Below are 72089 nucleotides of genomic sequence, written 5' to 3' on the forward strand. Positions count from 1 at the left end.
GTCTCTGAACCAGTAAGCCAGACTCAGTTAAATGTTGTCCTTTATAAGATTTGCCTTGGTCATGGTATCTGTTCACAGTAGTAAAACCCTATCTAAGACAGCTGGGGTTATTAGTGAGTGCCAATCCAATAATAGGAGAAACAATAAAATCACCTGTATGGAGTGCACAGTATTTAAGAGGAGAAACACCATTGCGTAACACATGCATTTTATATGTCTTTGCCATGAATGGAAGCTGTTGACTTGCTGATCTCATATGCACATACATAGACAGACATACATGAAGCTTTGTAAAGGCAGCTTGATTTTTCTGCTTACTATGCATCCCCCCATAGAATAACTATCTATAACTTGAATAGAAAAACTGTGCACTAGTACAAAATACTTGATTATTACTTAGTCCTGTTTGGGTGGCTTTTCTGGACACTGATGAATCCCCAACCCTCTATGGGTACAGAGAGACCATTTTCCTGACTCTCATCCAAAACCCTCAGAAGATCCCTGCCGGCTGAGACAGACTGACCACACCATGTCAGAGAGCTATTTCCCCCACTGCAGGTGGAGACCTTCCTTCCCTAACAGAAGAGCTGCTCTGAGCCCACAACTGGGCTCTGTTCCTCTCAGAGCAAGATTTGGAGTGATTGCGACTTGCTGCAGCTGTTTCTGGGGTTGCTCCAGCAGGGAGCAAAAACACAATAAAGTCTTACGAAGGACCAATGACATGCCACCATCATCCCAAACAAAATCCCGCAGATGCCGGCAGCCTTTTGTTAGGGATTGCCTTCTGAGAAGCGGAGTTTTCTGTTATTTGCTTTGTGAACTTATGATCGATAAAGCAGACAAAACTGCTTTATAGGCTTTCTCACGGCTTGTAGGCATCTAGCAATCGCTATGTAAACTTGGCTCTCTTTCTGTTTCTTCCTTCCCTTAAACAAACAAGTTCTGACTCCACAGATCCTGGGCCTAATCCCAAACAGCAGTATTTTCTAACTTTTATCCTTAGAGCTTCCAATACAATCTTAAAATGCCTTCACCCAAAGTGAGTTTATTGAGGGATGCAGGATTTAACAGGAGCCAGACAAGGAGGAGCAGCGCCCCCTGGAGGATGATGTGGACATGCAACTGGCTGGGAAACTCCTACACAGGTTGTAAGGCTCGAGGACCCCTTAACATACCTTGGACAGAGTCTAAAATAATAATACAGATTTGAGGTCCTCAACTACTTTTATGTAAAGCTGCATCAGTGTCCATATTTGGCTTGGTTCTTTATATAACGGGTAAGAACCAGTGGGGACATTGGAATTATGAAACACTACGTAATTAAAATTAATCTCAGCGGTTTATGAACGCTTCGTGGAGAGAGGAAGAGGGTATCACTCTCTTAGCACCTAAAGCAGTTGTCCCTGGGTCTGTGCAGCCTTCTTAGCCTTCCTGTAGGGTGGCCTCTCCTAGTTACCTACAACCTTGGGTTTTAAGTAGCTATTGCTACTGAATAACTGACAACTAGGAAATATATTGCTGAAAAATTTTAATTATATTCATATTTTAAGTTTTAAGGTATGGTAATCACTTATTCTATTTTCATTAGGCTTTTTTCCTTTAATTTTTTTTTTTTTAATGTGCATGGGTATTTTGCCTGCATGTGTGTATGTGCATGCAGTACCTATGGGAGCCAAAAGAGGGTGTCAAACCCCCTTGGTCTGGATTACAGATGAGAGCTGTCATGTGGGTACTAGGAATCAAACTTGAGTCCTTTGCAAGAGCAGTCAGTGCTGAGCCATCTCTCCAGTCCTTATTTTTATTAGGTTTTAGGAAACACACAAAGCAATGGTGTACACACCATAGAGTGAAAATCACTTTTTTTTTTTTTTTTTTTGGATTGTTTGTTTTTGGAGACAGTATAGCCCTGGCTGTCCTGGAACTCAATCTGTACACCAGGCTGGCCTTGACCTCAGAAATCTGCCTGCCTCTGCCTCCCAAATGCTGGGATTAAAAGCGTGTGCCACCACTGCCTGGCATGAATCATGGTTCTTCATGAGTCGATTTGTGTAATTGTTGCATCCAACTCGACCAGCAAGGAAAACGCAACCACCGGTTCTTCTTTTTTTTTTTTTGATTTTTAATATTTTTATTACATATTTTCCTCAATTACATTTCCAATGCTATCCCAAAAGTCCCCCATAGCGCCCCCCACTTCCCTACCCACCCATTTCCATTCTTTTGGCCCTGGCATTCCCCTATATTGGGGCATATAAAGTTTGCAAGTCCAATGGGCCTCTCTTTCCAATGATGGCCGACTAGGCCATCTTTCGATACATATGCAGCTAGAGACAAGAGCTCCGGGGTTCTGGTTAGTACATCATGTTGTTCCGACAATAGGGTTGCAGATCCCTTTAGCTCCTTGGGTACTTTCTCTAGCTTCTCCATTGGGAGCCCTGTGATACATCCAATAGCTGACTGTGAACATCCACTCCTGTGTTTGCTAGGCCCCGGCATCGTCTCACAAGAGACAGCTATCTTTGGGTCCTTTCAGCAAAATCTTGCTAGTGTATGCAATGGTGTCAGCGTTTAGAAGCTGATTATGGGACGGATCCCTGGATACAGCAGTCTCTAAATGGTCCATCCTTTCATCACAGCTACGAACTTTGTCTCTGTAACTCCTTCCCTGGGTGTTTTGTTCCCAATTCTATGAAGGTGCACAGTGTCCACACTTTGGTCTTCATTCTTCTTGAGTTTCATGCGTTTATCAAATTGTATCTTATATCTTGGGTATCCTAAGTTTTGGGCTAATATCCACTTATCAATGAATACATATTGTATGAGTTCTTTTGTGATTGTGTTACCTCACTCAAGATGATGCCCTCCAGGTCCATCCATTTGGCTAGGAATTTCATAAATTCATTCTTTTTAATAGCTGAGTAGTACTCCATTGTGTAAATGTACCATAATTTCTGTATCCATTCCTCTGTTGAGGGACATCTGGGTTCTTTCCAGCTTCTGGCTATTATAAATAGGGCTGCTATGAACATAGTGGAGCATGTGTCCTTTTTACCGGTTGGGACATCTTCTGGATATATGCCCAGGAGAGGTATTGCTGGATCCTCCGGTAGTACTATGTCCAATTTTCTGAGGAACCGCCAGACTGATTTCCAGAGTGGTTGTACAAGCTTGCAATCCCACCAACAATGGAGGAGTGTTCCTCTTTCTCCACATCCTCGCCAGCATCTGCTGTCACCTGAATTTTTGATCTTAGCCATTCTGACTGGTGTGAGGTGGAATCTCAGGGTTGTTTTGATTTGCATTTCCCTGATGATTAAGGATGTTGAACATTTTTTCAGGTGTTTCTCTGCCATTCGGTATTCCTCAGGTGAGAATTCTTTGTTCAGTTCTGAGCCCCATTTTTTAATGGGGTTATTTGACTTTCTGGAGTCCACCTTCTTGAGTTCTTTATATATATTGGATATTAGTCCCTTATCTGATTTAGGATAGGTGAAGATCCTTTCCCAATCTGTTGGTGGTTTTTTTGTCTTATTGATGGTGTCTTTAGCCTTGCAGAAGCTTTGTAGTTTCATGAGGTCCCACTTGTCAATTCTCGATCTTACAGCACAAGCCATTACTGTTCTATTCAGGAATTTTTCCCCTGTGCACATATCTTCAAGGCTTTTCCCCACTTTCTCCTCTATAAGTTTCAGTGTCTCTGGTTTTATGTGAAGTTCCTTGATCCACTTAGACTTGACCTTAGTACAAGGAGATAGGAATGGATCGATTCGCATTCTTCTACATGTTAACAACCAGTTGTGCCAGCACCATTTGTTGAAAATGCTGTCTTTCTTCCACTGGATGTTTTTAGCTCCCTTGTCAAAGATCAAGTGACCATAGGTGTGTGGGTTCATTTCTGGGTCTTCAATTCTATTCCATTGGTCTATTTGTCTGTCACTATACCAGTACCATGCAGTTTTTATCACAATTGCTCTGTAGTAAAGCTTTAGGTCCGGCATGGTGATTCCACCAGAGGTTCTTTTATCCTTGAGAAGAGTTTTTGCTATCCTAGGTTTTTTGTTATTCCAGATGAATTTGCAGATTGCACTTTCTAATTCGTTGAAGAATTGATTTGGAATTTTGATGGGGATTGCATTGAATCTGTAGATTGCTTTTGGCAAGATAGCCATTTTTACAATGTTGATCCTGCCAATCCATGAGCATGGGAGATCTTTCCATCTTCTGAGATCTTCTATAATTTCTTTCTTCAGAGCCTTGAAGTTTTTATTATACAGATCTTTCACTTCCTTAGTTAGAGTCACGCCAAGATATTTTATATTATTTGTGACTATTGAGAAGGGTGTTGTTTCCCTAATTTCTTTCTCAGCCTGTTTATTCTTTGTGTAGAGAAAGGCCATTGATTTGTTTGAGTTAATTTTATATCCAGCTACTTCACCGAAGCTGTTTATCAGGCTTAGGAGTTCTCTGGTGGAATTTTTAGGGTCACTTATATATACTATCATATCATCTGCAAAAAGTGATATTTTGACTTCATCTTTTCCAATTTGTATCCCTTTGATCTCCTTTTGTTGTCGAATTGCTCTGGCTAGGACTTCAAGTACTATGTTGAATAGGTATGGAGAAAGTGGACAGCCTTGTCTAGTCCCTGATTTTAGAGGGATTGCTTCAAGCTTCTCACCGTTTACTTTGATGTTGGCTACTGGTTTGCTGTAGATTGCTTTTATCATGTTTAGGTATGGGCCTTGAATTCCTGATCTTTCCAAGACTTTTATCATGAATGGGTGTTGGATCTTGTCAAATGCTTTTTCCGCATCTAACGAGATGACCATGTGGTTTTTGTCTTTGAGTTTGTTTATATACTGGATTACGTTGATGGATTTCCGTATATTGAACCATCCCTGCATCCCTGGGATGAAACCTACTTGGTCAGGATGGATGATTGTTTTGATGTGTTCTTGGATTCGGTTAGCAAGAACTTTATTGAGGATTTTGCATCAATATTCATAAGGGATATTGGTCTGAAGTTTTCTATCTTTGTTGGGTCTTTTTGTGGTTTAGGTATCAGAGTAATTGTGGCTTCATAGAATGAGTTGGGTAGAGTACCTTCTGTTTCTATTTTGTGGAATAGTTTGTGAAGAACTGGGATTAGATCTTCTTTAAAGGTCTGATAGAACTCTGCACTAAACCCATCTGGTCCTGGGCTTTTTTTAGTTGGGAGACTATTAATGACTGCTTCTATTTCTTTGGGGGATATAGGGCTGTTTAGATCATTAACCTGATCTTGATTCAACTTTGGTACCTGGTATCTGTCTAGGAACTTCTCCATTTCATCCAGGTTCTCCAGTTTTGTTGAGTATAGCCTTTGGTAGAAGGATCTGATGGTGTTTTGGATGTCTTCAGGATCTGTTGTTATGTCTCCTTTTTCATTTCTGATTTTGTTAATTAGGATGCTTTCCCTGTGCCCTCTAGTGAGTCTGGCTAAGGGTTTATCTATCTTGTTGATTTTCTCAAAGAACCAGCTCCTTGATTGGTTGATTCTTTGAATAGTTTTTCTTGTTTCCACTTGGTTGATTTCACCCCTGAGTTTGATTATTTCCTGCCGTCTACTCCTCTTGGGTGAATTTGCTTCCTTTTGTTCTAGTGCTTTTAGGTGTGTTGTCAAGCTGCTAATGTGTGCTCTCTCTAGTTTCCTTTTGGAGGCACTCAGAGCTATGAGTTTTCCTCTTAGAAATGCTTTCATTGCGTCCCATAAGTTTGGGTATGTTGTGGCTTCATTTTCATTGAACTCTAAAAAGTCCTTAATTTCTTTCTTTATTCCTTCCTTGACCAAGGTATCATTGAGAAGAGTGTTGTTCAGTTTCCACGTGAAGGTTGGCTTTCTATTATTTATTTTGTTATTGAAGATCAGCCTTAGTCCATGGTGATCTGATAGGATGCATGGGACAATTTCAATATTTTTGTTCTGTTGAGGCCTGCTTTGTGACCAATTATGTGGTCAATTTTGGAGAAGGTACCATGAGGTGCTGAGAAGAAGGTATATCCTTTTGTTTTAGGATAGAATGTTCTGTAGATATCTGCCAGATCCATTTGATTCATAATTCCTCTTAGTTTCACTGTGTCCCTGTTTAGTTTCTGTTTCCATGATCTGTCCATTGGTGAAAGTGGTGTGTTGAAGTCTCCCACTATTATTGTATGAGGTGCAATGTGTGCTTTGAGATTTACTAAAGTTTCTTTAATGAATGTGGCTGCCTTTGTATTTGGAGCATAGATATTCAGGATTGATAGTTCCTCTTGGAGGATTTTACCTTTGATGAGTATGAAGTGTCCCTCCCTGTCTTTTTTAATGACTTTGGGTTGGAAGTCAATCTTATCAGATATTAGAATGGCTACTCCAGCTTGTTTCTTCATGCCATTTGCTTGGAAAATTGTTTTCCAGCCTTTCATTCTGAGGTAGTGTCTATCCTTTTCTCTGAGATGAGTTTCCTGTAAGTAGCAAAATGTTGGGTCTTGTTTGTGTAGCCAGTTTGTTAGTCTATGTCTTTTTATCAGGGAGTTGAGTCCATTGATATTAAGAGATATTAAGGAAAAGTAATTGTTGTTTCCTGTTATTTTTGTTGTTAAAGTTGGCATTTTGTTCTTGTGGCTGTCTTCTTTTAGGTTTGTTGAGGGATTACCTTCTTGTTGTTTCTAGGGCGTGGTTCCTGTCCTTGTATTGGTTTTTTTCTGTTATTATCCTTTGAAGGGCTGGATTCGTGGAGAGATAATGTGTGACGTGGTTCCTGTCCTTGTATTGGTTTTTTTCTGTTATTATCCTTTGAAGGGCTGGATTCGTGGAGAGATAATGTGTGAATTTGGTTTTGTCGTGGAATACTTTGGTTTCTCCATCTATGTTAATTGAGAGTTTGGCTGGGTATAGTAGCCTGGGCTGGAATTTGTGTTCTTTTAGTGTCTGTATAACATCCGTCCAGGATCTTCTGGCTTTCATAGTCTCTGGTGAAAAATCTGGTGTAATTCTGATAGGCTTGCCTTTATATGTTACTTGGCCTTTTTCTCTTATTGCTTTTAGTATTCTATCTTTATTTAGAGCATTTGTTGTTCTGATTATAATGTGTCGGGAGGTATTTCTTTTCTGGTCCAGTCTATTTGGAGTTCTGTAGGCTTCTTGTATGTTCATGGGCATCTCTTTCTTTAGATTTGGGAAGTTTTCTTCTATAATTTTGTTGAAGATGTTTGCTGGTCCTTTGAGTTGAAAATCTTCATTCTCATCCACTCCTATTATCCGTAGGTTTGGTCTTCTCATTGTGTCCTGTATTTCTTGGATGTTTTGAGTTAGGATCTTTTTGCATTTTACATTTTCCTTGATTGTTGTGCCGATGTTCTCTATGGAATCTTCTGCACCTGAGATTCTCTCTTCCATCTCTTTTTTTTTTTTATTTTTTTATTTTTAAAGATTTATTTATTTATTATATGTAAGTACACTGTAGCTGTCTTCAGACACTCCAGAAGAGGGCGCCAGATCTCGTTGCGGATGGTTGTGAGCCACCATGTGGTTGCTGGGAATTGAACTCTGGACCTTCGGAAGAGCAGTCGGGTGCTCTTACCCACTGAGCCATCTCACCAGCCCCCTCTTCCATCTCTTGTATTCTGTTGCTGATGCTCGTATCTATGGTTCCAGATTTCTTTCCTAGGGTTTCTATCTCCAGTGTTGCCTCATTTTGGGTTTTCTTTATTGTGTCTACTTCCCTTTTTAGGTCTAGTATGGTTTTGTTCATTTCCATCATCTGTTTGGATGTGTTTTCCTGTTTTTCTGTAAGGAGTTCTACCTGTTTGATTATGTTATCCTGTTTTTCTTTAAGGATTTGTAACTCTTTAGCAGTGTTCTCCTGCAATTCTTTAAGGGATTTTTGTGCTTCCTCTTTAGTGTCTTCTGCCTGTTTAGCAGTGTTCTCCTGTATTTCTTTAAGTGTGTTATTAAAGTCCTTCTTGAAGTCCTCTATCATCATCAGGAGATATGCTTTTAAATCCGTGTCTAGCTTTTCCGGTGTGTTGGGGTGCCCTGGACTGGGCGAAGTGGGGGTGCTGGGTTCTGATGATGGTGAGTGGTCTTGGTTTCTGTTAGTAAGATTATTACGTTTACCTTTCGCCATCTGGTAATCTCTGGGGTTAGTTGTTATCGTTGTCACTGTTTAAAGATTGGAGCAGAAGCTGTGTTCCACTCACCAGCAGTCTCTAAATCCTGCGGCAGGGGTCGTGGGTAGCTGACGGTACCCCGGTGCTGGTCCAGCCGGAAGAGGCCTGTGGTCCTACTCAGGCCGGTTTTCTGCTTCCCTAACTAATGCAGTCTCTGGTCCCGCGTGCAATTGGATTGGAGCAGAAGCTGTGTTCCACTCTCCAGAAGTCTTAAGATCCAGCAGTCCCAAAATCCTGTGGCGGGGGGGGGGGGGGTCGTGGGTAGCTGGCGGGTGTCAGGCAACCCTGCGCTCCCGCTACCCCGGCGCTGATCCGGCCGGATGAGGCCTGTGGCCCTACTCAGGCCAGTTTCTGCTTCCCTAACTAATGCAGTCTCAGGTCCCGCGCAATTGGATTGGAGCAGAAGCTGTGTTCCACTCACCAGCAGTCCCAAAATCCTGCGGCGGGGGTCGTGGGTAGCTGGCGGATGTCAGGCAACCCTGCGCTCCCGCTACCTTGGCGCTGATCCGGCCGGATGAGGCCTGTGGTCCTACTCAGGCCAGTTTCTGCTTCCCTAACTAATGCAGTCTCAGGACCCGCGCAATTGGATTGGAGCAGAAGCTGTGCTCCACTCACCAGAAGTCTTAAGATCCTGTGGCGGGTGTTGTGGGTAGCTGGCGAGTGTCAGCTGACCCTGCGCCCCAGCTGCCCCGGTGCTTTTCTGACTGGAAGAGGGTTGTGGCCCTATGTAGGCCGGATTTCTCTCTCCCCAACCAGAACAGTCTCAGGTCCCGTGTGATTGGACTGGAGCAGAAGCTGTGTTCCACTCACCAGCAGTCCCAAAATCCTGCGGCGGGGGGTCGTGGGTAGCTGGCGGGTGTCAGGCAACCCTGCGCTCCCGCTACCTTGGCGCTGATCCGGCCGGATGAGGCCTGTGGCCCTACTCAGGCCGGTTTCTGCTTCCCTAACTAATGCAGTCTCAGGTCCCGCGCAATTGGATTGGAGCAGAAGCTGTGTTCCACTCACCAGCAGTCCCAAAATCCTGAGGCGGGGGTCGTGGGTAGCTGGCGGGTGTCAGGCAACCCTGCGCTCCCGCTACCCCGGCGCTGATCCTGCTGGATGAGGCCTGTGGTCCTACTCAGGCCGGTTTCTGCCTCCCTAACTAATGCAGTCCCCGGTTCTTCTTAAAGCAGTTTACTCAGGCAGCTCCTATCTTCAAATCCCCCGCACCTCGGGGTACAAGTGTATTCACTCAAGCCACAACCACGCCTCAACCAATCACCACAGGTCACATCACCTCACCAGGCAGGCTTGCTCAGCCAATCAGGGATTAAGGGTGAGCCATCCACCAAATATGGGCTTGTTTACTGCCTGGCATAGATTTCCGTCCGGCTGGCCAGGGAGTCCGGAATGGCTTCCCACATGTAATCTGCCTATCTCTCTATCTTTTGTTTTATCCTCCATGTAATATTGACATTGTTTCTAGTTTTGTACATTAGCAACTTCCTCAAAGTCATACCATTGATTTTTTTCTTTCCATATAAAAATATGGAGGGCTGGGGTGTTGCCCAGTGGCAAAATACCTGGTTAGCATGTGTTAGCTCTGGGTTCAATCCCCAGCACCACATATATAGAATGAACATTTGTAACCCAGCAGCTATCCTACTGTACAAGATAACCTACTATCCATACAATGACTATGCATGTATTCATAGCCATCTCAACCACTGGAGTAGGGTGTAACACCAGAAGCACCCAAATTTTTTATCAAGGACTGAATGGACAAGGGAAATGTTGTGTTCCCTTTGCACACACTACCCACCCGTGTTATGATGTAACCAACAGGATGCACAACAGGGGTGACCCTAGGATACTCTGGATACCAAGGGAAAGAATCCATTCTCAGAATTTGTAACTCTAGGAACACACAACTTCAGGAAAAGACGAAAGATATGTACAGAGACAGATATGTAATTTCTTTGTAGGAGCTGGTGGGTGCTGACAGGAATCAGACAGGATTCTGTCTGAAGCAGAGGAGAGAGTAATAGAGAATGTCGGGTGCTACAAGTCTCTGGAGAAAGCATTCAGATCTATGGTGGCAGAAAGCGCTAGAGCCAGGAAAGACAGATAATGCTGGAAACCCACTCACTGTCCATAGCCCAGGTCTGGAGTCCAAGGATGAAACTTCGAGACTTGCTGGGGCTCTGAGAAAGGAAGGATCCAGATAACACATGACTGGGCAACAAGAAACTGGAGGTCATCCACGGGGCTCGCTACTTACAGAAGGAGAATGCTAGGTTTATGGAGACCCTGTGTTATTGTCCTAGTGCTGTGAAGACACGCCATGACCAAGGCAGCTCTTATAAAGGAAAGCATTTAACTGGGGCCACACCTCCTAGTCCCTCTCAAATAGACTACTCCCTAGCAACCAAGCATTCAAGCATGTGAGCCTCAGGGAGCCATCTTTATTCAAACCACCACAAACACCATGCTCAAATGTCAACGGAATACAGCCTGTTATCGTCTGTGAGTATACAAACCCATGTGGCCTCTTGAGAAGTATGACTTGATTGCTGTACTGGCATGAAGCTATTCAGTTTGAGTTAGGCACTACACGTTCGTTTATTGTGTGCAAGCCAAGGAGGAAGGCAGACGGAATGCTCCCCGCCAGCACTTGGGTATCCAGTGTGTTCTTTGCAAGGACCTTGAAGCGATGCTTATGGGTTCTCACTCAGGCACTAAGAACTGCTTCTGACTTATGCAAACTGAAAAATATCATTACCGGGACAGTGCTGGAATGGGTAGCCATATTTCCTTCCTTCTGCTGTGCTCATTCAGGTTCCACATGGAGACATATACTTCTCCCTTCTTTTAACCAGCTGGAGGAATTCATCTAGGGCTCTGGGTCTTAATTCTAGGCAGAGCCAGCTGGAAAGGAGATTCCTATGCCCCAATTTCCAAAGCAGTGTGATGTGATAGTAAGCTGCCCAATGCTCACATATCAGTCTTTTTAACATGTACAAAGACCCCCCAAAGTATATATTAAACTTGATAGTTTAAGGAACGGCAGAAAGTGTAGACTCTAGTACTTTTCTAAGGAAAGAGTAACAAGCAAACAGAAGAGAATACACAGTTAGAAAGTAGCAACTGTTGGGTCAGTGAAGGGGCTTAACCAGCGACGGGGCTTGTCGCCAAGCCTGATCACCTGGGTTCCATCCCTGGCTTCCCGTTCAGATGTTTAGTCTGTTATCATCATGACAGGAAGCATGATGACATGCAGGTAGACATGGTGCTGGACGGGTAGCTGAGAGTTCTACATGTGAATCCACGGGCAGCAGGAAGAGAGAGTGAGCCATTAGGCCTGGCTTAAGTGAAACCTCAAAGCCTCATCACAACGCCCCCCCCCCCCCCCAGTGACACACTTCCTCCAAAAAGCCACACCTACTCCAACAAGGCCACACCTCCTGTGAGTCTATGGGGTCATTTTTATTCAAACCACCATACACACCAATATAAAAGAAGTACCAAGGGAGTCAATGAGGTTCCCTGAAGGAAACACTGGATAGACATGCTCAGACATCTCAGTGCTTCTGGAGCCCAGTTCTGAGGCTTGGAAGCTACAGTGCTAAGCACAGACTCTCAGTCCTAGGAAATCATTGTTAAGACTTAAACCCTTTAAAAGTCACACGTTGATCCCCTGATCCCAATAGGATGTGAACCCCTGCCTGCGAAATAGATTCAAAAGAAGTTACGATTGTGGGGCTCCGAAGTAAGATCTTTTTTAAGGGATGGGGAGACCAGAGCACACCCCTCTGCAGAAGCCTTTGAGGATGGCAAGACAGCCACCTGCAAGTCACCAAGGTTAGAGCCTGTCTGCACTTCATCTGGAACTTTCTGGCCTCTGGTCCAGTGAACACAGACTATTCCTGTTAAGCTTCCCACTCTATAGTGATCGATTCCAATACCCCAGGTAGTTCTGGCTCCTTTGGAAAGCCAGTACGTCAAAGGGATGCTTTTCTGAAGCAGACACAGGTGAGAGGATGTTTTGCTAAAACAAACACGTAAAAGGATGCGTGATGAAGGATGGATTCTTTGCTAACAACATGCATGTCTTGGTCTGCCTTACACTGCATTGCAGAGCTCTGCTTGTCAAGACTTCATAGAAAGAAACACACCAAAAACCTTGGGTGGCATTCTGGGGCTTCTTGCCGCATCTGCAGACCCAGATTGATTGGCAGAGTGATGTCAGATGATCCAGACTCACCTGGAGTTTTGCTAAGACAGATTTACGTGGTGAGGCAAGACCTGTGGGAGGGAGTATAAATAGGGACCAATGGACAGTGGCAGGGGCTTGCGTAGCAAGCTTTGCAATGCTTCTTGGTCTCAAGTCTTTGCTGCTCTTCACTTTGTTGAGAGAGGCACAAAGAACTTCTCCTGGAGTCCTTGCTGATCCTATCCATTCCTGCTGACTCAGCGGAGGCCTAGCTGTCTCTGCTAGGTTGTGCCATATCTGCTGACTCACGTTTGCTATCCCAGCAGTACTGAACTGGGCTGCTGGTATATTCGTGAAGTGTTCATGAGTAGATCGAGCTGCCACTGCTGATTCCTGTGAACTAAACTGCTGATTTCCTGACGCTGCAGATTGGAGTTGCTCCAAAGAATGATTTCTAAACAGGTCCACTTCCCCCGTATCCTGATAACCTTTCTTTTCCACGACCTCTGGTGGGTGGTGGGCTACAAGGGAGGTTAAAACATTTTCGAATCCATATTAAAAGTAGGTTTTGAAAAAAATCTAAGCTACAAGGCAGAGTAGGAGAGGCATCAACATTGAGAAACAGGCGCTGCTGTATTGCACATTTAACAATGTGGGAGCAGCCGCACAAATCAGGGATGGAGGAACTCTGAAGTGTATGCAACCAATATGGCTGTTATAGGAGATTCTTGGGGTGTGTTCTGAGAACAGGGGACATAGAGAGAACTTCCATCTTCTTAGAGAATATACCACAAAAATTGGGGCCTGGAGAGATGGCTCAGTGACTAACAGATTCTGCTATTCTTGCAGAGGACCTGAGTTCAGTCCCCAGCTGTTAGCATCAGAAGCTGTTTATAGTTAGCCTCAGAATCCAGCAATGATGTCATCCCCTAGGCAACAAGGACCTGTCTGCATCTGTTGCCATGGCAACAGCAGCACATGCCTCACCTGCATCACCTGGGTCACCTACATCACAACCCAGATAAAAGACAGAGACCTCATCTCTCTCTTTCTCTTTCTCACTTCTTACCCGACCCACCCCCCCCTTCAATAAAGGACTTCTCTTCATTGGAACTGTGCTGGCTTGGTGTGATCTGTCCAGGAACAAGCTGCTTTTCAACAAACACCAGCACTCCCATGATGGCTCATAACCCTCTCTGTAACTCTACTTCCATAGGATCTGATACCCTCTTCTCGTCTTCAAGAGCTCCTATACATCGTACACAGACACACATTACAGGCACACGCTCGCACACGTGCACACAAACACACACACACACACACACACACACACACGGAGGAAATGTGGTGTCAAGGCCATTCTGGGGTGGTCTCAGTGAGACGTCAGAAACACATTGTGAATGGAGTGGTAAAGAGCCTGGATGGAGTGTGTCTGTCTTGGAGTTTTGGGTGACAAGTAGAACTTGAAAGTGAACAGATCAAATATTTTGCTAAAATTTCTGGGCAGAGTGCTAGGGAAGTGGTGTGGTTTCTCACGACTTTCTATACAGACAGCTTCTAACTTAGGACTTTTTTTTTTGACCTAGGATATTTTTACTTTTTGGCTTTCTGATGGTGAGAAATCAATATCCATTCAGTGGAAATTGTACTTTGGATATTGATCCTTTACCTCAGATTAGCAACATGGAGTGCCAAACAGCAGCAGGAGCTGCCGGCTGGCCAATGACAGAAGTAAGAACGGATGCCCCACTGGGTGCTGTGTTGCTAAGCTACCATGCCCATGGGCTAAGGTACTCAGTTTTTTGACTCAGGGTATTTTCAGCTTACAATGACTTTCTCAGGAAGTAACCATTACAGTCTGAGATCCACCTCCATGGGTTAATTGTGAACACAGAGAAAAGGGTTCGAGGTTTAGGCAAAAGGTGCCAACATATGAAGGCTTCGGACATTCTCAGCCTATCAAGATGGCAAGAAATGGGAGGATACATTGAGACAGAACATAATGGTGTGGCTCCTCAACCATGACATGAGTGTGGGTGTGAGCCGTGGTCCTAACATTGGGCCTCTCTACAGCTCTGCATCTCTGCATCCAGCTTTGCATCTCTACAGCTCTGTTTCTCTACAGCTCTGCTTGGTTGCTGCCTTGACTACATCTGAATGAATTAAAACCCAAGCAGCTGGGCACACCACTGAGGGGTTTTTCTTAATTTAATCTGAACCTTTTTAAGTAAGAAGTTCCACGTTTAATCTGGCCACACCTTCTGCTGGACACAGAGGGGCGCTCGCTCTCTCTGCCTGCTTGCTCTTTCTGGCAAGACCATTCCTTCATGGCATTAGAGCCTACTTTTTCATGATTCTTCCAAAAACTAGATCAGCTTAGCACAGTACAACTACTGGACTTTGCACTGGTAGATAACTACTGCAGAAATAGCTGGGCCTTAGTTTGTAAGCCATGCTAGTAAATCCACTTTCTATATTTATGTGTGTGAGTGTATGTGTATATGCATATATATGTATGTACATTCTATCCATATAAGTATATATGTATATGCGTGTATGTGTATATATATATATATATATATATATATATATATATATATATATATATATATATGTATACACAGGCTGGTTTTGTGTGTCAGCTTGACACAAGCTGGAGTTGTCACAGAGAAAGGAGCCTCCCTTGAGGAAATGCCTTCATGAGATCCAACTGTAAGGCATTTTCTCAACTAGTGATCAAGGGGGAAAGGCCCATTGTGGGTGGTGCTATCCCTGGGCTGGTAGTCTTGGGTTCTATAAGAAAGCAAGCTGAGCAAGTGAAGGGAAGCAAGCCAGTAAGGAACATCCCTCCATGGCCTCTGCATCAGCTTCTGCTTCCTGACCTGCTTGAGTTCCAGTCCTGACTTCCTTTAGGGATGATTAACAGCAATGTGGAAATGTAAGCTGAATAAACCCCTTTCCTCCCCAGCTGCTTCTTGGTCATGATGTTTTGTGCAGAAATAGAAACCCTAAGACACCTATATATATAGATAAGAGATAGATATATGTGTGTATACATTCTATCCATACACACACAGAGAGAATGACATCCCATCAGTTCTGTTCCTCTAGAGAACTAATACAGAAGTCAGGAATAGAGATGAAACTGCCTGCCAGCCTCAAAGAAAACAGACAAAACCAGGCGGGAGGGAAGAAAGTAGGCTGCTGCAAATAGCCGGTGTGCATTGAGAAAACCAGGGGCCCACAGATCAGAGCTGCTTCTCTTCCTGCAGCTACAAGGAAACCAGCTGAGGCTGCCAACACCAGACGACCAATGTCTTGCACAGTCTTTTGTGCACTTTCCAAAGTTTTAAGCTGAAGGGGTCAAGTCCATCCCGCAGAGCTGTGAGTGTGACTCTACTACCCCAGTGAGTCTAGGAGGTGAGCATTCTGCTGCCTTCCCGAAAAAAAGATGGTTTCTCAGCCATGAGACCCCATGTCAGATCAGGTGTGAGGGGCTGATGTGAGGTCTGAGGTCAGGCTTGGGGGTGCAACGCTCCCTCTGAGCTGCTTCTGAGCAGTGAGGGAAGGAGAGAGATCAAAGTCTGACTATAGCAGTGGTCCAAGGGCACAGGGAAAGGATGGCCTCCTTGAACGAAGAGGAAGAGGAATATGGTTCTGAAGACAGGAAGGACCTTCAAAACCCTTGGGAGAGGGATATCAGGTTGAACCACTCTGGGGACACTGGTTGTCTGGACCTAGGAGCCATGTGTGGAGGTGGCCTGTTCCAGATGTAAGTGGTAGAAATATTTACTTGTTTGGCAAAGTGTGTTAGGAAAATGACCAGAATGCCAGGAACAAACAAACAAACAATTAAACCCAGACACACTTTTGTTTCTGAGAGAAAATGCTGCTTTAATCAAGATTAACTTGAAGACCTTAACCTCACACACACATTATTGACACTATTGCCTGTCAAAAAACAGGAAAGAGATTTCTGATCAGCAAATTCAGGCCGGGAGGGATTTTTAAGTAGGCTTTGCTAAAACTTCACTAACAAATAACCCAACATCATGTTTACACTGTATCAGTTCACAAGGAAGGGCTGAGCCTCCTTCCAGTCTGTAGCCCCATCCCTGGCCTCGAGTTACCAGGGGTCCTGGAGCCCCCTCCTCTGGGAGTCATGGGTCACATTTGGCACACATTTTAAATTTTATTTTACTTTCACATTTACAAGTTCAGGAAAGGCTTTTTGAGAGTAGGGCTGTAGCCTTGAGGAGAAGCTAGCACAATTCCTCTCAACCCTGGGCCAGGGACTCACTGGGAGAAACTGCCCCATCATCTTTAATAGCCCTTTGCTGCTGGTTGGCAGCCGAGACTGCGGCTGTGGCTTTCTTCTTGCTGGGGCTGGCCTCAGTGCCACGATTGGTGACTTGTTACCTGTATGACATCACCAGAGGTGGCCTCACCCAGGATTTTATTGCTGATGAATCTGATTATCCAACTTGTGGTCTTTCAGTCGAGGATGGTGGCACTATTAGACTCAGGGCCACAGGATCCCATCTTGCGACATGAACGGACTTGGCAGTCTGTAAACAGCACCGGACTCTGCAAAACAGGCATGGCACTCCTGTGTGCTGTCCTGACACGTCAGCAAGTGCATGTCTCTATCCACTGGAAATGTTTTGTCTTCTCTTCCCTCTCAGGCAGGGAGGTTCATTCAGGAGACAGGTGGACATGCCCCCGCTGCTCACACTGACGGGACAGTCGAAGACAAAAGCAGGGGTCAAAGACAACGATACCCGATTCCACAGCAGCCTGAGTTCCCAGGACCGGCTGGTTCCTCCTCCTTCCCTGTGCCAAGTTCTAAGTCCTCAAAGGTGATGTTCCTATAACACCCTCACTTTCCAGAAGAGAAGAATGAAGCAGGTGCTTGTAGGGTCAGAAGTCCCAAAGAATGGGCTAGCCTGGGTCCTGAAAGGTCAGACTTCTCAAACTGTTCTGTGATTATGACCACCAAATGTCACAGGGCCTCAAGCTCAAGGAGAACATGATCTGTATCTATGGCTACTGCTGTGTCAAGGTGAAAGAAAGAGGTATCATTCTGGCTTAGATTCGACACTGCATGGGTCCCAGTAACCTTTGCAGCCACTCAGCATCTCCATCTCTCTTGAAAGTGCTGGGTCTGTACAATCCACAGGTCACGGGTGACACTACTCTAACACTGGCTAGCTGGCACAGTGCTGATGACATGACAGCTGAAGGAAGAAGGTTCCTAACACGTCCTCCTAGTCTGTCCACCTGTCTGCAAATATCCAGTCTTTCCTAACCTTTTATGGGGGTGACACAGGCTGGGGAGGGGGTCATCAGAGCATCTGTCACCTGAGCCCAACATCATCCGTGAACGGAACCATGGGACACGACAGAGGAAATACCATTTCTGTGCTCACATCTCACCTAGCCAACTCCTGATCTGGCAATATTCAAGGGTCTGACACATTAATTTAGCAAGAAATCTGGTTTCTGATACCCAAAGAGCTTGAAGTCCCCTTCAAAGCGTGCATAGAGACGCCGGATGTCTCTTTTGCTGATGCCCAGGAAGTACTGTTCTACCTTGGTTCTGTTGTACACGGTGATGCCCGGAGGGATGGTGGGGTATGACACCAGATGGTCTATGCCAGCTTCTTTCAGGATGTATGGGGCATCTGCCTCCAGGGTCTCGTGGTGCCCGACCACACTGTACTTTATCTCACAGGGCGCACAGAGTTCGACGTAGGTCACCCAGTGGATGATATGGTCCCCAAACTGAAGGTCTAACCACCTGCGGTTTGGATCACCCAGGTAGCGCACAAAATCTTCAAACTGGATCCCCCGGGTCTCTGTCCGGTTCTTCCGGTACTTTCTAATAATGCCTGGGGCTATCTCATGCCTGTACCAAGGCTCAAATCGAGGATTGTGAACAAACTTATCCTTAAAGGCAGAAATCAGTCTTTCAAAGGGATCTCTCACAATAAAAAACTTGAAGTATGTTTTCAATCTGAGGAAGAAAAAATAAGGTCAGAGATGAGGCAAATGCTCCAATAGGTAATAGATAAGAGGGCAGGAGAGGGAGTTACACCAGGCTAGGCCCTGCGGAGTATGTCTCAAATGCACAGTGCACTCTGAGTATGGTGCACTGAACTTTGCTACCGACCCATTCTTCAGGTGAGGAAACAGAGGCTTAGCAAACCAGAAAGCCTCTGAGGTTGATGTGAAACTGTTGAATCAAAGGTTTGTTTTACTTGGCTGATTGGAAACTTCAAAACCTTTTGAGTTTGGTTCCTGGGCAGGAAATCTTCAGGGCTGGAAGTGTGAGTCTGTATTTACTGAGGCTGGAGGCTTATTTTATGGGCATAGCTTTAAAGATTCCAGCCCAAGCTCTCAAGGGTTATAAAAATGAAAGGGAAAGAGTTGGATGAGGGAACAGGAATCCAGGCCACACAATTCCCATAGGAAGGTGCCCCAGGCAAGCTGCAGCACAGTAGGGGCACGGGCTCTAAGGGCCTGTGGTGGTGTGACAGGGACAACAGAGATAGCAGTGTCTGTGGCAACGCTACCCCCATGGCGCACTTACCTGAAAGCCAGAAGCTCTTTGTTGTCCATGAGCTGCCTGTCTTAATTCATGCAGTCTCACCGAGCCCCATGAAGATTCCCTTAGAGCCCAGGCCACACCCAGGACAATTTCTGGCCTAAGTTTGTAGAGTTGTGAAGTCTGAGTTACCCAAGGCCAGAAGCAACCAAAGAACAAAGGGCTGAGAAGCAAGGAGGGCCAAGCCCAGGCTGGACACTGAGGGGCAGCTCTTGTATTCTGACCCCTTCAGTCTGGCTCTGTAAAGCCACCTTACAGCTAAAAGGGAGAACTTTGCCTCTCATCTGCTGCTGACTATACTGCCATTGTCTAAGGGGCTTGTCTTCTGTGATGGACCTGCACACACTACTACCCCAGTGGGAAGTACATGCAGATGTGGGCATGGTACCCTGGCAAAGTGTACAGCACTTTTTATATATATATATAATGGAGAAATGATCCTATTTAGTAAGGAGTCCATAAGAACTTAACAGAACTGAAACACAAAGTGCTCCCCACTTCTGGCAATAATCGGATGCACACTTTAATGGCCTTTGTGACGAGTTGGGAAAGGGATTCTGAAGTTCTCAGGAGGCTGAGATTTGCAGGAGCAGGACACTAGGAACACTGTTGGTTGCTGCAGGCCAACACAAAACAGTTGGCCCCATGGTCCCCAGGGCCTGTGGATCACACAGCAAGCACAGACTGAGCCTGGAGCCCTGTGGATCACACAGCAAGCACAAACTGAGCCTGGAGCCCTGTGGATCACACAGCAAGGACAGACTGAGCCTGGAGCCCTGTGGACCACACACCAAGACTGAGCCTGGAACCCTGTGGATCTCACAGCAAGTATAGACTGAGCCTGGGGTTTTGCTGAAAAATCACCCTTCCCCTTCCTTCCCCTCCCCCTTCCCTTCCCCTTCCCGTTCCCCTTCCCCTCTGCAGAAGTTACCCTTACCGCTTCTGAATTCCTATTTTGCTGAAGGAAGAGAGGCGTGGAAGGCCATTTTTCTCATGGTCATGGACTACATTTTCAGGAATCTCTTCAATGGAAGAAAATGCTCCTGGGGGGAACAAGAGGAAAGGGTGCATGGGTTACCTCAGTCTGACCCTTACAGGTGCCATCAGTGTCATCCCAGGTCCCACAATCTCCATAGCACACAGGAGAAGCCCACAACGTGCACACTCCTGAACTCCAGCTGTCCTGCTGGAGGCAGTAACATAATGGAGAGCCGTTCTTCTATGCAGCAGCTGACTGAAGCAAAGAAGTTTCTGTTGGGAAAGGGAAGGAAACAAAAAGAATACTGACCCCCACGGTCCTGCTGATGTACCTAGGAGGCTAAATCTTCCTAAAACTGATATTGCTTTTTCTATCTGATCTCTGAGATGGCAGGAGATGCTGGAGGGACATGGCATGGAGCACGTATCCAGCTATGCCCCTCATCTCCATGACAGACTGTGCTCTTACAGCACAGGACTGACTACCAGAGCATCAGTGTCTCACAAACCTCATGGCAACCCACATGGCAAATGACAAAGGTTCTGCAGTTCTGAAGCTAAGGTCCTGTCCCCCATTTGGTTCTTGGTCTGTCAGTAAAGAAGCCATGGGCCAATTGCTGGACAGGAGGGATAGGCGGGACTTCCGGAGGCAAGCAGAGAGACCTCAAGGAGAGGAGAGGCAGGGTGTGCCATGCTTTTGAGGGAGATCTCGGGTGGAGTGGCCATGCAGCCAGGGCCGGGGATGTTTAGCTGAGACTTGATGTAACTGAGCAACTAAAGTTTAGGGCAGGTAGAGAGGTGTGGAGATAAGAATATTGATAAAGGGCACACTTCTCCAGGTGGGAGAAAAGCAGTGTCCAGTAATTGTGTCAAAAGGCCAGTTAGAACAGAACAACTGCATGTGTGTCTTTAATCCATGGATTCAAGGGAAGCGGGTAGGTGCTGGTAGCACAATCCATTCCCAGAGCTTAGGCAGGGTAGCAAAGGCTACATGCAACACTTGATGGAAACGCCTAGCTTGCACCAGAAGCAGGGAGGACATGGCTGAGGAGTGGGGCCAGGTTTCTGTAGAGGATAGGGGAGGCGAAGACTTTTCTTTTCTCAATGGAGACAAAGGGTGATAGGAGCTGAAGGATTTAGTTAGCTTCTGTGAGCTGTAGCATCTGGCCTTATCCTGACCCAGTGCTGTCCCCACAAGGAAAAAGCTCTCTTGAGCCACCCATATGAGAGGCACAGCCTCCCCTCATTCATTCGTCTTCTTCCAACCACTTAAGCCCTGGTCCAGAGCCCTATGTGGTTGGCACATTTGACCATGATGAGGGGTGTCAGACCCTGAGGAGACTCAATTTCCCCAAATTCTGGCGGTTGGAAAAATAAAAGCCCGGCACTCGTTGAGAACTTGTAAAGCCGGTTCCCCATTCTGAAAGGAGCCATTGCTCTCTTCACTGGCCAAAGGAACAAATAGTTATTTGTGATGCGCTTCAGGAAGATCTCTTAGCATAGCAAAGCACAAGATGCCCCCGGGGCTCCCACAGTGTCACAAGAACCTGTTATATATCTCAGGGTCTAATGCTAGGATCCTGGCTCTTCTTGCCTCCTCCTGACCTAAACTGCTCCCAGCTCAGTCTCTGCTCCTCTGCCCCTCCCCCACAGCTCCTCATGCTCCTTATAATCCTGTCATTTCTTCAACATGCTCTCACTTTGTCTTCTCTTTGGTTCCCTCTCTCTCTCTCTCTCTGGCCTCATCCACCACCACCTCTCTCTTCCCCTGCCTCTTCCACGGCCAGGTCCTGTCTGCTGGCTTTCTCTCTCTGCTCTGGATCCTCCCAGAAGCCTCTGGCTGTTCTCTCTCACACCCATAATAAAACCTCCCTCTTAACCTTCCCGAGGAGCAGACATGCCGTCAGTTTCACTAGGAGAGAATGGAAGAGCCAGTGGTTTGGACTTGTGCCTGGGTCCACTCACTGTCCAAGCATACTGGGAAGTCAGCTGAGGATGGCCACGAGGACCTCCCTGCTTTACATGGCCTGGCCAGCCCATGCCTACACATTTAGCTTTAGGTTTTTTCCTTCTCTGTTTTAGGAAGTAGCATTGCATGAGTTCACATGGTTTTACAAACCAACAAGCTGACTTTTCCCACTAGACAATGCAGTGAGATGGATGATAAAGGCTTTCTTAAAATAAATTTAATTTTTCTTCTCACTGACCATGTTGTGGGTGTCAAAGTCAAGGGGGGCAGGAGGGAGTTCTTTGTTTTCAATTTAAAAAAAAATATAACTATATATGTACTGTAACTGATTAAAATAGGTGATTCTGACAAACACAGGAAGTTTGCTCTGTGCTTGTGAGTCCCAGAACTGTCAGAGAGGCTACACCAGCAGGTTGTGTTGACACACAAATTTCATGTAGCCTTCTTCTATTTCCTCCCACCCTTGTGAGTGAGTTATGATGCTTCCCACTGCCATGGCCCCTACGTGAGCCTCTCTGTGTATTCTTTGTTTCCAATTTACCTTATATTCTTGATCTCCCATTCAGAAATCCAACATGCTGGCATATTATTCCTGGGACACATTAACTTCATACCGTGGATGTATCCAGGAGGCAAGGCCTTATCCTTTTTGCCCTGTGATTGACCTTTACAAAGTGCAAAAGGCAGCTGGCACTGGCCAGTAATGCCAGGAGTGGGCGTGGGAGCTGTGGGCACAATGCTGAACCCCAGGAACCTGTCCCACGGTACCCAGGGTGTGACTTCTGCTTGCTGGAACTCAGTAAGTTGGAGCTAAGTCTTAACAGACACCCTATGATAATTTTAGGCCAGTTTAGACTAATTGGGATTGAAACAAACCTGGCGTCTAAGCAGAGCAGTGGGTAATCAGAACTACAGTGTATGAACTCATTTTTCCACAATTTAATTCATTTCCCCAGTAAACATCAGATTTTTTCCGAAACAAGCTAACTTAATGCTTTATGTCTAAGGCAGAACACAAGGTGTAGTTTCTCTCTTTCCAGCCAGCAAGAAAGTCTCGGTCTACACGTGAAGCTGCCCGAGGTCCAGGAGGCAAGAGTCTCCTCCTAGGCTCTGGTTATGGGTTCTTTGAAAATAGGGTACGTCAGGAATATGGGAGCCTTGCAGTACTCAAGACAGACTTAGCATGTACCATGGAAAAGAAGAAGGACTGATGGGAGTGGACAAGCTGAATGAGGATGGCCAGCTATGTCTGTGAAAACCCAGGAAATCCTGCCCTTGGTTCTGACCGAAACATCTTAATTAGAGCCACCAATGGGACCACAGCTTAGTGGTAGATAGCCTGCCTCGCATGCACACGGCCCTGGGTTTTGTGTCCAGCACTGTAAAGACAGAACCAATAAGTTAACCCCTCAGATTTTTACAGCATAACTGGAGTGTGGAAAACAACACAAAGAACCTTCAGAAAGGTCGTGGGTCTTTTCAGAAGAAGCCACCCCATCCTTCAGTGCCAGCCTCGACCCCTCTCCCATCGCAGAGGGGCACCCCCCCCCCCCGCCCCACGCCACACGTACCATTTAGGACGATCAGCACTTTCTTCCACTGGGTGTTGCCCACCTTGGGAGTCTGACAGAAAAGAATCTTGTGCTTGTCACAGACAAATATTCGATCCAGGACAAACTTGGAGACCTCGGTGTGTGAGAGGTTCCGCAGAGCCTCCTCCTTGCAGGTGTTTCTGATGAGCTCCAGCCGCTCCAGATAAACCGGAGGCTGATCAGGACGGCTGTCCGCAAGCATCTTCCCAGTTGGCTGTAAATGAGAGGGATTGAGGAGGCAGAGGGATCAAGGTTATGAAGCAGCAGGAGACCCTGAAGCCCCCTTCTCTTGACTTCTTCCCATCTCTACAGTGACAAACACCATCTCCTGCCACTTCGCATGCCCCTTCCCCACCCTCCCTCCACAGCCCTGCTGAGTTTAAAAGACAGGTGGGGGCAGGCGCCCAGGAGAACAGATGTTCACTCGATTCCTGTGGTTATTCTAGAAGACTGATCCGATCCACTGAAAGGATGAGTACGCTGGAGTTCTGAGTGAAGAGGCCACATACGGAACTACTTCACAATGAAGGGAACATCCCTGACATGAGCAATCTTGGACCCAAGCCCTCCTCCATCTTCCATGACTCTGAAGGCCAGCAGGACCATTCACTCCATAGCTCCTGAGTCTTGACTGGGTGAGTGGCAGCAAGGTCCAATGGGGACACTCAAGAAAGCCTTAGCTGGGTCAAATGTGAGGCATGGAGAGCGTGTGCATGTGTGTGTGCACATGAGCACAGCCACGGTTTGTGTTGGGGAGCAGGGGGGCTGAAGAGGAAGAGCTGAGGGGAATGGATGGGTAAGAGGAGCTGTACCAGTAACCGTATAGATTACTGTTCAGAAACCCTTACTGACCGTGATGTGTGTTTGAGTCTCTCTCTCTCTCTCTCTCTCTCTCTGTCTCTGTATGTCTCTGTCTCTGTCTCTCTCTCTCTCTCTCTGTGTGTGTGTGTGTGTGTGTGTGTGTTCTCTAAGAGGCATTTTGAATTTGTAAGGGACCACTACAGGGTAAGATCTATTTTCCCTGACGCGGCCTCTTTTCAATGGGGACCCTCACCTGGAACTGCTTTGCGAATAGCTCACCTGCCCTTGTGGTATTCTCTATTCATGTACTTAAATATTTTCCATTAAGGCTCTGCCCCCTTGAGTTGTCACAAAAGAGTTTTGCAGACCTGGCCTTTCCTATGTGAATGTCTTGCTAAGAAACCATGATGGTGCCTGTGCCTCTGACTGGGATGCTTCTGTTCTGACTGGGTTCTAATTTGCCATTTTCATTCGGTGAACCAGGCGGCACCTGCCCTTTGCCCCAGTCTAGTCCAGAACTGGCAAACATCATTAGCAGTGGATACTTCATCCTTTCCAGCCAAACTGTGATGAGCTGCACTTTCCGGACTCAGCATGAGGACTGGCAAGGAGAAGGACCTTCCTAAGCTTACCCCTCTCCCTGGACAGAGAACAAGGATAGTTATGTGTAGTGGCCCTGCAGCAGCATCGAGGACTCCATGGATGCAGACAATCAGGCTGGCCCTGCTATCTGCTGTGCAGATCATCTGGGGGCCTCTCCCTTGCCCTGGATTCAGCTTCCTCCTCCATAGAGTCTGGAGTCTGGTCCCATGTTCTCTCTGACCCCAGAATTCCACTCTGGGTCAGAAATCTTTCCACATTCCCAGTTTCTTCCTGACCCTATTCAATACTCTCCATCCCCCAGTGAGGCCAGACTTCGACTGTCAGGAAGGGATTCTGCACAACCGATGCCTACAGAGAACCCACAGTGAGGGATGTAGCATAGCCACCTCACCAAACCCAAGCTAAAACAATGAACAGAAACAGAAAACAGAGGAACTCCAACTTGAATAACCCTTGCTGTCCCTCATCCAAAATACTTGGGGGCAGAAACGCATGGGATTTAGAACAGGTTTTGGACTTTGGAATATTCCCATCTACAAAATGAGATATCTTAGGGGCTCAAGTCCAAACCTGAAATTCATTTATGTTTAATATACACACTGTGGTAATTGTATACAATTTTGGGGGATTACTGGGAAATGAACCCTGGACCTTGTCCACGTTAGGCAGTAGCATTGAGTGATAGCCCTGGCCATATACAATATTTTAAAGTTTGATGCACACGACAAAGCTTTGCAGTGTATGAATTTCCACTGTGGCACCATGATGGTGTTCGATTTCCGGATGTGCGCTATCATACATCAGATGTTCAGATTTGGGATTCTCAGCCTGTCCCATAAACGAAGCTGCGATGACATGGGTGGGAACCTTTGAGAGCCACTGGGAGCAGCCACTCCCACATGACAGGACCCGTGTGGAGTGTTCCTGAAGGAAAGCAGTATCCCTGTCAGAGGGACAAACCTTGTGCTCACCTTTGGGACTTCAGGAAAATGCTTCTCTCCTCTTAGCTTCTCTGCTTCCGGCATGGTCGTCAGGAACACAAACTCCTGTTTGGCACTATACCCTGGAGAACAGATTAATATACATTCTCACAGAGGGCAGGGCACAGAAATCAGTGGGACAGAATGCCACCACAGGAGACACTGCACCCTCCCAGCCACACCCCACTGGCTTCTGGCAAAGGCAACCCAACTTGAAGGTCACTCTGTGTGAGAACCTGGGCTTTGCAAAGGCCTATCTGAAGAGGAGGAAAAGGTATGCTGCAGACGCCGAGAGAGCATTTCCAAGCCTCATACTCACAGAGAACTTGTATCTAAAAGACACAAAGAAGTTAACAGATGAGACACTTAAAAACTAAACAAGGTGATGTGCACAGGAGTGAGACATGGGGAGACAGCTCCCTGAAGATGATCACCGTCACTGGCCACAAGGCAAACAAATCAAAATCACAGGAAGACAGTAGCAGAGACCCATCAGAATGTGTGAGAAAGAACAGCACCAAAGGCTGGTGTGTGGAGAAACCTGCACATGTATACAATGTTGCAGTATGATGAAGCCACCCTGGAAAAGGGTCTGGTAATTTTCTTGAAAGGAAAAAAGCAATAAATATGGTAACAAGACCCAGCAATTGTGTTCCCAGCATTTAATCCAGAGAAATGAACATTTATTTATGTTGAAACAAAAATCCATATACTAATGTTCATAGCAGCTTCACATATAGTAACCTCAAACTGGAAACAGTCCAAGAACCCTTCAAGGGGTGGGTAGGTAACAAACAGCTACATCTATACAGCGAGATACAACTGAGCAATAGAAATCAACGTGCTCATGCTCAACGGAATTGTGAGTGAAAAAAGTCAAACAGGTCCCACACTGCACGGTGTTTCTGAAATGACACAATTGTATAGAGGCACAGGAGCTGAGGCTGAGGAGGGGGTGTGGATACACTAGAAAGCACAGGCACAGTAGCAAATGCCAATACAATCCCTGCACTTCAGAGGCTGAGGCAGGAGGAATGGAGTTTGCAGTCAACCTGGGCGAGGTAATGAAACTTGGATTTAGATTTCAAACAAATCTAAACCAGCACCAAAAGACAACAGTCACCAAGGGTGATGTGATACACCCTCACGGTGACAGAGATGTTCTGTGCCTGTGCCACATTCCAACTGTGACAATGCAGTCAGGTCTATGATCAGTCACCATGTGGGCCAAAGGGTCAACAGAACACAGATCTCCCTGACCTTTGCTATTTCTTTTCTTTTTTTAAAAAAAAATTATAGGTATGGTTATTCTGCTTAAATGTATGTCTGTGTGTCATATGTGCTCCTGGTGCCTGAGGATCAGAAGAGGGCATCCAGTGTCCTGGAACTGGAGTTACAGATGCTCGTGAGTCACCAGTGTGGGTGGTGGGAATCAAATCTCGGACCTCTTGTAGAGGACACACTGAGCCAGCTCCCCAGCCCCTCTGAGGTATTTCTTACAACTGCATGTCACTTCTCAGTGATCTCTAGACAGAAAAATTAACTTACAAACTAACGAACAAAAACAAAACTCCAGGAGTCAGGTTAGAATTTCTGTGTTCATAACAGAAGTCATGTAAGTCAGGCTAGGGGGCATATGATGGTTTGTATATGCTTGGCCCAGGGAGTGGCACTAATAGAAGGTGTGGCCCTATTGGAGTAGGTGTGTCATTGTGGGTGTAGGCTATAAGACCGTCATCCTAGCTGTCTGAAAGTCAATATTCTGCTAGCAGCCTCAGATGAAGATGTAGAACTCTCAGCTCCTCCTGCACCATGCCTGCCTAGATGCTGCCATGCTCCTGCCTTGATGATAATGGACTGAATCTCTGAACCAGTAAGCCAGCCCCAACTAAATGAGGTCCTTTATAAGACTTGCCTTGGTCATGGTGTCCTTTCACAGCAGTAAAACCCTAACTAAGACAGGGCAGATTTCAAGCCGCCAAGTCAAGCAAATCTTGAACAGATTTTCTAAGAACTACTCAGGTACAATCTGGATATAATCTATCACTTTCTGAAAACAAACATAGACTTAAAAAATTTTCCAACTCTCACAGACGCACAAATATACAATAAGAGCACACACATACACACACATATATAAAATATATATAAATAATATATATAAAAAATATATATGGGGCTAGAGAGATGGCTTAGAGGTTAAGAGCACTGGATTGCTCTTATAGAGGTCTTGAGTTCAATTCCCAGCAACTACATCTCAACTCACAACTATCTGTAATGGGATCCAATACACTCTTCTGGTGTGTCTGTGATGACAGCTACAGTGTTCTCATATAAGTAAATAAATCTTAAAAATATACAGAAGTATTATTTCATTTAATAAAAACTTACCCTCTTGGTTCAGGGATATTTACATGTTGCCTGCTTTACTCTAGCCCCAGGCCACCCCAGTCTAGCTAGTCTGTGAAATTTATTTTATTATTTTAATCTTTATTTGATTTTACTTTGTGTGTATGGGTGTTTTGCCTACACATGTATCTGTGTACATCTGTGCCTGGTACCCACAAGGTCAGAAGAACTGGTGTGACAGACAGTTGTGAGTTGAGGTCTGGGTGTTGGGTCCTCTGGAAGAGTGGCTAGTACTGTTACCTGCAGTACCTTCCCGACTCAGCCAGTCTGGTTACTGAACAGCTCTCTCTGGTTTGGTTCTTGCCTGCACAGTGAGTTACTCTGCTCAGTTACTGGGCTTTCCTACAGTCCCTGCTGCACAGCCTCAGAAACCCCACAGCCATCTTTCTCTCTGTCTACATTTGAGTGGAAGTACAAACCTGCTTAGAGCTAAAAGCACAAGCTGTTCCGAGCCTGCCAAAGGGTAAAGTGCGTTATGCTCCGTGGAAGAAGGCATGCAGCTCCCCATCCATGGCTCCTGGCTGCACTGTAGGAGCCCTGACGCCTACACTGACTGGTCCAATCTCCACTGACTCCATCTGTCACCTTTGGTCATTGCCATGCTAAATGGATTTGTGGAACCTGTGTTTCCTTGTTCTGTGCATAGAGAAATGTGTTCTGTATGTTGAATAACCGACTTGCCAGTGACTTCTAGAAGGCAACCTATTTCCCATGCTCAGGGCACTGGGAAGTCACTACCCTGGAGAGAACATTTTCACAATTTTAAGCTCCATGGATTCTCTTCCCAGCTAACCCAACTGTAACTGACTATAGACAAAAGGGCAAACACAGCATGGCCTAGTTTCTGCAGCTTAGCTGATGGGGAGTTCTCTTTAGCAGCTGCCAGCATCCCTGCTGTAATCAGATGTCAGTCCCTCCCACCACTCAGCCCCTCAGAAGCAAGTCTGCAGCCTCTGAAGATCCTGAGGCATGGCTGGGCATCTTCACAGTTAAGATTATGTCTGCTAACAATCACAACGATGGCTGTGGCTGTTTATGGGTTTGTACCAACAATTGTGAACGGAGGACCGCTTTGCTTTGCCTTCCTAAAAGTGGTCACAACCTTCTCTCACTGCCTGACATTGCAATTTAATGATGCTGCACCCTGGCCTAGCAGCTCAGCCACAAGCCCATGCTACAGGCAGAGTGTGGGGATATCCAAAGTCAAGTGTTCTGCCCTTTGGCTACTTAGAAGCAACCTGAGGGGCTTCGATCAGCCCAAGGACAGGCTGAAAAATAAAGTCCAACAGATGAAGAAAATGATGTTTCCAATATCCAAGACCCGCTCATGGGTGCTTAGTATTTCAAATCTTGGCAAATCATGACATCACTGGGTTGGATTGATTTTCTTTGATACAATCTGGTTATTAACACCAGATTCTTGTTTAATAGAAGAAGAAATTTGCAGCAAAAGCAGCAACCACGGATCAGCAGCAGGTCAGGACAGATGAACTCAGGTGGCTAAGAATATTGTGACAGACTGGCAGACATGAAGAAAACATATACGCAACGTGTCCAGGATTCCACACCAGGGATTCAGTTCCAAAGAACAGAGCCAGCAAGAAAGAATGGCCCAAGGGTATCAGTGTTACCCTGCTTCCAAAACACTAAGACCAAGGATCATCCAATAAGAAATGGAGCTTCAATAGAGCTTCTTGGACAGGGTCCCTTATGGGACTTCATCTTTAGCCAGGAGGCAGAGCTGAGCTCCAGACCTCTGTGCACCTTCCCTGCCAGAGGAGAGCTTGCTAGAGGAGAGCTTGCCTGCAGAGAGTACTCTGACCACTGGGACTCAGGAGAGAGTTGGACTCCCAGGAGTGCTGACAGAGGCTAACAGAATCACAGGAGGAACAAGCTCCAGCCAGAGACAGCTAGAACATCTAACACCACAGATTACCAGATGGCGAAAGGCAAATGTAAGAATCTAACTAACAGAAACCAAGACCACGCAACATCATTGGAATCCAGTACTCCCACCACAGCGAGTCCTGGGTACCCCAGCACACCCGAAAAGCAAGATTCGGATTTAAAATCATATCTCATGATGCTGGTAGAGGATTTTTAAAAAGGGAATTAATAACTCACTTAAAGAAATAAAGGATAACACTGCTAACCAGGTAGAAGTACTTAAAGAGGAAGCACAAAAATCCCTTAAAGAATTACAGGAAAACACTGATAAACAGGTGATGGAATTGAACAAAACCATCCAAGATCTAAAAATGGAAGTAGAAACAATAAAGAAATCACAAAGGGTGTCAACTCTGGAGATAGAAATCCTAGGAAAAAAATCTGGAACCATAGATGCGAGCATCAGCAACAGAATACAAGAGATGGAAGAGAGAATCTCAGGTGCAGAAGATTCCATAGAGAACATCGGCACAACAATCAAAGAAAATGCAAAATCCAAAAAGATCCTAACTCAAAACATCCAGGAAATCCAGGACACAATGAGAAGACCAAACCTACGGATAATAGGAGTAGATGAGAATGAAGATTTTCAACTTAAAGGGCCAGTAAATATCTTCAACAAAATTATAGAAGAAAATTTCCCTAACTTAAAGAAAGATATGCCCATAAACATACAAGAAGCCTATAGAACTCCAAATAGACTGGACCAGAAAAGAAATTCCTCCCAACACATAATAATCTGAACGACAAATGCACTAAATAAAGATAGAATATTAAAAGCAGTAAGGGAAAAAGGTCAAGTAACATATAAAGGCAGACCTATTAGAATTAGACCAGATTTTTCACCAGAGTCTATGAAAGCCAGAAGATCCTGGACAGATGTTATACAGACACTAAAAGAACACAAATGCCAGTCCAGGCTACTATACCCAGCAAAACTCTCAATTACCATTGATGAAAAAAACAAAGTATTCCATGACAAAACCAAATTCACACAGTATCTTTCCACGAATCCAGCCCTGCAAAGGATAGTAAAGGGAAAACTCCAACACAAGAAGGGAAATTACACCCCAGAAAAAGCAAGAAAGTAATCCTTCAACAAACCTAAAAGAAGACAGCCCCAAGAACAGAATCCCAACTCTAACAACAAAAATAACAAGAAGCAACAATTACTTTTCCTTAATATAAATGGGACCTCATAAAACTTCAAAGCTTCTGCAAGGGAAAAGACACTGTCAATAAGACAAAAAGGCCACCAACAGATTGGGAAAGGATCTTTACCTATCCTAAATCAGATAGGGGATCCAATATATATAAAGAACTCAAGAAGATGGACTCCAGAAAATCAAATAATCCCATTAAAAATGGGGTACAGAGATAAACAAAGAATTCTCAACTGAGGAATACTGAATGGCTGAGAAGCACCTGAAAAAATGTTCAACATCCTTAATCATCAAGGAAATGCAAATCAAAACCCTGAGATTCTACCTTACAACAGTCAGAATGACTAAGATCAAAAATTCAGGTGACAGCAGATGCTGGCGAGGATGTGGAGAAAGAGGAACACTCCTCCATTGTTGGTGGGATTGCAAGCTGGTACAACCACTCTGAAAATCAGAAATCTGGTGGGTCCTCAGAAAATTGGACATAGTACTACCAGAAGATCCAGCAATTCCTCTCCTGGGCATATATCCAGAAGATGTTCCAGCTTGTAATAAAAACACATGCTCCACTATGTTCATAGCAGCCTTATTTATAACAGCCAGAAGGTGGAAAGAACCCAGATGTCCCTCAACAGAGGAATGGATACAGAAAATGTAGTACATACACAATGGAGTACTACTCAGCTATTAAAAAGAACGAATTTATGAAATTCTTAGGCAAATGGATGGACCTGGAGGACATCATCCTGAGTGACGTAACCTAATCACAGAAGAACACACATTATATATAAGTGGATATTAGTCCAGAAACTTAGAATATCCAAGATATGATTAGCAAAACACATGAAACTCAAGAAGGAAAACCAAAGTGTGAATACTTCATTCCTTCTTAGGTTTGGGGAACAAAATACCCATGGAAGGAGTTACAGAGACAAAGTTTGGAGCTGAGACGGAAGGAAGAACCTTCCAGAGACTGCCCCACCCAGGGATCCATCCCATAAACAACCACCAAACCCAGACACTATTGTATATGCCAACAAGATTTTGCTGACAGGACCCTGATATAGCTGTCTCTTGTGAGGCTATGCCAGTGTCTGGCAAATACAGAAGTGGATGCTCACAGTCATCTATTGGATGGAACACAGGGACCCCAATGGAAGAGCTAGAGAAAGTACCCAAGGAGCTAAAGGGGTCTGCAACCCTATAGGAGGAACAACAATATAAACTAACCAGTATCCCCCCCCCCCCCCAGAGCTTGTGTCTCTAGTTGCATATGTAGCAGAGGATGGCCTTGTCAGCCATCAATGGGATGAGAGGCCCTTGGTCTTGGAAAGATTATATGCCCCAGTAGAGGGGAATGCCAGGACCAGGAAGCAGGAGTGGGTGGGCTGGGGAGCAGGGCAGGGTGGGGGTATAGGGGACTTTCGGAATAGCATTTGAAATGTAAATGAAGAAAATATCTAATTTAAAAAAAAGAGTTTTTTTTGTTTTTTAAGAAATGGAGCTTCACTCTGAAGACCCCTGGGCTATGTTGCCTCCTGCAGGGATACCTGCAGGGGCCCTTGGTTCAAAGCCAAAACAGTTTGGATGCATATAAAATAAATGTCAGCATGAGAGAACATAGCCATGAATTTACAGACTCCTCTGATGTTTCTCAGCCTGCCTCAGGCTGAAAGGTCTCCTCTGACAGGGTCCCCAGAGGGATTATAGATGGAAGGATGGAGAAGCCTGCAGTGCCCCCAGCCCAGGGTACTTTGTGGTGGTGTCTTGGGTGTGCAAAACTTCCAGATTCCTCATCCCGTCCTAATCACTCAGACTGGCAAGATATTTTATGCACAAGTTCACTCAGAATCAAGAATGAAGCTAAGGGAAGACCTTTTTTTGTTATCTGACTGATACTTTAAGGACAATGACAGGTTCTCTGACTGCTGGTCTGAGTCATGACAGGGAACTCATAATTTAAGCCATGTGAGAGCAAAATATCCTTGTGACATCTTTCTTTACAGCATGCTTTGGGGTGACAGCATCCTCCCCTGAACTGCATGTTGGGTAAACAGAGCTAACACTACCTGGCTCTGAAGTCACCCAGGAGCAGTCTATTTGGCTACCCCACATGTCAGCGTGTAGAGGAACTGCCTCCTATCATTAACCTTAAGAAGGCCGAGCTGTTTGATGAGCTGAGTTAAAGAGTTTTATCTCGGTTAAAATGTTCAAGGCCAGGGCAGCAGTGTGGCTTGGTGGGTAAAGATGCCTGCTGCCAAGCCTGATGCGCTAAACCCAACCTGAGACTCAAACTGCAGAAGAGAACCACCTCCTACAACTTGTCCTCTGACCTCTAAGTAAAGGTCGACAGTTTTCTTCTTGGCTTTTTACCCTTAATGTCTCTTAAGGTTTTTGCCATTTCTGAGAGCAGTCAGCAAAGATCCGGCCATGTCCAGCACAGTGACACTGCCTTAACCAGAGACCGCTGGGAAGGTATTCCTTAAAAGCTCCTATCAGTGAATATTAAAAGGCAAGTGTGTATTTTTAATTCTTATTTTCCCTTTGTTGTTGTTGTGTGTTTTCTTTTTTGACACTGAGCTGGGTATGGTCTATCTGGTCTCAGAGGCTCAATGGATCCCAGCATGAGCTTCCAGAGTAGCTAGGGTAGAAGGTGTGTGTCACCGGGCTTAAATTATTCAACTAAGACTGGCAAACGTCTCACTGACGTAGATAGCACACACTGCCCTGTTTGTTTATTTGTTTGTTTGTTTAAAGCAAACTAAACTACAAACAATCACATGACCAACCCTTCCAGGCCTTCCCCACTAAGAGATAAGGTCAGGGTTCAGAAGTCACGTGCTATTCTCGGTGGCACGTTCTCTCTGCTTTTCAGCTGTTCCACATTTGGGACTGGTGCCCAACTCAGAAATATGAATTTCATCTGTCCTCAGCAGAGGATTACAGGGCCTGGCAGGTGACGCCTGTCCTTGTAAGAGGTCACCAATATTGACTGTGCTAAAACTGCTGAAGTCTCCTGACAGTGACAATGATGGAGCCTCTGGTTCCAAGCACCCAGTGATGGCCCTGGACATCCAATATAGTAAGTGTATCACCCCTTCACCAGGCTGTGCAGACCCCATCAGCAGTCTCCCAAGGACTTCAAGAAGATGGTGGGATTTGTAATGGCAGCCAGGTGGTGCCCTATGTTGAGTGTAATCATCCCTTAGTGCAAACCATGCTGAGGACCACAGACTGGGCTAACATTAAGTTTCCCTATTCCCCCTACATAACTGCTTAACAGTTTTGCTTCACCACAGGAAGAGGGAGACAGAGGAGATGGAGAGGGGGAGTTTGGGGTGCCCTGAGAATAGCTAGGAACACATCAGGAGTTCTTGAGGGTATAAAGCCATCTGCTCAAACTGCTATGTTACTGTGTTACAGACTACTACAGCCACTAGAAGTGGGAAACACTGCTGGTAGAGACAAGCCTCTAATGAGCTGTGAACCACGGAAGGATGCACAAGGCTCTGTGCTCCAGTCCCCTAGGAACTGCTTCTCTGGCCAATCTACACCACTAATGAGCCGTCCCCACAAAGTGTCCCCTCCTCTCCTCAGCTCCTGATGATGGCCCCAGAGGGAGGAGTAAAGAATCAGCTGGTGATGTCAGAGCAAGGCGTGCATCCATTTTGTAAGGGAACATTGAAGCTCAGGCTAAGGAATGCCAAGAACACACAGGAGAATCAGCTGGCCGAGACCAAATCTAGCACTCTTCATCCACCTCCTCTGAAAGAAAGTCTTAGTCTAACAGGGGAGACGCAATCTCACAGCAGAGCTTCACCATTCACATTTAAACAACTCTCCTTCCACTATGCTGAAGATAAGCATAAGTCCCATAGTATGAAACAGCTGACACTCCTGCAAGCGGAGCAATCGCAGATGTGTGTCTCAGGACATGGGGCTGACTGAGCCCGTGGCACTCCTTGCTACCAGGTGTTCAGAGGCACCCCAGGAAGGAAGCGTCTTTATCTCACAGGTGACCCAGTGGCATCAGGCATGAAGAAATCACCTCATCAGGAGGAACTCGCCCTAGCCATTTTCCTTCCCACCTCCCCTTGGTTGCTATCACATGAAGACTTTGGAAGCCACTTTGGTCAGGACAGCTACCCTCTATGCGTGGTGCCCTGGAGCAGTGATGGGAGAAGAACTCCATTAGCCATAAATCTACTCTGCCACAAAGCATACCTACCATCCGGGTCCTTAAAGGTCAACGTGATGAACTTGCTGGCCACCATGAACATGAAAATCACCCAAAAGCATGCAGCCAGCAGGAGCCACTGATGGTGCATGTTGTCAGACAGGGGCCATTCGATGATCCTTCCTGGAAGACACAAGGGAGATACCTCTGCCACTTCCAGCACTAAGAAGCGGTACAGCAACACAGGTGATTTCAATTAAAAGACCCAATGTCAATGTGAATACTACTACTTTGCTACAGTGGATATTTGAACTTGACAGTTAATTTAACATTTCGTACTTAATGAATACTACTGAAGGCCTCCCCCCCCCTTACGATTAAATCAACTTCCAACACCCAGTGGATGGGGAATAACAAGGAACAATTTCATCCCGGAATCCCCGAGACTTTGCTGCACTAGATCTGCCTCCTGAGTCCTGTCTCCCAGGTCAAAGTCACAAGAAGCTCATGGAAAGACCTGGAAGAATTGGGCCAGTAGGCCTGCCAAGGGGTAGAGGGCAATTCCTGCAGTGTAGACAGCATGCTGAAGCAAGCAGGAGACACTGTGAGTAAAACACTGGCTGGTGGACTTGGTGTATCCACACACAGAGAATCTAAGAAAAGTAACACCTTGTTTCTATAGTCAAAAGGTCCTTTGCCTTCAAGGACCAGTGGGGGTGGGTGCTTCATATTATCACCTGGGAGTGAGGTCCAGCACATCTGTTGGCCCTCACTCTCTGCTGCAAGGACACACAAGGGACCAGGGAGTCACCGTTAATCCTCAGCATGAGAGAGACAAACAACCATGTTTCAGTCAAGTGGCACTTCATGGAGCAAGATGAGGCCATGTTAAGAGACCAAACTGGGCTGTTTTCCACCAGCTGACTGTGGTAGGTCATCAATATAGACAAGAGAACTGGTCTCCAGCCTGCTGCTGCTAACAGTGGGTGATTTTAACGGTAGCTTCCCATCCCTTCCTAGTCACAGCTCAGCCAAGACCCAGAAAATAATAACCCTCCTTCTTTCCTGATGCTGTATTCAAGAGCTTCGCTGGGACCGGGCATCTGCAGCCCAGTTCCGTCCACAGCACCTGTGAGTGGTTTCTGACACCGTTTGAATACAGCTATGCCAGGGGGCTTGCTGCATCCCACACTGGGCACCTGTACCTTTCTAGGGTGTCTTGTAGGCACACTCAGGCACCCATGAGTGATGCCCAGCCTGTCTTCTGGGAGCTCCGAGCATGGGTACCAAACTATACAGAAATGGAGGAGTCCAGCTAAGTTTAAATTTCACATAAAAATGCATTTACAGGGTCTACTCAAACAAACACAATCTCTGTTTTTTTCTGTGCTTGCATATTGGGCCTAGTGCTTCTAGCACAGCCCCAGGCAAGGTTGTCAGAGTAAACACATAGAAATGTAACACGCTGTATTAAGTTTCTAGGAAACAATATATAAATTTTAGACATGGCTTAAATGTTGCATGGGCAATGCCGAGAGAGAGAGAGAGAGAGAGAGAGAGAGAGAGAGAGAGAGAGAGAGAGAGAGAGAGAGAGAGAGAGAGAGCTATTTGCCTCTTCTGGAATGTAGATTTAACTGAGTGTCTGCAGTTCATCTGTTAGAATACAAGCCGAATCCCTCAACGGCTGCCCCAGTCTCCTGAAAGTCTTTCTCTCTCCCCTCCTCACTGGGGTGGCTCAGTGCAAAGTAGAATCCTAGACTTTCCTCTAAGCCCAGCCTCTGCCTGACATCAGGCTGGCTCTCGGGCTGCTAGCTCTCTTGATCAGCCTCCATACCCCATGCATGGTGCCTTCATCTAACCACAGTCTATGGGAAATGAAACTCTGCCAACAAAGGACATGTGTTGAGGTCTGGACCCGCCCAAGGCTTTCTCCCAGGCCCTGATGTATGGAGAAAGACCACAGTTTCTACTCTAAACCAGAAGCATGGTGGAGCCAGAAATGCCCTGGAGCCAAGGTTTTGAGGAAGCTGGGACTTTGGATCTTGAGACCCTGCCTCTTTCTACCCTTAGGGGCTTTGGTTATCAGTCCCCAAATTGCTGTGTGCTCAGTCTCTGACATCCCTGACGTATCCTGTGTCCTTGTGCAGCACTGACTAGCTTCCTGCTGACTCTGTCCCATTTTTTTAAATATGGTATAGTAAGACCTTCCTCCTCCTCCTCCTCTTCTTCTTCTCCTCCTCCTCCTCCTCCTTTCTGGTTATTTTATTTATTTACATTTCAAATGTTACCCCCTTCCTGGTTTCTCCTGCACAAACTCCCGTCGAATCCCCCCCCCCCATTTCCCTGCTCACTACCCTAGCATTCCCCTATGCTAGGGCATCAAGCCTTCACAGGACCAAGGGCCTCCCCTCCCAATGATGTCAGATAAGGCCATCCTCTGCTACATATGCAGCTGGAGCCATGGGTCCCTTCATGTGTACTCTTTGGTTGGTGGTTTAGTCCTTGGGAGCTCTGGGGGGACAGAGGGCACTCTATACTTCTTAATAAGCTTGTCTGGCATAAAACATGGCTTGTGAAAGGACCTGACCCAGGTCCCTATCTTCTTTCTCATCTCCTGGTTCTCCCACTTAGGACCCTGGCACTGAAGAATGACCTCCTGACCCAGGTCAAGCACCTATTCCCTAGTGCAGACCCTAGCAAACCAGGTTGACACCCCCTTTGTTACCCTTTCCAGATTACTCTATGTTCTTCTAGTGTGGTGGCTGGAGATAAGGATAGTAGTGTAATGGGGGGGGGTAGAGGCCAGGGCGAGTCTTAGTGAGCTAGGTGCAGAACAAAGGGACCTTTGTGCTGAATGACCCACTCTCCTGAGCCATGGACTGTGAGCAAGCGGACGCAGATGATGGACTGGGCTGCCCTTCCACTACACAGATTCGCTCACTCTGCCGAGGTCACAGGGGACACCCAGGCACTGCCCACTCTGCCTCTTGCTCTGTTCATTCCTCATGTACCTCCTGGGCATTCTTGTCTTTAAGCGCCCTCGTGCCTGGCATCGGACTCTGGGGGGTGGGGGTGGGTTATAGTTAAAGAATCTAATCTCAGTGGGAACTGGCCTTCTGAAGAGGTTTCATTTGTATTTCCACTGGGCACACACACACACACACACACACACACGCAGGGTGTTGCAGCAGGAAGCTGGAAAGCCCAGCCATGCCTGCCAAGCCCAGCCATGACTGCCCTGAAGCTTTCTTAAGTCAGCTCCCCGCCCAGCCCTGCCCCTGGCCCCGCCCCGCCTCCGTCCCCACCCCCTACCTGGCTGGGTGACTGCAGACAGGTTATGAATGGCTGTCTGGGCAGCAATCATCCCTATAACAACATTGCCATCTGTACATGTGCCAATGTCTTGGGGCACCCACAAAAGAGCCTGCTGTGGTTATCCCCAGACCTGTCACAGGACTTATAGACACGTCCAATGTGCTTTTTTTTTTTTTAATCTTCCACAGAGTTTAATTTCCAGCACAATGTGTGTAGAACGTCCTTGGAGCTGACTTTAAGACAGTCCCTTCCCTTCCCAGCCCAGCTACTGGGCAGGCTGGGAAGAGGAAGAGAAGTATTTACAGGGCTCCTAGGTCCCTCCTGTCCACCTCACAGCTCACTTACTGTCCTCCTTAAGACACAAGGGGGCTCCTCAGGGGCATGAAGACTTGGAAATCTATGTGCACAAATGCTCACCCCTCTTCAAACTGGTCCTTTGAACATCAGCACCAAGTTCTTACCAGTGTCTCAAGAGCAGATGCCCAGGCTAGACTGCTGCTGGCCTATGACTTCATGTCTTGCTATGGGTTTTTTACAATTGATGTTCAAGGTCTGCCTCCATCACCATCCCACTGATGTCCCAACGTTGGTCTCTCTCACTTGGCAGCTCCTGTCTTTTGCTAAGCACTGCCTGCCACCCCTTCTTCCTCATGTGTTCAAGCCCAGGCCAACCAATTAACACACCAGCAACTTGAACAGTGTCTACACGAGAGGCTGTCGGTGTGATGCCAATCACTGACACTGGGACATCCACAGTCCTTAGAACTTCAGCATTACTTGAAATCAGATTATATTTTCTAAGTCACAGTATGTGCAGTGCTTGAATCATCATAAATTCACAACACGCTACTAATTTGGAGAGAGCTCGGCAGTCAAGAGCTTTTGCTGCCTTGCAGAAGAGCTGAGTTCGGTTCCCAGTACTAATTTCTGGAAGCTCACAATTGCCTGTAACCCCAACTCCAGGAGATCCTACCAATGCCCTCTTCAGGCCTCTTGTCAATACCTGCATGCACGTGTGCATACCCACACAGACCCAAACATACACATAAATAAAAATAAAATAAAATTTAAAAATGCTGATGGGGGAGTTATGAGATCATGCAGGAATCCAAAAACTCCAAATCTTAAAGAAAATGCTACGCTACACATGGCAAGCCGATTGGATAGAGCCAGTGTGGGCATATGCCATCAGCATGTAGGAAAACAGGACTGGAGTTGATCCTATTTGTTAATAAAAACAATATGCATACATGCTATGTGAAAGAATGTGGCCATGTGCTATGCACGCCCATAACACACAGAATAATCCCCTGAGACAGTGGAGGGAGAGCTATTTTTACTTTAGACATATTTGTGTTTTAAATTTTTTTCTTTTAGTAGCACATAACCTCACAGGGGAAAAAAAAGAGAATAAAATGTCAAAGAACGCCACCTATGCGGACATACCTAATGCTTCCATCTGCTGGCTAATGCTTTCTCCTTCACTAGTACTGACCATGGTTTTCTTACCATGGTAGCGTCGGGGAAAAGGAAGTAAGTACTTTTCTAACCAGGAAAAACGCGATGAGCCGGCAAAGTCAATGTGCACTGGGACATTTAGCAAATGCATACTTTTCTTCCTTAGTTCTTATTTGCTTAAAAAATGAGCAATTAAGCCTAAATTGCAGAGAATAATATAAAAAACACCCTTCCCAAACATCACACCATGGTTTTGTTGAAAATATTTGGGTTTCCTTTCAAGGGAACAGGGCGCTTGCTGTAAGCACGGTTGGAGTCCCTCCCTCCACGTGCCTGAGTTACTTTAATTTATTATTATTATTATTATTTTTTTTTTTTTTTTGGTTTTTCAAGACAGAGTTTCTCTGTGTAGCTCCGGCTGTCCTTGGAACTCACTCTGTAGATTAGGCTGGCCTTGATCTCAGAAATCCACCTGCCTCTGCCAAGTGCTGGGATTAATTTTTTTTTTTTTTTTGGTTTTTTTGAGACAGGGTTTCTCTATGTAGCCCTGGCTGTCCTGGAACTCACTTTGTAGACCAGGCTGGCCTCGAACTCAGAAATCCACCTGCCTCTGCCTCCCGAGTGCTGGGATTAAAGGCGTGCGCCACCAACGCCCGGCTGGGATTAATTTTATCAGACACAAAACCTCAGATGAGGCAGGTGGGTTTTTCCTCTGACAGGATAAACCTGGGAGGCAGTTGAACCAGGCTTTGTGAGGGAGAATGTACTGCCTACAGGGCTCATCAGAGAGGCACACAACAGCAGGCGAGACCAGGGAGGAGGAGACACATACCATTTAGCTTCCCACCTCATGGCCTATAGTGAGAAAACAGAATGGTTAACAGAGACACAAGGGGAAAACGCTGTGAGTCAAGGTAAGACAGTTAAAACACAAACCGGACCTGGGCTCCCAGATGCATACAATGTGAGCCAGCCAGTGCGACTACAGCCTGGTCCTCTCTCAAAGCTCTCATTCCTTTCGGTTCCTACGTTACTCCTCTTTATAACACAGGGCCCTTAGAAGTGAGGTGGCTGGAAAGTTTCCAGAAAAAGAAAAAAAAAGCCACACCTATGTTAACTGTTCTGATTTAAAACTTCAATGAGGGGCTGGAGAGACGGCTCAGCCACTGGGAGAGCACTGGTTGTCCTTCTGAAAGACCCGAGTTCAATTCCCAGCACCCATGTTGGGCAGCTCCCAGTCACCTGTCACTCCAACTCTAGGGGATCCAATGCCAAGGTCTGGTTTCTGTGGGCACCTGCACATGCATATGCAAGCACAGAGACGCAGGTGTACACAGAAACAATAAATTGTTTTAAAACAATACGCTCTGGTGTCTACGGAGAGCTGAACTGTCTCAGGGATCCAGGCAAATGCCCCTGGACTGTCTCCAGCACGATAAGTACTCACGTGCATCCTTGTGACTGTACAGTCAGACCCCTAGCTACCACCAACTGGGAGGCTAGCATCAGACAGAGACTTATAGCAGAGACTGCCCTACTCTGCCATAGATGATGCTGCTGTATTTGAAAATGGTCTTGATGTGTTTTTTTCTTCCTCTATAAAACTTGATGAAACTGTTACTAGTTAGAATGATATTTGAATCACTGTCTCCAGGCTACGGTCATTCATATTCATCCCTACAACAACTTCTTTTTTCTTACAACTTTCTTTAATGATTTATTTTTACGTACATGGGTTTTACCTGTGTGCATTTGAGGGTGTCAGATCCTCCGGAACTGGAGTCACAGACGGTTGTGAGTGACCATATGGTTGCTGGGAATTGAACCTGGGTCCTCTGGAAGAGCAGCCAGTGCTCTTAACTGCTGAGCCATCTCCTGCTCCCCAGAACAACTATTTCATATTTCCTTTGAAGTGACAGCTGTGTTTTACTTTATCTTTTTGGCATGAACATATGCTTGTGTATGCAAGTTTAATGGACAAAGTAATTAAAAGAGAGATCACTTTCCAATTCGCCATGAAAACATATGTTCTTTCATCCGATAAAATGGGGTTAGAGATACAACAGTCTCACATGTCCTCATGGAATCTCAAGTCTAAAAGACCCACAGGAAGTGGAAAGATGGTACCTGATGATGCAGGCAAGAGGTGGTACTATAAGAAAGTGCAGGAGGTTGTGACCTGGGCAGAAGGCCCTCACCAGAGGAGAGTAAAGGACAGGTTCCACGCCAGGGAACATGCTTTTGATTAACTTGAGAAGAAGAAAGGCTCACGTGGCTCAAGACTCAGTTGAGGCAGAGAAAAAGCGACTCAACAAACACTAGCCCTAAGAGTTCTTACAGGATCCCGGTTAATGATGTTGTTGTTTGCTTTGTTTTGTTTTTCCTGACATGGAAGAGAAACATACAGAAAAGGGGGGTGGTGGAGGTCTGATCTTAAATTTTGTTTTAAAGCCCAAAGATATACAGAGCAAATGTTCATTTGACAATGGTCCATTTCCATTTGTAGAGGGGGGGACGTTCTAATCAATATAAACCAACCTGACCAAGTGTGTGGTCTACACTTCTATCTCTAAACACCAGAGTGAGGTGCTGGGAGAAGCTCAGGCAGTCAAGTGCTTGTTGCACGGGGACCAGAGTCTGATCTCCAGAACCCACATAGTAGGGCTGAGCACGGAGACACAGGCTTGCAATCTCAGAGCTGGGGAGACAGGGTCAGCAAGGTCTCTGAGCATACTGGCTAGCCATCCTAACCTCAGCAGTGGACTCCAGGTCAGCGACAGAGAGAGCCAGTCTTAACCAAAGTCAAAACCAAAACAAGGGGCTGGAGAGATGGCTCAGTAGTTGCTGCTCTTGCAGAGGACTCCAGTTCAGTTCCCGGTATGCACATCTAATGGCTTACAACTGCTTCTAGCTCAAGTTTCGGGGGGGATCAGACATCCTCTTCTGAATGCCCCAGGGAACTGAATACCAATGGTACATATACACAAAAGTAAAATGAAATAAATTAAGTAAAAACCAAGGAATGATACCTAAGGTTCACCCCTGGGCTCACTATATTTGTGCACACATGCAAGCATGCCCCACCCCATCACACCAGTGAGTGGACTAGTGAAAAGACCCACAGTATAAAGTATGTAAGGTTTTCATGGGTCCTAGCTCACCATGGTATGATTTCTTTGCTGATTACAGCGATCACGGTTGATTACAATCTGGCTCATTAGTTGAGGCCGTTGGCTGTCAGTCTTGGCTCTATGTTAGAATCGTTACAGCAATCCTGATCAACAGCAATGCCCCAGGTATGGGCAAGTCAATGGAGGTGACGCCAAAGCAGGTTTCCAAGCTCTGCACAAGACTCTCATGAGCAGCTGAGACAGGGAATTGCTGGTCTAGCCACCCCCACCTCAGGCTTTCCTCAAACTCCAGTGTCCATGTGAATCCCCTGGGGAACTCGTTAAAATTCGAATTCTTGGTGTATGCCAGAGGAATGGCTACTCTCCCTCCATTTTCAGGACTGGTTGTAAAATCTCACAGAGTCACAGCAGTCCACAGATGCTCTGAATTAAGTGTGTTCTTGATCAATGGCTGAAAAACAGTTTAATTAGAATCTAAGACCATCTTCCATCACTGCCCCAAGTAGACTCTTTTCCAGCTCTCCTATCTATGGGTAAGTAGACACTGTAGAGTTAAGATTTGATGCCCACGGGGAAAGAAACCCTATGACAATGTGCCCTATTTTCTAAACAAAAAAGTACCCCCAATTCCTTCAGCCTCGCTTCTCTAAGTATGCCCTATTGTCTGAACTGTATCTCTAAACACAGATCTTCTCCCTGGGGCTTGCCACCATCCCAAACTGTGAAGGTGCAGGCTCACAATGTCCAGCTGCAAGGGGACTGGGACCTGGCATGCAGCTTTCCTTCAGGGCTCCACGAAAGGCTAGTGCTTCCCTGTAACTAGGTGATAAATAGCCTTTAAAAGGCCTGGCATTTGCTGTAATTAACTCCCCGTTGTTCGAGGAGCCAATACAGCCCCACTATGCCACTTGCAGCTAGCTAATGGTGGTGGCAGAGTTGAGCATGTCTCACACTGCTCTGGGCACAGCGTGCTCCTGCACACAGAGCCCCAGCCCCCTAGGAGCTGGCATATCCATCTTCAGAGCCTTCCTCCTTCCAGTCATTAAGTGGTACACAAGATGCCAACGAGCCAAGGGGTGGGCTCTGAAAACCCACACACAGAACTGGTGACTGTACAGAGGAAGAGAGCTGGGGAGAAAAGAACAACAGAGCCCATGAAAAGCCTGCACCTCTCTTTTCTCTCAAACAAAGGAGAGGCAGCACACATAAGAATGTCTGTCATCACCAGTGACAGACACAGTGCAGGTACCATCTTTGGATGTACCTTTCTCTCGCCTGCATTTAAAAAAAAGGGATGCCTGTAGATTCATTTGTCTCAGCTATCCATGTTCCCCTGTTGTTGAAGCACAAAGCCTCTCCCAGACTGATCCCATCCATCACATGCCAAGCTGGTTTAGATAACACTCTTTAAAAAGGTCCTGTGGCACACAGGCCCAGTCAACTCTCTTTATACAGGCTTTAGCCAGTCACTCATTCAGGAATACACCAACTGCCGTCAGAGGCCCCTGGAACACAGCGACAACACATGTTCCCTGCTCTAGTACTGAATACTAATAAGAGAGGTTCATGTGTTAGGTGAGAGATCTGTGCAGATCAGTAACTGGGAAGGGTCAGGGTGGGAAAGCTAGGGCCTGGGGGAGGAGGGGGGATAGAGTGGTGTTAAAAGTAGTGGTCATTCATTTCAGAGAGACAGATTTAGTGGAGAACATGCCTGCCACCACTCTCAACACTGGGCGTGCCCACTTGCCTGGGACACCATCTCTGGGCCATATCTAGGTAACTGGGAGCTGCTGCTGGCTATAGCATTCAAGGGTGGGCAAGCAGTCCACAGGACTGACAGGGCACGGCCATTCTCACCACGGACGGACTAGTTCGGGCAGCACCCTGATAACAGAGCATAAAGCTGGATCCTGGACTCCTGTTAGTTCTATAGGGTTCAGCTCTCTGGCAGAGATGAGATTTCTCAGTTCTGTTGGTGGTGCTCTGTACCCTGGTTCACTAGTCTGAAAGTTCTCAAAGGTAGGAAGAAATTATGTTGCAGTTAATTGAGTGAGGAATGACCTGGGTGTTTTGTCTTTGTTTTTCAGTACTAGTTTAAAAGACATAAAGTTACTATTCAGCAGACTGTTGCTTGCCCCCTAACCCCAGCATCTCCCTCTAAGCTTGAATACATTTTTATTACCCCAATTGACCCGCTGCTCCTTTTCACATCCTGCCAGGGCTCTGAGGACTTCTGGTACATACCACCAGCTCTTCACTCAGTAAGGGGCAGGCCTGCCATGCACTGCAGCTCCCGTTCAATGCAGCTTCTTTGCCTTAGTGCTGTGTGACTCCCAATTCTTTGATGTCAGCCTTTAAAAATGCACAGATTGGACCAGTGAGGTGGTTCAGGGTTAAATGTGATCAACAGGCCTGAAGACCTGAGTCCGATCCTTGGGATTCACACGGTGGAAGAAAAGACTGGCCCCAGCAGTTGTCCTTTGCCCTCCACATGCTGTGTCCTGACACATATATACTTGTAAAGACACACACACACACACACACACACACACACACACACACTCACACACACCCAGAGGCACAGATTCCTGACTGCACACATGCATGCCCAGGGTATGTGCAAAATAAATAAGGTAAAAGCGTGCACCAATTATAAACACCAGAAAAGAACAATCTGCCAGCCCTGAAGATGGCCCTGAACATTTTCATACCAAGACCGCATGCAGATTTCAGCTCCCTGTTTATAATGAATCCATCAACACCTGGGTGGGAAAAAAAACAACTGAACCTGCATCTTTGAATGCATACTCGGCTATAAGAAAGCTAATTTTGATTACAAACAAAAAACTGGTGACAGGAGAAATGGAGCAAATGAGGAAGAGGTGAATGGGAAGTCTAGGTTCTAGAATTCCGAAAGCTACAAGGAGGTCAGTGTCCCTCGTAAGCCGAGGGCGGCTGTGGAAGAGGTGGAGGCCGGGTCCTTACTCCATCACACCTCTGACTCCACAGCTACAATGCTGAACTTTTGCAGCACGCCCAGATCCAAAGGAAACCTCCCACAACCTGGTAATACCAAGGAGCTGCTAGGCTTGGAGGGACCCTGGGGAGAAGAGAACCAGACCTGAGGCCAGAACAAGGGGGATATTACCCGCCCTCCCATACTTTTCAATTTTGAATTGTGATGTAGCAGCAAATTTATCAAACTACAGCGTAGTAAGGCACAGAACAGTGTATGCATGTGTCTACATCGAGAGTTCTATCACAGGCCATTGAGCTTCTAAATTCACAGTGCATGATCTTCTGGATCGTAGTTCAGAATTCTCCTCTGTCTTTTCCGCTGCCGTCCTCCCAACCCTGCCTTAGAAGGATGCACTTGTGCTTGGATAGCAGAAGAAAACATCCTAACTCTGTCCAGTGAGAGATACAAGAGTGGTGGAGGCAGAAGCTTGGAGTAAGGGAGAGTGTCCAGAGACTGTACATCGGGTATGAAGCTAGCACTAGCTGCAATGCATGCCATACTACATTTCAGGAACCATTTCTGAGTGTGTGCGTACACAGCCATCAGCAGGGGTTTACGTCCCTGAGATGTCTATATCGGAGAGACAGGAGGCACTACAGATATTGAATAGCCATGATCTTAAATACCTGACGGGTTCACATTTTCCATCACGGACCATCTGCGGCCTGGGTTTGGAGGCGTCACATTGCCAAGCTGGACTTGTTCCTCTTGAGATTTACGGTCCCTCTGTCACTGTGTGGGATGGTCTGAAATAACAGTGAGAATTCAAGGCCATCCTCGGCTGCACAGCTTGCAGCCAGGACGGGCTGCATAAACCCCATCTCAAAAACAAAAGACCAAAACCACCCCTCAAAGTTAGGTCAATTTTCTTAATATAACTTAGTTTCTATGGGAATCAGTCAGTTGGAATACTCATGCATATTTTCTAGAACAGGTTCCTCACAAAAAGCAGGTAGCATCTGTATTTCTTGATAAGCAAGAATATATTTCAAATGTGGTATAAGAGCCGGCTATTTAAGAACCATCCCTGTGATTTGGTAAGAAAATTAAAATTATTACTGAAATATATTTTTATCATGAATCATCCAATTCCACTGTTTTATTTGCTAGATGTTGGGTAAGTAATTTTTTATACAGAACCATGAGTTATTCCAATGACAGATACACTCTGGGTTCTGTCAAGCCTTAGCATCTGGCAGATTCCAGACAACCGTCATTTGATAAATGAATAATGGAATAACCGTCAACCTGGTGGGATTAGAGAAATCATAGGTAGGGTTGTTGGCACAATAAACAAACAATGGCCTTTATTCTAAAAAAGGAAAACCTCAGTATTAAAATTAATGGTAAGTTCACCTCACATAGCTTAAGCAATTCCAGACTGTGTGATGAGAAAACTGTCTGGTTCGGAAGATCTCAAGTTCAGGGTCTTATATAGTCCTCTCTCCCCACTGTATTCCTGGCTCTCTCTCCTAATTCTTCAAAACTGACCCAAATATTACTGCAAGTGGCACAGAATACTTGCAAGTGTTTTCTGATGCTCTTTGTTCAACTTTGCAAAAACAAAACAAACAAACAAACAAAACTCTATTTTCCTTTCCGAGAGGGGAAGGCTTTCTTGAGAATTTCTTCTGTTCTTGAGGGTCAAGAGCAAACACGTGAAGATTTTTCTTCTCATCTTGAAACTCCAATTCTGCTTCAAGATAAACTATGTCCTAATTACCCTGGGGACCGCGGAAGGTAGACAGTCATTTCTCTCTGTGTCTTTTCCTTTTAACCCAGTCACTTAGAAAAGATGAAGTCGTGGCTAGTGATCAGCAAGCCGGAACGAAGCTGAGCTGTCTCATTTTAAGAACGTCTCAAGACATATCCTACTCTGGCAGTTCCAACAGACCAGCGCAAAAACCCAACTCCTTGTGGCTAACCAGAACCTGCCTGGCTGAGCTACTTTGTATTCGCTGCCCTGCCCTTTCCTGCCTTGAATAGACTTGGAGAATGAAAAAGCACCAGCCTTTGGAAAACCTGTTTCATCTTTCCAGCCAGAAAGTGCAGTAATTGATGCCTAGACCTCCAACTTCTGACAGACCTCTTGGTGAAGGTATGGGCCAGCAAGCAGGACCTGCTTGCAGGCAGAACTCCTTCCCCTAGCGCCCCGGGAGCCGCGCTCAACCGTGCGCTCCCTCGCAAAGGCTGCACAGGTTCCTCCCTCCAGTCCTCCTTCCCAGCACGCTCCTGGGACCCAAGCGGGAAAACATTCTCCTCTTTCCACCCCACCCCACATTTACAAACGCAAGTCTCCATCCCAGGGTGGCAAAAGGTAGACGATGGATGGTTCAAGTATCATCGATTCCATTCATCACTGCATCCAGCACAAGGACGCCGCCTCGTTGCATAATTAAGTGATGAAGGCTCTTCCCAGGAATCTCTCCATCCAGGGACGTCTTTAAGTCGCCACAGCACACACCGAGGTAGCTCGCTGAGGAAAACCGAGTCCACCACCCTTCAGTCTACCCGGCACAGGGGTGAGGGACAGCACTTCATTGAGACCCGCTACCCCCGAGTTCCCAGCTCACCCTCCGTGCATCGGCGCTCGCGCTCCTCCCAGCCGCTGGCGCTCTGCTCGGGCCTCGCGGGGCCTGTGGGCGTCCCCGGAGCCACGGAGGCGGGCTCTGCCCAGACCTCCGTGCCGCTACCCGCCTGCCCTCCTGCAGGGTGCAGGGGTGCAGCCACGCCGGAAGGAGGAAGCCGGGTGCGTGCGAGCTTGGGGTGCAAGACCGCCGCCCACTGCCGCCCGGGAGTGTGGGCCTGGTCCTGCGCGTCGTCGCCGCCACCGCTGTGCACGCGCGCGCGCGTCCACGTTGCAGGAAGCCAGGAGGACGCACCGCGCACCCACCATCCCAGGCCTCCTGGTCCCCATTGGCTCGTGGAGAAATTGTACAGATGCAGCAACCCAGCCGCACCGCGCAGAAAACACCTTGGAGAAAGCAAACGAAATCCAAAACTTAGGAAAATGCAACAATGTCAACGATAATAAAACACATAAGTAGATCAACAATCATTCTTTAAAAAAAAAAATTTTTTTTTAACCTGGGGAAAGGTCAGATCGCTTGAGCTTTGGTATAGTACAAATCTTTATTCTTCCTTAGTTATTTGTATTTGTTTCTATTCTGGGTTTTTTTTTTTTTTGTTGTTGTTGTTTTCTTTTTAAAAGACCATGCCTCAATGGAGTGCAGGCTTGCCTGGAACTCACTCTGAAGCTCAGGTTGGCCTCCAGCATGAGGCAATCCTCCTGTCTCAGCCTCAGGGATGCAGGGCATGGTAAATGCTAGGTACCATACCTTCCTCTATCCATAGATTTTTTTTTAAAAAATTACTTTTATTATTTTTATGTTTGCATCTCTGTGTGGGTGTGGGTGTGGGTGTGTGTACTTGAATATAGGGCCCACAGAGTCAGGAAAAGTGTGGGATTCCTTCCAGCAGGACTTAAGAGGGAATTGTGAGTTACCCAGTGTGGGTGCTAGGAACTGAACTCAGGTCCTCTGCAAAGGTGGTACCACCCCTTAACTGCTGTGCCATCTCTCCAGCCCCATTCATAGTTTCTTAACAACCCTGATTGGTTACCTGGGCATGGTGGCTCACTTTAATCCCAGTATAGGGAGGCAGAGGTAGGCAAATTCTTGAGTTCTAGTCCAGCCTGGTCTACAGAGCAACTTCCACCAGGTCCACTCAGAGAATCTCTCTCTCTCTCTCTCTCTCTCTCTCTCTCTCTCTCTCTCTCTCTCTCTTCCTCCCTTCCTTCCCCCCCCCACACACACAGAGAGAGAGAGAGAGAGAGAGAGAGAGAGAGAGAGAGAGAGAGAGAGAGAACTGGGTAAGAAATGTCTGGAGAAAAACGTTTACAAACTGGCAGGCAGGGTTGGTTTCTCAGTGAACTTATCTCAGAAGGAGTCATCTGCAGACAGGAAGCCTCCCCAGGAACACAACACAGACAGTGAATGGGAGATTGACCCCATAACCTGTGAAATTATCTCCAAGGCTGTTCTCCTGCCCACGAGTACTGGGCCAGGCTCCGAGAAGACAGCTTCTGTGTGATTCAGAAGTCCATTTTCTGTACATTTCACTCAGAAGCTGTGACTTTTAAAAGGCCCAATTTATGAAGATTATGACTGACTTTTGTCCTGACAATGGCTGGCCAGCCCTTGCCCACCTCACCTCCTGGCTCCTCAGTCCCTCCCTCATCTTGCCACCCCTCCTCTGTTCCCCCAGAACTTCTGGTGGGTCTTCCTCAGCTGGCCTCCTACCATCAGGCTTTTCCTGAGCCTTGACTTCTCTCTTACCTTCCCCCTACCCTGAGCCAGTCTCTTCCACATCCATTCACTTCAGACAGACAGGAGCCTCTCAGCTCTGCCCAATCAGGCTTAATTTCTGAGTATAAAAGGGGATCCAGCCAAGGCCACATTGGCAAATTCCTTGTGAGTTCTCTGCATCTCTGCCTCAATAAAGTTCTGCTAGCTTTTCTCTACTCTCCTTGCTGGTCATTCTTTGCAATGTTAAAACAAGGAACCTGGGATCCACTGGCTCTGAGTGGCATGGGTGGCTGTTGAGTCTCTAGGGCCTTAATTCTTTGAGGTAAGCCTGCCTGAACCAAGAAGCAGGCTCTGTCTCATTCAAAGATCCCAGTGAGACCTGAGCTCATGTTTGACTTGAGTCAGGACGTTCTCAAAGACAGCCTCTGTCTGACACCGCTGGGTATAAGATGACTCAGTTCCATGGTCCACTCAGCCTTGCAGTTCCTGCTGCAGTTGTATCTCCATACTGTCTTGTTGTGGGTTAAGAGTCCCATAGTTTAGCTAACAGTTTCTTCTAAAAACAAGAGCAGCAGACAGTTCTCCACTTCACACCATATTCTCACAGGAGAGAGGCTGTCCTCTAGGAAGCATGATAGGTCCTGTGGTCTGTGGTGTTTTAGAGCCATTACTTTTGCTGTGACAAAATAATAATAATAATAAAAAGGCAACTTAGGGCCTCCTGCTAGCACCAGCAGAATGGACTCCTGAAAGGTGACCCAGCTGCTGCCCACATCTGCAAAGTCCAACTGTGGCGCTTCCCAATTCCTGTGAACAACAGGCTACAGCAGGAGCCATTCAGACAATTGTTTTCAAATGAACAGGAACTAACCATCCATGAAGCTGATTCAGTGAAGGAAGATCTCTGGAGTTCCCCAATGGCTACCCTCACCACACATCCACAGTGAAGTTCCTCACTCCTGTAACCACTCCAACATCTGCCTGGCCATCCCCAAACAAGTGGTCTGACCTGTCTGTTACCAGGACCATCTTTCTCCCTAAGCAGAGAACACTAAGAGAACACAACCTCGACAGCCCCTTGAACATGTTCTGCTAAGTGCTGGGGAAATCCATGGCTCCTAGGAAGTACCGGCAAGAAATCTACTCAGAGCACATCTCCAGTTCTGAGCCTGACCCAAGCTGCTGAGACTCTCTTTTGTGGAGCCATTTTATCTCCTGCTTGATTTATATGTGAGAGTCTGTACCTTGAACTGTGTTTTTATAAAATTAAGTCTAGTTCAACCCTCAGCAGTGTATGGAAAATAAGTGTATTTTACCAAAAACAACAACAACAACAACAAAAAAAAAACCCAACAAAACAAAACAACAAATTAAAAGAGTGTAGTAGTTTCGATGGGTAGAAATATTCGGGAAGGATTGGGAGGTGTGGCTTTCTTGGAGGAGGTGTGTCACTGAGGTTTCAAAGCCCACATCATTCTCAGTTATTTCTCTCTCTGTGTATTTGTGGATCAGACATTAGCTCTCAGCTACTGCTCCAGCGCCATGCCTGCCTACCTGTTGCCATGCCCCCAGACGTGATGGTCATGGACTCTAATTCTATGGCACTGTGGTTTCCTAATTAAATGCTTTATATATTACAAGTTGTCTGGTCATTATGTTTTATCATGGCAATAGAAACATAACTAAGACAAGGAAAACGGCTTTGTGTTGACTTATCGTTCCAGAGAGACGGAATGCATCACAGCAGGAGAAACACGAGGTCAGCTGGTCATCCCCCTCAGCCTCAGTGGTCTGGAAGCAGAGAGAGGATGAAGTCAGGGGTGCTTCCTTGGACTCATCGCCTTTTTTATGCTTATAGAGTTCTGGACCCAAACCCAGAGAACTGTGTACATTCCAATGGGCAAGTCTCTCTCCCCCAAAAACCTACCCCAGCATGCGCCCCAATTAACATGATCAAGACAATCCTCTATAGACCTACCCACAAGCCAACAGAGCTTAGTAATTCTTCACAGAGACCCTTTTCCCAGATTTTTGTCACTCTGACAAAAACTAGCGGTACAGATGAGAAGTGCGCAGGAATCCTACCCCAAGGCAAAGGGTGGAGGTTGTCTGGAGGCCATGCATGTCTGTGTAAACACCTCTTCTGGAGCTGGCTCTTGGGCCTAGGACATCATGTGATCACCTCAAAGCCATCTTAGAGCCATCACATTTGCCAAGTAATTCCTAAATTATGACTACTGAATCTGAGCGGTAGACGGGCACTTCGTTTCCTAAATGAACGAGATGGGTTTGTCATTTCAAAGAAAATGAGTGATATTCCTTGCCAGTGATAAAATTTATTTAAACACAATATTTAAACACAAAATATTCTGGAATATTTTCATCCACCACTGTGAATTTAGTAAGATTCCATTTTTTTTTTTCTGTTGAGACTGGTAGTATTATAACTAGATAGATAGACAGACAGACAGATAGATAGAACAATGGTATCATGTAAGGAAGGCATGCTTGGCCTTTGCTTTCTGAAGGAGAGATCCTACCTCCTTTAAGGCCTCCTGGGAAGTGGGAGTGCCTTTTGTTCTAGTTAAACAACTGTAGCTGGGCTCAAGAGGAGCTGTTTTCCAGAAAGACTGCCTGACTAGGAGGCAGGGACTGTGAGCATTATCATGTGAGAAGGTTGAGAGGGCTGGGAGATTGAGTGAACAGATGGAGCCTCTGTTATGGAACCACCATGAAAACCTCTGGGTTCCTGAGTCGAGTCTAGAGGCAGAAGAGCAAATCTAAGGGCTGAAAAGTGAGTTGCCTGGAGAACTCGTGGAAGTTCTGGAAGCTCAATGTCCTGTCCCTACAACCCAGCACATCACACACACACACACACACACACACACACACACACACACACACACAAGCTTGCCCCGTGATCCACCTCTACTGGCTGTTGCTGACTTACAATGAAACCTTATATTGAGTAAATCATTTCCCTAAGTTCTAGGAGATGCCTTAGCAAGCTGCCAAACGTGGGGCTGTGGTATTATGGCTTGAATAGGAAGTGACCAGGATAGGCTCAAGTTGTGGGTCGACAAACTGGTGGTGCTATTTTGAGAGGTAGTGGAAACTTGGGGAGATGTGACCTCACTAGAGGAAGTGTGTTTTTGACATCAAAGAAAAGGCAGTCTTGTGAGACCAAACGCTTAACCCAAGCAACTGAATCCTTAGCCCCGTGTGGTAGTTCAAGATCACATTGAATTAGAGGATGCCTGTTAGTGTCTCAGGAATCAGATAATTAGTTGTGTTAGGTTTATAAGTTTATAAGTGATTACTCCATCAATGATTTAATGTCACAGAAAACAAATATACTCATTGATAAGCATTTGGGTTCCATGTTGGAGTAATGGTTAAGGAACTAACCCTGCTAAGTGTGGATTTTAAGGAAAACTCAGGCCAAATTCCCTAAAAATAATGAAATATTTCTTCTTTTGTTCCACTTATCTATGTGATGAACTTTCTTCATATTCCTGGCCTAAAATAGTGCGTTGCAACAGACAACATACAGAAAGACTTGTACAAACCCATCTGTTCTCTCTTAGGTTAACTACTAAAGAGATTTGTAAAATTGTATACAGTGAAAATATAGCTATTTTTTCAAATGAATTTTTATATAATGAGCATAGTGGGTATATTCATTTAAAATGGATTAAAAGCCTTGCATCTTTGACTTCTAATACTCTCAAGCATATGTGGCCATAACTGAGATTGTCAGGAGCTTTAGGGTGGCCTTAAACATTTTTAAGAGTGTAAGTGGGTCTTTAGATTAATGTTTGGAAACCAAAAGACACTGAAATTCAAAAAAAGAAACTCAAATTCTTCATTATAAAAAATAAATATAAAAGGTTTATACTGGACTCTTTAATCATGTTTTCAAATTCAAAGTTGGAGGTACCTGGGTTGGTACTAGAGGACACACAAATTTCTTACCAACCAATATGCACTCCCATGCTTTCAAACCAAACCATGGTCCTTCCTCAGAGTGAGATGAATGAACAGATGCATCTAGAGAAACAAAGATGACCAGGAGGATGTGTGCAGAGTGGAAAGCCATGATTCTATGTGAGTAGGGTCCTGCCAGCCCCTCCAAGAGATCTGTGACATTAAGATCCTATCATCTCTCCTTCCTTCACTTCGGGTTAAACATGTACAGTGGAGAGGTTCTCTAGGTATGAGTGTTGAGATTGCCATTGTTACTCCCCCTTCCCTCTTTCTCCTGCCCCAGCAATGCCAACGAGACTCAGCTGCAACTTCCACAGACAATAGTCAGCTTTTTGTTACTGTAACAAGTTTCCAGGATAAATCAATCCGTAGGAAGAGAGTGTTTCTTTTAAAGATCTTAGTTTCTGGCTTTCAAGACTTCTCCTTATTTGTTTCATTGTTCTTGGGCTGACTGCATGGAATGCATCCCAGTGGGGAGTGTGTGCTGGCCTCAGGATACCTGGAGCATAAGAATAGATGTTTGTGGAAGTTAGATGGCCACACAGTAGGTCTGGAGTGCCTGGATGATGTTCTGGCTCCTAAGTGACCCTGGCCATTCATGTGATTCACACTGAAGAATAGATCATATGACTGGCAGTTCTCTCCTTCTGATGCATATCACATGTTAGAGAGCAGACACAGCTGCTGTTCTTAAGTTGTCTTTTGGAAGAAGGAGCATTGCTATCTTAGCTGAGACAGGAAAGCAATCATGTCTGTTCTTTGTTACTGTTTCTTCAGCCAGGGGTAACATCAGTATCAAAACTTATGCCCTTAATAGAACACCTGCCCTAACTTAATAGCCTAATTTAACCAAAAGCAGGACTAGGTGCTGGAGAGATGGCTCAGAGGTTGAGTATGTGTTCTTGCAGAAGACCAGTTTGTTCCCAGCACCCATGTCAGGTGCCTTGAGCTCCAACTCCAGGAGACCTGATACTGAGTACTGTGGCTCTCTCTCTCTCTCTCTCCCTATCATCTCTCATCTCTCTCTGTCCCTAGCTGTCTGTCTCTATCTCTGTCTCTCTTATCTCTCTCTATGTCTCTGTCTCTCTCTGTCTCTCTGTCTCTCTGTCTCTCTGTCTCTCTCTCACACACACACCCACACACACACACACAGTAGGCCAACCCCAGAGCACACTAAATTTGTGTTCAGCTCCTAGAATATGCCTTAATTTATTTCTTACTTCTAAACATTTTTTTAAGATCTTGGCACTTCCCACATGAATTGTTATGCTTCTGCAAATAGATTTCACTTCTGTCTTTCACCTGAATGACTCTATTTCTTCTTCTTACCCACCAGTCCTCACAAGCACCCAGGAAAACAATGACAAAATGGCATGCTAGTGAATGACTGTGCAGGCCTATAGTCCCAGCAACTTAGGAGACCGAGGCTGGAGTCATAAGTTCAAGGCCTCCCTGGACTGCATAGTCATTTGAAATAGTGGAATTTTAGTTAAGATATGACAGTTGTTTTTTAGGATTGGCATTGAAAGCACAAGCCGCAAAAGAGAGCACAGATTTCATTCAAAGTTTACAGTATTATCCCCCTCCCCCCAGAAGACAAATCTTGATCTCGCTTTGATGCTCTGACTGCACATTATTCATAAAGAACAGCCACTTATTTACATCACAGTCCTAAGGAAATACTAAAAGCATGGTGCCCACATCTGCCTAATTTGCATCAGGCAAGGACCTTCCTTCTGTGCCACAACACAGCAAAGAGCCTCACAGTCATGGTAAAGAGGATGGGAGCTTACTCTTACAACAAAATAAAACTCTAGGCAGGGGGCAGGCAGATTTCTGAGTTCGAAGCCAGCCAGATTCACAAAGTGAGTTTCAGGACAGCCAGAGATATGTAGAGAAACCCTGTCTCAGAAAGAAAAAAAAAAAAAACTCTCAAGAGCCCATCCTTCCACAATGGATCCAAGGTTATCATTGATCTATTCATAAGGACTATCAATCACTTCCTTATGGATCTAACTCCAAATCTTATTAATATGTGACTCTGGAGCTTAAGGTTCTAACATGTGAAATCTGGGGTGCACATATCCACGTGATAGCAAAAGGTCAAGAGACAAACCAAAGAGAAAAAATTCAAATCTGTCTATCTATCATCTTCCTATTTATCTACCATCGATTTACCTATCATCTATCTGCCTGTCTATCTATCTATCTATCTATCTATCTATCTATCTATCTATCATCTACCTATTTATTTATCATCTATCTGTCTGTATACTTACCTACCTACCTATCTAATACAGAGAGACACATGATAAAGAAATATGTAATATCTTTCTGTAGCTATAATGAAATACAGGGGAAACTACACATAAAAGAAGAATGACTTCAGAGGAGTCAGCCCACATTCAGAGGGATCAGTCCATAGTCAGAGGTGTCAGTGGGGTCAGTCCATGGTTAGAGGAGTCAGTCCACAGTCAAAGAGGTCAGTCCATGGTCAGGAGGTCAGTCCATGGTCAGGAGGTCAGTCTACAGTCACAAGAGTCAGTTTATGGTCAGAGAAGTCAGTCCATGGTCAGGGGTTCAGTCCATGGTCACACAGTCAGTCCACAGTCAGGGGTCAGTCCATAGTCAGAGGGGTCAGTTCACAGTCAGAGGGGTCAGTGAAAATCAGAGGGGTCAGTCCATGGTCAGAGGGGTCAGTACACAGTCAAGGGGTCAGTCCACAGTCAGGGGGCCAGTATAAAGTCGGGGGTCTGTCCACAGGCAGGGTTCAGCCTATGATCAGAGCTGTTAGTCCACAGTCAGGAGGTCAGTCCACAGTCAGAGGTGTCAGTCCATGATCGGGGGTCAGTTTGAGGTCACAGGGCCAGACCATGGTCATTTGTTGTTTCTGGGCCTGTGGTCAGTTAAAAAAAAACATGGCAAAGAAAGTGTGAAAAATCTTAGCTTATGGGTGAGGAGAGAGAGAGAGAGAGAGAGAGAGAGAGAGGATAAAAAAGAGAAAGAGCAAGGGAAAGAGTAATAGAGGGAGGGGGAGTTGGCGTCAAGGACCAGATTAAGGCAGATCCCCAAGGCCATGGTCCCTGCTTGCTCCAGCTGCACATCTGCCTCCTACTGGCTGTTGGCCCCTCCAACAGCTCCTCGGACTGACCACCAAGTCCTTATCACATGGCCTTTGGGGGACATTTGAGATCCAAACCATGACAGACTAATACCTAAATTATCTACAGATTTCTTAAATTTAATAATAAAAATGCAAATAGCCTTGTTTAAATGTGAGCAAAAGTTCTGCAGACATTTGTTCAGCTGCATAAATACCCAATAATCACGAGAGGATGCTCAGCGTCATTAATAGCAGGGAAATAAAAATCATCAAAATCTTAATGAGCTCTCATTTCACAGCCACTGACTATAAAAATCACCGGAAGAAACTATTAGCAAATTGACACTAGAAACAAAAGAGCTTTTATGTATTACTGGTGAGAGTGCACAATGGTGATTGCTTCATAAAACTTATTCTGTTTCCACAGTGTTAAAATTAGAGTTATCCATAACCAAGTAAACAAATCCTCAGTATATACTCAAAATACTCAAGTGAAGAAAAAAATATGTCTGTGCGAAAATGGGTGAGTGCTCACATAGTTACCCACAGTACTCAAGGAAACAATCCAAATGTCCACTGCACTGAACAATGAATGCATTTCAAAAGAAGCATATCCATAGAGTGGAATAACTTTTGGCATCTACATGGGATGAGGCACTTATACATGTATAACGTATATGAACCTATAGCACATGTGAACCCTAAATACTGTACTAACTGGAAAAAAACAACCACAAAGGACAAAGCACCGCATATTTTATGTGTCTGCATAAAATGTCTAGAGGAAGAAAATCTACAGAGACAAGATGTAAAAGCTTCGGAAGGGTCAGAAACTGCAAAGAGCTGCTAATGACACAGCAATCAAGACTAGATTATTTCGTTTATATCACCTGCTTAAGATGAACTTTATTTCAAAAATGTATCCTTAGGAAATTGTACTTTTTTTCCCCCTTTGCTCAGAGAAAATCTAAAATCACGATGAACAAAATCCTGTTAAGTGACTGAGTTCTTTACTTGAGGCAGTAAAGGGGAAAGTACATAAAACATAGGCCCTGCAGGTTCTCACAGTAATCGATCATTCGTTTGTCAGAAACGGGAACACCTAGTGAACTTCGAATACTATCAAAGTATGGGCCAAGAACTTGCTATTCTTGTTATCTGATTAAAAGAAAAATAATGGCTCTCCACCAGACGAGCAAGATGCCCAAAGAAAAGAAGGTCAAAGAAAAGAAGGTGGCCCCAGCCCCCACTGTCGTCAAGAAACAGAAATCCAAAAAGGTGGTCAATCCTTTGTTTGAGAAAAGGACCAAGAACTTCGGCATTGGGCAGGACATCCAGTCTAAAAGAGATCTAACATGCTTTGTCAAATAGCCCTGCTACATCAGGCTGCAGTGGCAAAAAGCCATCTCCTATAAGCGGCTCAAAATCCCTCCTGCCAGTAACCAGTTCACCCAGGCGCTGAACAGGCAGACAGCTACTCAGCTGCTTAAGCTTGCCCACAAGTACAGGCCAGAGACAAAGCAAGAGAAGAAGCAAAGTCTACTGGCCCATGCTGAGAAGAAAGCTGCAGGCAAAGGCGACGTCCTGCCTGTCCTCCGAGCAGGAGTCAATACAGTCACCACCTTGGTGGAGAACAAGAAGACTCAGCTGGTGGTGATTGCCCATGTGGTAGACCCGATTGAGCTGGTGATTTTCCTGCCTGCCCTGTGTTGAAAGATGGGGGTGCCCTACTGCATCATTAAGGGAAAGGCCAGGCTGGGGTGCCAGGTCCACAAGAAGGCATGTGCCACTGTTGCCTTCACACAGGTTAACTTGGAAGACAAGGATGCTTTGGCTAAGCCGGTGGAAGCTATTAGGACCAATTATAATGACAGATATGACAAGATCCGTTGCCACTGGGGAGGCAATGTCCTGGGTCCTAAGTCTGTGGCTCGCATTGCCAAGCTAGAAAAGGCAAAGGCTAAAGAACTCACCACTAAATTGGGTTAAATGTGAATAAATATAATTACAAAATTTAAAAAAAGAAAATAATAAAGAAAAATAATGAATTTATCTATCTAAAAGCTACTGATGTGGGGGCACAAGAGACAGTGGTCATTTGTCCAAAGTGAAGAGAACCGGAAAACAACCCCTGAGTAACAAAGATGGCTCTGGCCCCAGAGGCAAGCATAACTCGAGCAGGTGGGCCTCCTGCCTATTTTCTCCATAGACTTCTTTTATCTGAGTGAGTCTCAGTTGAGAAATTGTCTCCATCAGACTGGCCTGTGAACATTTTTGTGGGATTTTTTTTTTTTTGAGTGCTAATTGATGTAGGAGTTTGCAACCCACCAAGGGTGGCACCATTCCTAGGAAGGCGGCCCTGGGCTATATGAGAAAGCTGGCTGTGTCAGATGCTTGGCAGGGAGTCAGTAAGCAGCCTTCCTCACTGATTTCTTCTGTCCTGTCTTCCCACTGATGTACTGTGACCTGGAAGTATAAGATGAAATAAACTTTTTCTTCCTTTTTTTTTAAAAAAAGATTTATTTACTTTATTTATATGAGTACAGTGTAACTATCTTCAGACACACCAGAAGAGGACATCAGATTCCATTATACATGGTTGTAAGCCACCATGTGGTTGCTGAGAATTGAACTCAGTACCTCTAGAATAGCAGTCAGTGATCTTAACCACTGAGCCATCTCTCCAGCCCCAACTTTTTCCTCCTTGCATTGCCTTTGGTTATGGTGTTTATTACAGCAACAGAAAGCCAACTAGGACAGCTCTCTTTGTCTCCACATAAAAGCCTTTCATGGCCCTGAATTAACAAAGTGAGAGCTTTGAGGAAATGCCTCTCCTTCCTCAATGACCCTAAATAAGCCTGTTTTCCTTACTCCCTATCTATTCTCCTCTCCAGAGCAGTGCCTTTTGAGCAGTGAACAGCCCGAACTGGTCTGCTAACAGCAGAAGGCACAGAGATTGTTTGAGGACAATGGAAACATTCTGTGATGGTCATTCACAAGATTGTGAACACATTATATTTCCCACTTTGAGCGGGTGTGTTTTGTGGTATATGAACTAATAGCTCAATAAGAGTGCTAATATAGGTGTAGGTATAATGATTTAAATATTTCATTTTGATCATTAAATTTATTAGTTGAGTTGTCTGAACTGAGGGGGAACCCAAGACAACTCATAAACTGTCAGTCCTGTGTGTTTCTGTAGTAGTGTTTCTGGAAGAGGTCAGCTTTTGAACCAACGAGAGAGAGAGAGGAGAGAGAGAGAGAGAGAACACTCACCAGAGCTGAGAAATCCATCAGATATGTTGAGGGCTTGGATGGGGTGGGAGTGTGGAGGAAGGTGAGTTCTCTTTGTTCTTGAACTATGAGGCATCTGTCTTCCCTTCTCATTGGACATTAGGACCTTATGGTTCTTTTTCCTTTGGATCTGTGATAAGCCTTGCCACCATTTTTGGTATTTCCTCAGCAAGTGGCAGGACTTCTTAGCCTCCACAGTCGCTTAAACCAATTCTGATAACCCTCTCGCTGATTCTGTGTCTTACACACACACACACACACACACACACACACACTTGCTATTTTGAATATGGTTGTGTTCCCATCTGACTTTACATTGTCTGCACTTCTGCAGAAGCCAAATGTCAAACCGAAGCCACTGTGAAATGTATACATTTATTTTAGGCAAGAAGAGGAGCTTATTACACAAGGACAATTTTAAAAAGTTCATCTAAGGAGAAAACCAAAGAAATAAACAACAAGAAATGAACACACAGATTCTGTATATGTAGCATAGTTAAGGAGTTAATACCTCTCTAGTTGGGTTGAAAATATAATTACCATTTTGTTTCCAATCATGGAAGGATAGAACCTGATGTTTCTGTTCCTTAACTTGTAAGAAGAGTAAAAATAGAAATATTACCAGAGCAAGGTGTAGTATTACACACCTTTAATCTGGCAAGAAGATTGTGAACTCCAGGCTAGCCTTCACTACATAGAAAAGCTCTGTTCCAAACAAAGAAGAAAAAAGAGATAAATCTCTCTCTGTCTCTGTCTCTCTCTCTGACACACACACACACACACACACACACACACACACACACACACATACAGTACACAGTGTGTGCTCAAATGCAACAGTGGGTTCATTTCTTATAGTAAACTATTTCTGGGTTGACACTTTGAAAAATTGGTTCCATTTCTTTTCTAATATTGAGTTCATATGGCTTGAAAAAATATAACCCTCACAGATAGGCCTATTAATAATGAAGCATGCACAGACTGTAAATAGAAAGCCCCTGCAGTCGTATGGCTGAACACTATCTCAGAGCTGTTCCCAGAATGGAGGGGAGAGCTGGAAGCTCACCACACGCAGGCTCTGTTTTCCTTTCTATCCAAGGACATGCTATTTGTGCAGAACCATGAGGAAACCACCTTACGTGTATAAAGCAGATGTAGCACTCTAAGACTAAGAGCAAACAAACAACAAACCTAAGTCCAATGAGAACCATGTTTGAGAATGTTGATTCAGTCAAGGCTCTGAGTTTCTGGACGCTCCCAGTATCAGATATCTCCAACCATATAATGCTATACTAATTTAAGTATAGCCAATATGAGGTCAAAGCAGAGAGATCATATCATAATTGTCAGGAAACACTTTATTCTCAGTGAAAACAGTCATAGATCCCCAAGTTCCTACATTATTTGTGGCAGGGCCACATTATGAGTTTTGGCCTGAGCCCTCTTGGTTTCCAGTCTAAAGATTTCCCTGATTCTCTGGCAACAGCACAGAGTATCTTAGAAACGACTGCCATTAAGAACCTGGGTGCATGCTCCTGCCTGCTTGAGAGACTCTGAAACCCACAACGGAGTAGTGGCATCTCATTCAGATTTCCCATTTGAACGGAAACATTTTATTTACCCAAACTCTTCTTCAGATCGCATTACTAGATGCTCAAAATGCTTTCCAAAGTTGTCAGATGGTTTTGACTCTATAATCCAATTTATTAAAATAGACTATTTCAAATTATACAGATTGTAATAACTTGCCCTCATTTTGGAAATCCTGTGACAGGCGAGGTTGGCTGGTTACCCCCCCCCCCCACTCTTACACTGCTTTGATTGATAATCTCAAAGCCATTATTTCAGTTCTGCATTGTGTATAAGCCTTTCCTTTTCTAGTGAAAAGAAGGGTGCAAACCCAAGGTAAAGTTCAGCCGCTGTGCCACCCAAGTGATTTCCTTGGAATGAGAGATGCCACACACACATGAATGAGTGGGCATGCATGCAGGCAGTGGCAATTACAATTACACCCAGCTTCTCTTCCTCCTGGGGGCTGGCAGATTTATTGTACTATTAATTTTAAGAAGCAAAATGGGCCTAGGCAATGCCCTCATTCCTTACGAACCAAGGTTAAGGGTGCCTTTCAAGGCCACACTACGCAGAGCCCTCTATTTGAACGCGTGAAGCTAAAGGCACCAGTCATCAAATTTCCTCATTCATAGTATCAGATGCCACATGCCTGGCATTGTTCAAGATTATAGATTAACAACAACAACAACCACAAACAACAACTGTAAGTGCCTGTATCGTGCCCGTGACATGCAAGCTGTGGTTTTCAAGCTACTCCCAACACTGGGTGAAGAATTCAATTTAATGCTTTGCTGCCATCACTGAAAAGAATAGCTCTGACTAGGAAATAATGCTTCTTTTCTATGAAAAGGTGACAATGCTTTCATAAACTCTTACTGTGCACACACGCAGACCCAGACACCCATGCACACTGGGTCACAATCCAGTGTGCATTTCCTGTGGTGTGTATCTGAGCATCTTTAGAACCAATGTTGTGAAACATTACATGGAGGAAGAGATGTATCAGTTCACATTTATTCCTCTCCTCCTTAAAGGCCGCTATCATCTTCATAAGATTGGATTTAAGGTCATTTTCTTGTGCTTCGGCTGTGTTAGGATATCCAGGGCTTGCTGTAGTAGGGTAGCTTAGCTGTGCTCTGAAGGTGGCACGTTCCCTGGCTTTTGTTGATTGTGTTCTTTCCAGGACCTTTAGCCATCTGGGTGACTTTGCTCCTTAGATGTTCCTGTTGTAGTAGGTATTGGTATGCACCTGGTGTGGCAGGCCTGTGATGGGCATCCTTGGGCAGTATCGTTCCCAATTTGCAGGTCTGTATGGTTCAGGAGCCACAGATCCAATGAAGGTGGGCAGAGAGGTGTGGGGAGAATAGAGGCCCCTGGAATAGCAGACTGCTCTGGGTAGGTAGGCTTGCTCTAGAGGACCCAGTGAGCAGAGAAGATGGGTGGGGGAAGGGAAGCTTACCTTAGGCTTACCTTAGGTTTAGGCTCAGCAGGTCTGATGAACGTGGGCAGAGAGGTAGGGGGAGAACAGACATGTCTCGCATTTTCTCAAACCAAAGCATACCAGGTTGCAGGTGCTCTAGCTCCCAGAGTTCAGGCCATGCCCAGGGCTGCAGCTCTCCTGATGAGAAAAGTGTGCTGTAGCCCTCTAGACTCCCTTCCCTTACAGCTTTAAGCCTAGCTATTCCCCACACCCAGGCTCAATACAGCCATGTGTTGTGACTTCACACTTACCTACTGACTTCCTACCCCCTGGCGTGGAGATGAGGTCACATGAGATCAATGACCTTTTAATCCTGTTTCTGGTCCAGAAAACCAGAAGAACAAAACCTTCTTTATTTTCTAGAATCCAAGGACATCTCCCTTTAGCACTCTGACATATGATGTCCCAACTGCTGTCTCTCCTACGGAAGCTCTTATGTGCAGGGAAAAGTTCTGCCTCTTTCTTCAGGGCCACATCATGGCTGTCAGGAACATCATGTTTTAATCTCCCTCCAATAAAGCTCATTGGATGGCAATTAATCCCATTTACCAAACCTTTCCGCCAAGCCATTAAAAATGTACTTTATTTATAGCAGTGTGTGCCTTACATTACACGAGAAGCAATTATAGATTAGAATTTCTCAAAAACACAGGGAAATCTTAGCAAAAATAATAGCAAACTTAGCCCTGCAGTGCATAGAAATAATAATGCAACATGAAGAAACGGAAACCACCTTGGAGCAAACAACACAGGCTTAATGTTTCTTTTTTAAATCATGATTTACATTGAAAGAGTAAAAATCAGAATAATAGGATCACCTCAAGTAAATAAAGAAAAGACATTCACTGCAATTCAATGTTCACTCTTGGAAGACAGCTCTGTATAGTGCTACAACATCAATAGTCAGTACCCACTCTTGGTAACAATTCTAGCTAGCCTGGCATAAAAGAGAATTTCAATAATCTAATGAAGACTATTAACAAAAATCTCCCTAATACCAAAGCTACTACAAAAGAAAAAGTTTTATAGCTAACAGCACACTTGTTGAATGAATACACGACTGGGGTGTCAGTGGCAAATAAGTCAAATCGTCTTTGCTCACGGATAGAATGGGTATTGAGAAAAGTCCAGAAGATTAGAGATACTATCATGTAATCCTCACAAGACCCAATGGGGCACTTGGAGATTTTATAATATTAATACTACCTCTTCTTTATATGGTTAAAGAGAACACTGGTTCGCTGAATTTTCTCATTGCTGTGATCCAACACCTGGCAGGAAGCAACTTTAAGGAGGGGTGATTGACTCTGGCTCACAGTGCAGGGCACTGCCCCTCATGGTGCTGATGACTCTCAGCTGGGGCAACAGTAACACGTTTACTTGCTCACGTCTAGGAGGATCAGCAGCAGAGAGAGATGGATCCCAGCGCATCAGGCTTCCTTATGTTTTGCCTGTGTCCCCAGACCACTAGGTGTTGTCACTCTATAAGCATCATAGCCTCTATCCTCCGTTAAGTCTCTCTGGATTGCTTTGGACACCCCCAGAGGTGTGGCTCTTCATTGGTTCTAAGGCCAGTCAAGTTGAGAATGAAGATTAATCGTGGCAATTAAACCCTTGTCAACCTGACACCTAAACACATCACTTTTAAACAATAACGTTTCTCCCATGGTCCTCAAAGTCTCATGGTCATCTCATGATGCAGAATGCATTTAGTTCATCTTCAAGAATCTTCTAAATCTTAACCATTCCAACACTGTTGAGAAGTCCGAGTCCAAATCTGTTCTCACACTCAAAGTAATCACTTAACTGTGACCCCCTGTAAGAAGTTACCTACTTATAATGTACAATAGCACAGACTGGTTATTAATATTCCATATGGAAGGGACAGGAAGAGAACAATGAAAGACTGGACCAAGGCAAGACCCAACCCTAGCAGAGCCAACAGCAAATGCTTTAGCTACATAGGGCATTTGCAGCTCTTGGTGGCATCCGCTGGGACCCACCTTTCCAGTTCTGTTCTCTCTCTCTCCCAAGCACAAGAGATCTCTTGTGGTCTGGCTCAGTTCCTGCCACTTTCCTCAGCAAAACCTCCCAGGTTCTTGGTATCTTCCATATTCCAGGGTCTCCATCCACCTTTCCAGCATCACACACAGCCTGCTTAGGATTCTCTCAGGGAATTCAACCCTGTTGTGCACTTCCTGGCCTCAGCGGCTTCCTGGGACATTGGTACAAGCCTCTTTGAAGCCCTCATTCTTGCCTCTTTCACATCTACAAAAACCAGTTCTGCATGGATGGTGGGAACTTATCCTGTCAGCCTGAGAGACAGCATGGCTGATCTGGGTCACAGTCATGGAGGCTTCTGGGCTCTTTTATGGCTGAACCTAGGTAACCCTGCCTAGAAGGGTGTGCTAGAGTCTCTTTGATCAAATACTTCTCTTTTTTTGTTTTTTTTAAAGAATGTGTGTGTGTGCATTTGTATTATTTTTAATTATTTCTTTTATATTTTGAGGTTATAATCCCATCATTCCCTCCTTCTCTTTACTTCTTCAAACTTTCCCAACCTTGGTATTTTTCAAATTCATGGCCTCCTTTTTCATTAATTGCTCTCTCTCTCTCTCTCTCTCTCTCTCTCTCTCTCTCTCACACACACACACACACACACACACATACAACCTGCCCACTGTGTATAATGTTACTGGTATGTATGTTTTGGGGCCTGACAATTTGGTATTGGATGGCCAACTGGTGTGCACTTCCCTTTCTCAGTATTTCCTGTTGCCCATTGTTCTTTATGGAGCTTTCCTCCACCGTGTCAACTCGTCTACTGTAGACCTTGTTCAGCTCATGTTAGGTGTTGGGAAACCATATAGGTGTAGCTTCTAACATTACTTGAGGGTATGGTCTCACAGCCAACTCCTTGGTCCTCTGGCTCTTATAATCTTCCTGTACCCCACCCCATTTACGTAATGGTGTCAGAGCTTCAGGTGACTTCAAAGTTTTTCCATTCTTCCCTACAAACCAGTTCTGAAGTCCTAAAACCAGATAGAGAGGTGGAGCAGTGGTTAGGAACTCTAGCCAGCTGCTCTACCAGAGGACCTGAATTGGATTCCCAGCACCCACATGGTAGCTCGAATGGTATCTAGTTACAGTAGATATGACATCCTCTTCTTCTATCTTTGGGCACCAGGTATACACATGGTACACAGACATACAGTGTGCAAAACACTCATATACATAAAACAAAATACATCTTAAAAAAATAAAGGACAGGGCTGCACAACTTGCCCAGGCTGGCTTTAAACTTGTAACCTTCTTCCTTTATAGCTGGGATCACAAGCCTAGCCTCTAGACAGCTCTTTTATTTTTCAATATTTGCGTTTAAACTATAAATTTCTAAATGCCAACTTTATTTGCATCTAACTTTTGACACACACTCTTTCCTCCTTTTCTTACAAAGTTCAGAAGCCAGGAGCCATAATCACTTCACATTTTAAAGCATTATTGTATCACACACACCATGAGAGGAAGCCTAATTAGAATCAGAAAGGCTCAAGAACTGTAGCAAAATTCACAAGAATAGCAGAAATGAATGGACAATGGGTGTACTGGCTGGTTTTATGTGTCAACTTGACACAGGCTGGAGTTATCACAGAGAAAGGAGCTTCAGTTGGGGAAATGCCTCCATGAGATCCAGCTGTGGGGCATTTTCTCAATTAGTGATCAAGGGAGAGAGGCCCTTGTGGGTGGGACCATCTCTGGGCTGGTAGTCTTGGTTCTATAAGAGAGCAGGCTGAGTAAACCAGGGGAAGCAAGCCAGTAAAGAACATCCCTCCATGGCATCTGCATCAGCTCCTGCTTCCTGACCTGCTTGAGTTCCAATTCTGACTTTCCTTGGTGATGAACAGCAGTGTAGAAGTGAAAGTTGAATAAACCCTTTCCTCCCCATCTTGCTTCTTGGTCATGATGTTTTGTCCAGGAATAGAAACCCTGACTAAGACAATGGATTTTGAAATGAAGAGAAAATTAGAAACATAATGAAGAGAAAATAAACAATAAATTATAGGAAATGACTGAAGTAAAAAGAATATCAAAAGAGATTGGAAAGAAAAATAGCAAATATTGACGATAACAGTGATAAACATTCTGGTAAAGGTACAGGATTTTAGCAGAAAGAAGAAAATATTAAGTACTTAGAAAAAACTGCTTGTGGCTTCTAAGGGAGATCAAATTCCATTATATTGGATTTTTTGGCATCAGTACTTTGTGTTATAAGAAAATAGAAGAAGTGCTATTCCTGGATTTAGCAGGAGTCAGTTCTCTCCGTAGACACCGCCCTTGCAATCACCTTCCAATGTGGGGTTTTTCATTGTGCTCATTTCTTTAGAGTGGACCTCTTGACTGGCAGAGTTTCTCAAGGGTTGAGGGTCATTAATTACCCTTTGTAATTCAGTCACTATGTTCCTTGTCCTTTGTCTTTTCTGGCAATCGGCAGCTAGCCCAGAAGTCCAGACTGGATTAAAATCAAGTTCAATTCCTTGGGCAAGTTTCTGGGCTGTGTTTGATCTTGGCAGGTACTGATTTCTGACCCTCTTATGAGATCATAAGGAACACTGATGTTTAATTACGATAGTTCTTTATCAGTTTCACAAGAAGAGGTTAAAATGTTAATACCCCTTGTTCTGGATTTCTCTAGAAACAGAACTCTCAATACAACTTGTATTGATGGGGGATGGGATTCATTAGACCAGCCCTCTCAAACACAGAGGCCTCCCGAGGAGCCCCATAGCCTCTCATTCCAGATTGTCAAGCCCATAGACTCTCATTGCAGAAAGCCAGGAGGCTCTGGGTAAACAACAGAGCTTTAGTGTGGCCTGAAGACTGGAGCGACTGCTCCTGTGGGTTTCAGCACACTGAACTTAGCAGCAGTGAAAGCGTATATTGTCTTCTCTTAGGTCTGCTAACGATTCCCCAAGATGGTTCTGAGTCTTTGCAGTGTTTAAGAACACCTCCACTGTCTGACATTGCAACGTGCTTCTCTTCATTTCCCACCTCATAACTGGACTCGTAGCTCCAAGATGCGCTTCCCTCTTTAATAAGTGACAGTTGAATTATATTAGTTTGCTTTAGACTTATAGACAGCCAACGAACTAGAGGGACAGACAGGCATTGCTGTTTAGTTTGAATGCATATTTATTACTATTGTGTACATGCATGGTGTGTGTGAATGAGCATGGGTGTGAATGAGCATGGGGTGTGAGTGAGCATGGGTGTGGGTGAGCATGAGTGTGAGGTGAGCATAGGTGTGAATGAGCACGGGTGTGAGAGTGAGCACGTGTGTGAGTGAGCATGGGCGTGAGTGACTATTGATGCGCTCATTTCTACATGTGATTATCACAGAACAACTTTTGGGAATCAGTTCTCACCCAATTTTGAGGCATGGTTTCTCTTCCACTGTGTTCTCCATGTGTGTAGCTGGCCTAAAATTTTCTGGCCATTCTCCCGCTTTTACTCCCGTCTCACCGTGGTGTTCTGTAGTTTCTGATGTGTGTCACTGCATCCAGCATTTTACACAAATTTCACGGATGAAACAGAGGTCACCAGGTTGGAGTGGCAACCCTTTTACCCAGTGAGCCATCTCACCAACCCTCATAAATAGATCCTGATTCTTTCCATTTTAATTTGGAACTAGAGGTTGGTTTCGTTGTTGTTGTTTGTTTGTTTGTTTGTTTGTTTTTTAACTTAGTGACATCTAAACTTCCTTTCTTAAATATGGAGAACTGGGATTGTAATCTTCAACTAGGAATGTTGTGAGAAAGCTATGGACAAACCCCAGTGGCACAGTTACAAGTCAGGATATCAGTATCTCAGGAAAGGTTTAGGTTAGGTTAGGTTATGGTTAGGTTAGGTTAGGTTAGGTTAGGTTAGGGTTAGGTTAGGTTATGTTTTGTTTGGTCAGGGTTAGGTTAGGCTAGGTTAGGTTAGGGTTAGGTTAGGTTATGGTTAGACTAGGGTTAGGGTTAGCTTAGAATTAGCTTAAGGTTAGGATTAGGTTAGGTTAGGGTTTCAATAGGGTTAGGGTTATTTAGACTGTTATTTAAATAGGGCTTGGGAAGGTCATATAGGGTGACTAGTAATGTTCTTTATATCTTGGGTACATTTGCCTTGTTATAAACCATCAACTATTTTTATTTTTAAGATTTCTGTTTTTATTTATATTACGATGGTTTAGAAATAACATAAAGGTGAAGGCATATAGAAATTCAATTAAATAGCTAAATAAGTAGTAGTTGTTTAATGTAGTTGTTAATTCTATGGGTGTTCTGCCCGCTAAGATTTTCTGAGGTTCTTGGACCTGCACTGGGTCCCAGCTCACAACCTCCTTTAACTCCAGTTCCAGGGGATGTGATGCCCTCTGCTGGCCTCCATGAGGCCAAGCATAGACGGTGCACATGCATACATGCAGGCACTCACACATTCATACAAAGTTAAACTGCAAGTAAACTTTAAAAAAGTTTTCTAGACGAGCAAGAATGCCATCTGAACATGGAAACAGTTTCATTTTTCCATCTTCAACCTGTATGTTTGTCTTTTATTTCTGACTGTGGCCCTTCTGCTCAGGTAAAACCTACAACACTGTGTCAAGTAAGAGCAGTAAAGAACAGGCATCCCTGGGTACTCCAGGTCCCAGAGGAAAGCTGTTCTGACTCTCATTATTCGGTGGAGGGTTGGCTGTGAGTCCGCTGTAGAAGCTTGTTTGTATGTTGGAGAAGTTCCCATTTTTCCTATTATTCTGAGGTTTTTATAAAAATTGTTTTGTCACAATTAGTATTCAGTTTGGTTAAACATTTTAATATATTGATTGCTCAAATTTATAGATGTTCTTCTTTAGCCTGTGTGTGTAGTGGGTTGCCTTGTCTGAATAATCTCCAATTTTTGAACCAGTTTTGCATATTTGAAGCAAATTGTCTTATTTCCTTATTCATTCATTCATTCATTCATTCATTCATTCATTATGTAGAGTGTGTGTCAGAGACCCAGTGGCTTTTCTGGGCTGCTGGTTTATTCAGTACTTATTCCAAGTCCTAGGCAACTTGCCATTCTGTCAGTCCTTGGGCTCAAACCCTGTTGCCCTAAATTTCCCTTTTTTGCCTGTAGGGACCCACCTTCCTGCATCAAAAAAACCATACAGGTTTAGGGCTTCCCATGAATATGATAACTTGAATACAATCATCCAGAAACACAGGCAACCTCAGATTTTTTCACTTGGTTGATGGATTTTTGGATACCCAATAATAATTACCCAAATGCTTAAGCTAGATTTTAAAAACACAATCTCTACTTTCTGTTCGACTACACACTCTATTCTTTTTTTTTAATTTTTAATATTTTTATTACATATTTTCCTCAGTTACATTTCCAATGCTATCCCAAAAGTCCCCCATAGCGCCCCCCACTTCCCTACCCACCCATTCCCATTCTTTTGGCCCTGGCATTCCCCTATATTGGGGCATATAAAGTTTGCAAGTCCAATGGGCCTCTCTTTCCAATGATGGCCGACTAGGCCATCTTTCGATACATATGCAGCTAGAGACAAGAGCTCCAGGGTTCTGGTTAGTACATCATGTTGTTCCAACAATAGGGTTGCAGATCCCTTTAGCTCCTTGGGTACTTTCTCTAGCTTCTCCATTGGGAGCCCTGTGATACATCCAATAGCTGACTGTGAACATCCACTCCTGTGTTTGCTAGGCCCCGGCATCATCTCACAAGAGACAGCTATATTTGGGTCCTTTCAACAAAATCTTGCTAGTGTATGCA

At 45.2% G+C, this 72089-nt stretch overlaps 1 protein-coding gene across 1 annotated transcript; it reads right to left on the reverse strand.

Annotated features, from left to right (window-relative positions):
- Positions 1-16270: 16270 nt before the first annotated feature.
- Positions 16271-49356, reverse strand: Chst10 (carbohydrate sulfotransferase 10). Its single transcript, XM_029482443.2, has 7 exons — positions 49105-49356; positions 47158-47277; positions 35660-35791; positions 25904-25995; positions 23508-23742; positions 19927-20032; positions 16271-18398 (listed from the first exon to the last, which is right to left on the reverse strand). The coding sequence occupies exons 2-7, from the start codon at positions 47177-47179 to the stop codon at positions 17861-17863; spliced, it is 1125 nt and encodes a 374-aa protein (XP_029338303.1). The 5' UTR covers positions 47180-47277; positions 49105-49356; the 3' UTR covers positions 16271-17860.
- Positions 49357-72089: the final 22733 nt, after the last annotated feature.

Source organism: Mus caroli, unplaced genomic scaffold (assembly GCF_978045245.1).
Source record: "Mus caroli unplaced genomic scaffold, Mus_caroli_1 scaffold_1, whole genome shotgun sequence".
NCBI lineage: Eukaryota > Metazoa > Chordata > Mammalia > Rodentia > Muridae > Mus > Mus caroli.

Bases quoted from the DNA above. Each gene is read 5' to 3' on its own strand.
- Chst10 (XM_029482443.2), bottom strand. From the start codon at position 47,179: ATGGAAAATGTGAACCCGTCAG. The intron at 35,792-47,157 runs GTATTTAAGATC...TGTGTCTTCCAG, and splicing joins GGAAAATGTGAACCCGTCAG to GAAGGATCATCGAATGGCCC. The intron at 23,743-25,903 runs GTGAGCACAAGG...TCTCATTTACAG, and splicing joins ATTTTCCTGAAGTCCCAAAG to CCAACTGGGAAGATGCTTGC.